General features: G+C 34.8%; 4 protein-coding genes across 13 annotated transcripts; 1 reads left to right on the forward strand and 3 right to left on the reverse strand.

Moving 5' to 3' along the window:
- The first annotated feature begins 13,157 nt into the window (after positions 1-13,157).
- SWI3A (SWITCH/sucrose nonfermenting 3A) lies at positions 13,158-28,399 on the forward strand. Its single transcript, XM_028266757.2, has 7 exons — positions 13,158-13,387; positions 13,492-14,024; positions 26,187-26,690; positions 27,080-27,258; positions 27,371-27,420; positions 27,664-27,827; positions 27,976-28,399. Exons 1-7 carry the CDS (start codon positions 13,300-13,302, stop codon positions 28,174-28,176), a joined length of 1,719 nt encoding a protein of 572 aa, XP_028122558.2. The 5' UTR covers positions 13,158-13,299; the 3' UTR covers positions 28,177-28,399.
- On the reverse strand, positions 22,227-24,951 carry LOC114282355 (uncharacterized). Its single transcript, XM_082909918.1, has 2 exons — positions 22,958-24,951; positions 22,227-22,866 (listed from the first exon to the last, which is right to left on the reverse strand). The coding sequence occupies exons 1-2, from the start codon at positions 23,797-23,799 to the stop codon at positions 22,227-22,229; spliced, it is 1,482 nt and encodes a 493-aa protein (XP_082766044.1). The 5' UTR covers positions 23,800-24,951.
- Positions 28,400-39,012: 10,613 nt separating the features above from the next.
- On the reverse strand, positions 39,013-42,158 carry LOC114322092 (HVA22-like protein e). Its single transcript, XM_028269355.2, has 5 exons — positions 41,919-42,158; positions 40,922-40,948; positions 40,661-40,783; positions 39,466-39,631; positions 39,013-39,345 (listed from the first exon to the last, which is right to left on the reverse strand). Exons 1-5 carry the CDS (start codon positions 41,978-41,980, stop codon positions 39,325-39,327), a joined length of 399 nt encoding a protein of 132 aa, XP_028125156.2. The 5' UTR covers positions 41,981-42,158; the 3' UTR covers positions 39,013-39,324.
- A 10,570-nt stretch (positions 42,159-52,728) lies between these two features.
- On the reverse strand, positions 52,729-57,683 carry LOC114322094 (mitogen-activated protein kinase kinase 6). 10 transcript variants are annotated; one of them, XR_014356409.1, is made up of 5 exons: positions 57,471-57,683; positions 56,973-57,057; positions 55,531-55,625; positions 53,812-53,902; positions 52,729-53,412 (listed from the first exon to the last, which is right to left on the reverse strand). XR_014356409.1 is itself a non-coding variant. In XM_082908714.1 (5 exons), the coding sequence occupies exons 1-4, from the start codon at positions 57,542-57,544 to the stop codon at positions 53,819-53,821; spliced, it is 378 nt and encodes a 125-aa protein (XP_082764840.1). In that variant the 5' UTR covers positions 57,545-57,681; the 3' UTR covers positions 52,729-53,412; positions 53,812-53,818. The 10 variants fall into 10 exon arrangements, 3 of the variants coding, with proteins under 3 accessions (XP_082764840.1, XP_082764839.1, XP_082764841.1); XR_014356406.1 differs by having other exon boundaries at positions 55,531-55,658; positions 57,499-57,682; XR_014356408.1 differs by having other exon boundaries at positions 55,531-55,622; positions 57,471-57,682.
- Between the last annotated feature and the right edge of the window lie 14,406 nt (positions 57,684-72,089).

Raw genomic sequence — 72,089 nt, forward strand, 5'->3', positions numbered from 1 at the left:
AGATGGCTCCATACATGAACCTCCTTGAACTCGATAATACTTGGACATCAAAAAATGTCGCTTCCCAAACCTATCACGATAACCACAAGCATAATCTAAAACAGGTATTGTTGTTTCGTCTTCAGCATCGCCATGTCCCCTTCCCCCTCCTTGTCGTGAACTATCACCCCTTTGCAAGTTCCTACCACCTCTACGATTCCCACTCCCTCCCATGAATCGTGTAGCCATGCTAATTTTTTTAAACAAATAAATGATAATTTCGTAGGCCGAAATGAGTTGTAAGGTTGTGTCTTCACCTCTAGTCGTTTATATAGTTGGTTGTGAACGGCTTTAGAAAGAAATTGAAGGAAAAACCATAGAAAATAAATGCCTTTGCATGATGACTTGACAATCCATCTGCATGTACCGACAAAATAAGGGCATGCTCATTGTAAGGTAAATCAGTGAATTCACTGTTGCCATGTGACTTTTTGAATTGACAATCCCACATATATCAATAGCAGATGAGTTGTCACTGTAATCATAAAACAGAGAAAAGCAATGCCTGTGCACCAAGTCACATGACTTGACAATCCATCTACATATACCGACAAAATAAGGGCATGCTCACTGTAAGGTAAATTAGTGAATTCACTGTTACCATGTGACTTTCTGAATTGAGAATCTCGTATATATCAATAAGAGATGAGTTGTCAATGTAATAAAAAAATCTAGAAAACCAAAGCCTGTGCACCAAGTCACATGACTTGATAATCCATTTGCATATACTGACAAGTCTCTCCACGATTTGACTACTTAATGTGTGAAAAAAGGAAGCTTATGTAGGCAATGTTGTGTTTCACTTAGCTGTGCATCATTCGTTGTTATGACCAACTATTTGTATTTCATTGAAAAGTATGACTATTTGAATTTTTGTTGTCATTTAGAATTATTTTAAAATCAACTTTTGAATATTTAATTTGTAATATTTTGGGAAACATTTGCAACATCAACTTAACATTGGTCGTAGCGTACCCATCCACAGATCAATCGTAACAAATTTGTAAATCCCACACATGGCCACTTAACCCCGTAGGTATGGAAGATTAATTATTATTTTGATTTTTTCTGAAAATCACTCGTAATAAATTTGCAAATCTCACGGACAACCACTTAACCCAATAGTATTGGAAGACTAGTGTATGAAAATATTGTTGGAATGAAAATGTATACATTAAAATAATTGTTATAAATTTTAAATCCAAAACTTACTTGGTTTTCGAATTTCCAAGAACAGTTTTTTGGAAATTATTTAATCCCCCAACTGGACCAACCACTTGGTTTTGAGCTTGTTTGTCCTGCCCCCAAGTTTAGTTTTATGTCAACCCCCCATTCCTTACCAGAGTCATCATTTTCACTGGACTTCCAGGAATTGGAAGGTGACTCTTTTTTCTTTCCTGATGGAGATTGAAATTCTTTACGTACAGGTCACTATTTAAGGAGCCTTTGTTGAGGGAAAATTTTGACTGAGCTACCTGTTCTGTGAGAACCCGAATATAAAAATTAAGTAAATAATTCAATAATAATCATATTACAATCTCAAATATTTTTGTGGTCAATCCTAAAGTGCAAATTAAATATTTGGAAGGTCTTTTAATTAATAGGACAATCCAATATTTTAGTACCGGTATTTTAGTACCATCACGACGCATCCACAACAACATCAAGGCAGCAGTAGCAACACACAGCTGGCAGCAACCAGAATCAAGAACAACAAGCAACCAGCAACACATCAAGCAGCTACCCCTTCCTTCAAACAGTAACAAAAATAGTAGCAGCAGCAGCATCTAGAATCTTAGCAGACAACAATTGGGACAATATCCACCAAATCAGACTGACGCCATATCGTATCGGCTCGATGCTGATGAATCAATAATGGGATCTCCTTTGGTAAATGAGTCATAGACCTGCACAAGTTTTCATATATGAAATCGATATCCGATAACAAGTTTGACAATAGTACATACATATGCTAACAAAATTAGAATACGACCTGACAGTATATCACAGGTATACAAACTGCAACAAGTTAGGGAAAACAAAAAGAAAGGGTTGCATGAAATGAAAAAGTAAAAATAATTTCACGGAAGTGTGTTCTTCCACAGTAACCCCTAATATCAATTATCAGTACCATTTCATATCCTCTGCGTGTCTATAAATAGCAGTACCCCAAGTATGATCATTTTCTAACCCATCTCAATAATTATTTACAACCCATATATTTATTTTCACATTACATGCATTTATATTGCTGATTAGTAATTCATTTCACATTATTGTGATAGGAGATAAGGTACACATGGTACCTGTTAGTTTGAAAATATTGTCAGCGTGTTGTCACGTCAAGCTTTATGACATGAAAACCCATGCTTTAAGTAGATTTCAAATCCACTACTCAAACTTTTTAGAACAACTAAGCATTTACCAATATGTACTAAATTTAAGACACATGATTGAATTGATAAAATGGTCTTTCCTCACGTAAAGAATTTTTGGAAACTAAAAAAACAATTCACGACCTAACAAAATGTGGCAATGCATTAAATATGACATGCATTTATATTGGTGATTAGCAATTCATCTGACATTATTGTCATAGGAGATAAGGTTCACATGGTACCTATGTGATTAAAGTTATTGTCAGTGTGTTGTCACGTCAGCCTGTATGACATGAAAAAACGTGCTTTCACTTTAAAGGAGTTGTCATTTGGACAGGAAAGAAGTACGAAGGTTTGAAGAGGGTTTTATGTAGATTTGAAATACATTAGTCAAACTTTTTACAAGAACCAAGCATATACGAATACGTAGTAAATGTACGAGAAATGATTGAATTCATAAAATGGGCCTTCACCCTCGTAATGGATTTTGAAAAAAAAATTAAAAACAAATAGTTTCCCACATAACAAAATGTGGCAAAACATTAAATATAAACTGCATTTATATTGATGATTATTAATTCATTTTGTGAATATTTGCATTTTTCTAACATTAGATAAACTGGTGTCCATCGAGGTTAGGACACAATCGACCATCAACGCACCAAAGTCTGCACAATCCAGTGCACAAAGGACACTTGCAACAACTAAAGCAATTGAAGAGATTTGCCACATTTGACCAAATCTATGTCATCGGTAATTGAAGTCGTAAATACATTATCAATTTACTGAATACTGATTCATTGAATATTACATTGACTCCAATTCAAAGAAAGTAGCGTGGAACTAATATGTAAAGAAGGCAAAAAACTACTGTCGAATTGATCGGATTCTCGTTGGACATTTTCTCTTATCATGCCCTCTTTGCAAACACAAACTACAATGGTGCAATCCACTTTGTCTGGAAGTATCCATTTCGTTGTGGATGCGGGTATGTTGAGGACGACCCGTTTTAACTTCACGTTGTCGATCTGGAATAGCAAGCAAAGTTGGGTAATCATCGTTAGGCCAATATTGCTCGTGCGGCATGGGCCTAAACTTCTGCGCAAAGATACGCTTGTGGACTTCCAATCTATACTCTGGTGCAACAAAAGGAAAAGGGTCCTCGCCCAAGTCTGCTGTCACAACAAGCATGTGGGAACATGGCAAGTGAAATAATGTGTACTTCCCACATGAACAACTTGGTGGTCGGAGACTAACTATTTGACAAGCACTTCCCCCCAATCCCATGCGGTGCTATCCTCACCTCATATTCCCCTATTCCCCTGCAGGAAAAATGTATGTACGTGGATTAATATGCATATATGTTTAAATATAGACTAACATCAATGATCGACGAGTGTGAAATGTTAATGTGTAGTGAATTCGATGCATCCAATAAAAATTACCGATTAATCGGTACCAACATATGCACATTCGCTTTAGCTTGGTGCTCGTCAATCCATCGTTGAACATTAATCGTGTACAAGTGACCCCGATTACTCGCATTTTCAGCAATGGTCTTGCCCTCGTCAAAATATTTGATGAGCCGATAAAAAGTTATCTCAACTGATACTGTAATGGGAACACTGCGTGCGCTTTTCAGTACACCATTGAAGCCCTCTATATGGTTTGTCGTCAATATGCCCCAACGACAACCACCATCATGGCACAATGTCCAATGAATAGGGTTCATCTGACTAAACCACCGTTCAACATTCTTCTCGAGCTTGTAGATATCGTCCATAATCTTGTTAAACTTCCGCACTTACCGTGCAGAACTAGCTCTCTACACAAGATCCTTCACTATTGTATTGCCGAATCTATCATTGAAATTGCTACATACGTGTCGCAAGCAATACCTATGGTACCCTCTTGGTTGAACTGCTGGATTGTCCCAAATTCTTGACACGACACTAAGCAAAGCTGAGTGTCGATCGGATATCAATGTGACCCCCTCTCGGTCACGGCACACATGTCGCCTAAGCAGAGTAATGAACCAACCCCAACTCTCGATCATCTCCTTGTCAACAACGGCAAAGGCAAGAGGTACAATCTTGTTCGCAACAGTCACTGCGGTGGCTGTAACAATCTTCCCTTTGTATTTCCCATACAAGTGTGTGCCGTCAATGCGTATCACTAGACGACAATACTTGAAGCCTTCTATTGCAGGTTTAAATGCCCAGAATACATAGTTCATGTACATTTCAGTTCCGATTGAGGTAGAGTGCAAATTCGGAATCATGTCCCACATGACAACTGTGCTTGGATTGAATGCCTGCAATGCAGCCATATATCTAGGCAACCTTTGGTATGACTCGTCCCAGTCACCAAACACCATTGCAACTGCCTTCGTCCTTTCAAGCCACACTTTCTTATATGATATAGTGAACTGAAACTTCTCCTTCACGACCTCAATTATGGTAGCAATAGGCAATTCTGGTGATATCTGCAAATATAAATTATATTTGAATACATTACAGTCATAATGAAATCCTAAAAACAATAATCTAGCATGGCACTTACCGCAATTTGTGCCTTGATGAAATGAGCAATGACCTCGGACTTGAGGTTGCAATTGTCCCTATTCATTCTAGGGTACACACATTGATGCGACGCTTCAAACCTTCTAATTTGAAAGAAATCTTTGTCTTTCAACTTCGTTGTCCGAACCCTCCAGTTGCAGCCGTGCTTGCACTCGGCCACCCAACTGTTTCCTTTGGATTCTACGACCTTGCATTCTTGATTGCGCTTCAGGTTATACAACTGAACAGCGTGCACTAGCCTTTTCTTATCAGTAAATATCATTCCTTTCTCCAAATGAGCAGTTTCGAAGTCCCACAATGGCCAACGTTCGACAACATCACGGCTAGTGATGGAACCATCGTTGTCGAAATGCAAATTATGGTAGAAAGGGATATGGACATTTGGGTGTACCTCCTGCATATCATGATGCCCTCCAACTTCGTCATCACCAGAGTCATTGTCTGCACCTTCCCATGCGCCATCCACATCTTCCACGAAATCTTCATCACTTACTCCAACCTCGTCAAAACAATGGCACTGTATCATCGGAGGATGCATAATTTTGGACACCCATCGCCGTTGTACGTTGAACATTACAAACCGGTGGACATTCTTCATTCCAGTGGGGATATGGGGTTGTAAGAACCATCGAATTATATGTTGTTGGAGCACTTGGACTTGCTCCGACACTGTAATAACCATCTACGTTCTGTGATGCATTTAATTGATTGTAACTCTGAGAATGATTGAATGGAGGGTAATCTTCAGGGAACATGTGTGCAGACTGTATAAGTGTATTGTCAGGGGATTGCGATTGTGTCAACATTTGAGTGAATGTCCCATCCACCGGAATTGGCATCTCTGTGCCACCAAAATTACTCTCCTTCTCCACATAGATTTCCAAAAAATAATCAGGGCCTAATTTATGTGGGAGCTCTAAGACATTACTTAAGGTCTCATTATCTTTGATTGGCAGCAACCTATACTTCCCCCGACATGGGAGTCTACATTTAAACTCTAATCGCATTATTTCCCCATGCGTACCAACCTTCGGCACCATCATAGCCTCTGACTCGCCCAATGTTATCCCCCTTTGCACATTATACAACCCTTGAGGTTCGGTGTCGTACGAGACACCTTCATCGCGATTGCGCAAAATCTTTCCACCCCAATAGAACATAATGCTCACAACTTCCATACCTAAACTTTGCATTCAAAGTAACTCAATTATTTCAAAATAATAAAGTAAGCACATTTGAGAGCAAACACCACATATATTACACAGGAGTGCCTTTAGGCATGGGTCTTTTGGTATTAAAAAATATTAAAGTGGCATATCGACGTGAACATGGAAATGAAAGTTATTTGCTCCATATATAACAGCATCCTGTAGACGCGCCCCGAGGGCTTTATGCTGTGCTACAGTTCGGACTTAAATGTCACAGTTCTTAATCTGATCTCACAATGTGCAATGTGAGATTGATAAATCACCAAAGAGTCCAAATTTGGCAAATCGTTTTGGAAAATTGATTTTTGTAAAGAAGTGCCAAACATGGACTTCTTTGCCAGATACAGAGTCGCCACCTAAATATTTTATTTTGGGGAATTTAGGAAACCCTGACTCGTGCTTAAGGCCATGTGTCTGTCATCACCAAAGTTGCCTCGGCTCGGGAACTTAGGTACGAGAGGGAAAGGTCATGCAATGAGCACCCTCGCTCACCCGATCGAAGATCGGCCTGTACTAAGCATGATATCTTCTTTTTTAAAACACATGCATTCTTAATCCGGTTATTAGCTTATAATTACTATGTGATGCGCACAACACACAAGTATAGACTAGATCGCCTAAGTTGGAACAAATCATCTCATGTTTGTTTGTTTGAAAATGGTTTGATGGTGCTACTCGCAAGTAGGCTAAGACGTGGATTTTGTCACCTTCGAGTGAGCTTAGAAAACATGATTTTGCCACAATCAAGTGGGCTTAAAACTTGCATTTCAACGAATTGTTCCAATTCAAGCAATCCAACCTTCACCCACAGGCATTCAGGCAGTTATATCTCATAAACAAATAACCTCATGGCAAACATGCTATCATGGCAACACTCACACTCATGCAAGATGCTAAAGCACAAAAGCTTACCTACTACTCCGAGCCAAAACAATAGCTAGTTGGTAATCAATGCATGATCCTAGCTATGTTAAGATGCCTAACACAACACATGCAAAAATGCAACTAGAATAGGCTCAACCGATCTAAGAATGGCATGTGAAATGCGACAACTCAATACACGTATTCAAGTTGGAATTGAAATACCATGCAGTTAGTATGATGCGTCGAGCCCAGTGCACGCAATACAGATGAATGATGCTAACATGCGAGCATACAGATGCTAATTGAAACATGACCTAAAACTAATCATTAAAAGCAGGTAAGTAAAAGGAAGAAAGACGTGGGGTTGTAAGACATTCACACACTCACGCACACTTATTACAAAATTTGCTCTCTCGACGGAGGGTCCGAATAAATAATACAAATCAACTAAATAATTAACTACCCTAGCTAATTAATTATTACATAACTCTTAACTAATTAAACAAATTAGTTAAGCTATGAAGAATAGGAAAGCAGCCTTGGGAAGAGGGACGAATGCATGCTCGGTCGGCTTCTCTCGAAAATCCGTTGCCATGCCACATGTTGCCTCTGTTTGCACTGTTCTGCACCTCTGAAAACTGCACAAGTCCCAAGGATGCTTTCGAACCACTCCTTGAGCACTGTGAGATGTCACTGGCCAAAATATAGGAACATCGGCCATGTGGAATTGGTCATCGACCATTTGTGAGGATCTCGGCCAACAATGTTTAGTCAAGCAGCACTGGAGATGGCTGACCGGCCATATCTTCCTGCAGAATGCTGTTTTGCTGCAGCAGAGGACAAACAGAGCATGACAATGCATTTTCAAGGCAATGTGTGCACAAACACCCTCCCTATCATGTCATGAGCTCAAGGGAGTGTAGTGCTCTACCCTCGGGCCATCAATCATGCATGTTGATGCGTGATGGCCAAAGGAGCCAAGTGTGCGATTCAATATGGAATGAATACACAAAAACACATGAATGCCTAGAACTCTATCATGTTGGATCAAGAGTGTCGGCGACCGAGGATTGAGGCACGTTTCGTCACTTCAAGTACGAATGTCCCTTGATCCTCGTGTTTGGTTTTACACCCCAAACTAAACACAATGCGATGTATGCAACATGAGCCTGCCAAAGGTAATACAACGCAACCTAACATGTAAACAACATGGCATGCAACGAGTATGCAACAATACTATGCAACCTAAACATGCAAATATGCAATGTACGAAGCATGCAAAATGCAATGTACCAAGTATGCAATAACGACGAAATGGAACAAGCATGCAACAATATGCAAGGATCATGCAAGATGGACTTAAACTGAAATGGGCAGACCTCAGCCATGCCCAAATCAGTGGCCAAAACACTAAAACTAAGGCACCAACATGCAAAACAAACATGTACACATATTGGTCCATCACTTAGGCACAAAGAGGACAACTCTCGAAAGCACTCAAAGAGTGAAAAGCATGCAAGCGTGACAACACTACGTGCTCTGAAATGATGTCAAGGATGATGCCAAATCATGCATACAAGTCAAGCATAACATGCAAGAAAGCTCAAGGCTTAAGGCTAGCCAAGGAGCTTGTACTAAGGCCACATGAAACAAGCTCCAAAGAGCTGAGGACAACCAAAACAGTCCTAGATCATGCTAAAGGGAGTCTAAAACATGCAAGGGCCAAAGCTAAAACAAGCCAAAATGAAGGGCTGAAGGCAAGATGCAAGTAAGGCCAACAAAGGGGATTACACTACACCCATTATAACCAAACATGGCATGACTTAACCAATGAAAAACAGAGACATGACATGTCAAAATAGGCCTAAAAACCCACTTAGATAGCATCCCGAAGACCTAATCATGGAGGCATGCACAATGACCCAACCTTAAGGCATAAGACACCAACTCTTCAAAGCTTTGAAAGGATGACAAATGCAAGTATAAGGCTGCACTACATGGACTGAAATCACATATGAGATGATACCAAATCATGAAAAAGGTCCAAGTAGTGCATGCTAATGACTTGGACCCTCAAGGCTAACAAGCTAGAATGTATGGTAGCTATACAAAGCATTGCATATATGATCAAAACAACACCAAACAGAGCTTAAACATGACAAAACATGGCTAAAAGTTCCTTTGAGTTGAGCCAAAATATGCAAGCATGATGGTCCAAATGCATGGTGCATGTTAAGGCAAATGAGAGAATTGCAAGACAAGTGTATGATGCATGCAAGAGGCTATCAAACCAAATTAAAACAGAGGTATATCATGGCCAAATAACACCAAATACTTGCTGAAATGAAGCCAAAACATACTAAGCAAACATGCTACCATTATGAGCCAAATATACAAGCAAATGAGACACAAGGAGAGAGGGGTGTCCCTCTCCTATTTAAGACCTCAAAAATATCTTTCCACCACTGAAAATCCTCTGGATTTCAGTGGTAGAAAGGTCATGCAAAGACAAGGACAAAAGCCAAAAGATGTGGCTCAAAACAAGGCCAAATAAGGCCTAAGAGGGGGTAGACAACCCCTAACCAAAAAGTGACCTTAAACAATTATCTTAAGCACACAAAAATAGAACTTTTTGTAGTTTATAGTTAAGCTTAAAACAACATGCAAGTATGGTCAAAAGCTTAAGCAAGAATGGGATATTAAAAGGTAGAAACTCACCCTTAAAGAACACCTTCAAGAACAGTACTCCAGCACCCTTCTCTGAGCTTAAACCACTCCAAGAACACCAAGACCAACTCCCTAGTACCTCAGCAACTAAATGATGGTGTTCTACTAGGTGCTCTAGTGCAAAAGTATGAACAAAATGCACTTTCAAGCACAAACACACACACAAATATAGAGAGAGAGGGATATATGAACTTTATATCTATTTTTGCTGAACCTGGAAAAGGAGGGGAGGCTCCCCTCTTATAGGAAATCAAATTCAAAGCTTTTTAGAGAAGCTAAGCTTTGGTTCAAATCCCTCCATACACGTGTATGGAGGGGAGGGTCTGTGCTCACCAACTGGCACAGCTGGCATGTACAATGCCTGAAAAAGGCAAAGAAAAGGCATCGGCCAGAAAATATGGTCGATCGACCAAAATAAGTGCCGACCGACCAACAAAAGTGCCGATCGGCCAACACTTTTGGCTGATGGCAAGAAAACAAGGCCGATGGCTTCAAGCCTTGGCCGGTGGCTTGAAAGGATGGCAAACAAGCCACCCTTTTCCCTCAGAAGCAAAATCACAAGTCCTTGGTCCACAACCAAGCACAAAACAGACAAGTTTAGAGATCCTAAGGCAAGGCACGCAGCCAAGACCTTCGAGAACTCAAAACGAACACGAACATAGATGATCATTGAGTGTTCAAATGATGACGTCCGAGTCTTGAGGACGGTAAAAAATGGAGTGTCTACACATCCTATATGACTTATATTTCTTGTATTATTTAGAAGGATTATCTACTTGTACATTTAAACAAAAAATCATGTGTGGGATCATTTCCCCAATTATCATGAATTAACATTTGAATTCTTTTGTTATGATTTGTCGTGATTTCTTCATCCCTTCTTACGAGCTTATGTTTTCTTTAACTTTTTGTTTTATGTTGTCATGCTTTCCCTTTGGTATTATTATTATTTTTTAAAATAATTTTTTCAATTAAAACTTTTTTTTTTTGGGCTTTCATGGGTGGGTGTTTTCAAATACTTTGAAAGAACCTTTTCCATATCTTTAATTGACATTTTGTTCAGGTTTATCAAACCCGTTTTCGTCATGTGTTTCGTGTGTAGTTACTTTCATACTTTGATTTTTTTTTAATTTCACATTCTATGAAATAGCATGCACATACTGTAAGAACTCTTCCCACAACCTCACTGTGTGCGCCATAATTTCTCATTTCATCTTCATGCATTGAACCATCCATGTAAGACATTATAACCAATAGGCCTTTGATACAGAAAAACTCTACTAAACTAATTCTTCATACTATAAGAACCTAATTTTACAAGCCCTAATTTTTCATACTTTAACAACCTAAGAACTTCCAATAGGAAAATCCTAAATTGTTCACAAGTTCAAACTCTAAACTACCATGCCCACAATTGTTCAGTCTGAAACAATAGTATAAAATATTGAAATTCCAACTTTCCATGAAGAATAAAAAGTATCTTGCCTTCTGAAAACATAAACACATTACGCTTTTGGGTCAATTGCTAATCTAATAGATTCATGTAGCTACAGCTAATCAATTCACGCATGGAGTTACAACACCTCAGTTTAGAAGAAGCTCCGAGGATTGTTGAATAAACATTTGTTTTCTTAACTCCGTTTGATTGGGCTAATTACATTGATAAAGAGGTTATCTTTGCAACTTGGTAAAGTAAATGCCAGTCAAACAGATGCCAGGTCAAGTGCAAATTAATGACACATAGACCCTTTGAACTTCTTTTGACTAAAAATCACCATAAGAATTAAGACCAACCAAAAAAGATTTTTTGAGGCTTTATTGTGATAACAAATCAGCTACCAATTGTGCTCGTAGTCTACAAAACATAGAGGAGCAATGCACCGATTGTTTATTTTTCCATCCCTACTGTTACAAGAATTTCACAATTTCTTGTAATATATTTTTCTTAAAATGGCAAACTCCTTTATCCAACTAAGCATTCATAACACTCAACATGTTTAAGTAATTAACTATTGAGAATTTATTAACATCAGTAAAAAAATTTTTTTTTTTCCAAATATTTTCATACACTTTCAAATCTTTTTGTTATTTCTCATGTTTTCAAAACGTTTGAAAAAGTTTTCAATTCTATTTTCATTTCCAACCTAACCGAAAGAACGTACTGAAACGAAATTTTGATCCTATTAGAGAACACGGGAAAATTATCACATTTCTCTCTCACATTTGATTTCTTTAACATCAATTTATAACCCAAGTTTGACATCACATATGCACACCCACACAGTGAAATCGAACAAAGTACTACCCAAAAGTAACAAACAACAACAATTAATGGAAAAAAAAAAAACCTGATCATAACAATTATATCTTACAAATAACAAAAAACCCGATAAAAAAAAACCTCATCATAACAATTATATAATAAACAAAAAAGGAGTGAACTGAGATACAAAAAATCGAAATTTAAAATCCTAAATGTGGGTTTTTGCGATACAACCCTAATTTCGAAATTTAAAATCTGAAATCTGAATCCCTAATTTCGAAATTTAAAATCCCAAATCTAAAATGAAAATCCTCATTTATGCGATACAAACCTGAATGTGGGTGTTTGATGAAGGTGCTCCTCGTTTTGCCGGTGGTGTACTGTTGGCCGTTGTTCATTGCTTTCTCTTCGTTGTCGGTCTTCCTTTTGGAGTTCGGCTGAGTGAGGGAGAAGAAGATGGGTTGGATATCAAAAATGGCTTTCGTAAGTTCAAAGGGAGAAAGGGATGGGTTTTGTTTATAATGAAACGGCTTTCCGAAAACCGTTTTGTATTTATGATAAAATTATTATTTTAGGCAAACAATATTTATAAATTGAAAAAAAAAATTAATAAAAAATAAAATAGTTTTACAAAAACCATTTTATATAAACTTAAAATTAATTAGATGTTAAATAAAAACAACTTTAGAAAAATCATTTTTATGAAAGAAAATTTTATTATTTTTTTATTTCTCAAAAACGGCTTTGCCAATACCGTTTTAAGGAAAACGATTTTGGTAAACCCGTTTCACCCTGTATTGGGAATAAAGTAGAAAACACATCTCATAGTGCGACTAAAAAATTCAAAATGCCGCAATCAGGGAAATTGGCCTATGACCCTGTTTGGTAGGACTTATTTTCAACTTATTTCAGTTTTTAGTTTAATTTAAGTTAATTTGATGTGTTTGGTTCAGTTTAATAATACAACTTATAACTTTTTACAAGTCAAAAATTAACTTATTATTTGAATGAGAAAAAAAAAATTTAATTTATAAATCAAAAATTAACTTATATTTACAATTATAAATTGTTAAATTATAAATTATAACCACTTTACACAGCTCTACTAAATGGAGCCTATAGAAGCGTTACAGGGAGACAGAGAGATTGAGAGAGAGAGAGAGAGAGAGGGGGAGAGACCGCTGGTGCTCAACTGACTCGACTCGAGTTCAACTCGGTCTTGCCTCTGGTCTGGGAAAATGGAGAGCTCACAAAACCCCAGTTTAAAACACCCAGTTCCCGCCGACGAATCCCAGCTCGACCTTTACACCATCCCTACCCACTCCAGTAAGTCTCTCTCTCTCTCTCTCTCTCTCTCTCTCAATTTCTCTCTAACCCTAACCCTAACCCTAATTCTCTCTCTCTCTCTCTCTCTCTCTCTCTCTCTACAGGCTGGTTCTCCTGGGACGACGTTCACGAAACCGAGAAACTCCATCTACGAGATTTCTTCGATGGAAGTTCAATCACCAGAACACCCAAAATCTACAAAGAGTACCGAGATTTCATTATCTCCAAGTACAGAGAAGATCCTTCCAGACGGCTTACCTTCTCGGAGGTGCGTAAATCGCTTGTCGGCGACATCGGTTTGCTTCACAAGGTGTTCTTGTTTCTGGAGAAGTGGGGCTTGATTAATTTTGGTGCTCCTGCGAGTGAGGAGGATTTGGGAGAAGAGGAGAGTCAGGGGAGGTGGAGGGTTAGGGTTGAGGAGGGGGCTCCTAATGGAGTCCGTGTCGTGGCGGTTCCGAATTCGTTGAAGCCTGTTACGGTGCCGCCGAGTGGGAGTGATAATGGTGGTGAAGTGGTGGAGAATGGATTCAAATTGGCTCCCCTGGCGTCTTATAGAGATGTGTACAGCGAGCAGAAGGAGACGCTATGTATGAATTGCAAAGATCGTTGCGAGTCAGGACATTATGAATGCAAAAAGGTATCATGCTTTTCCCATTTTGTTGAGTTCGCTTCAATGATTTTTTCGAATGCTTATTGTGATATACGTTGTATCTAACTTACCGGAGATAATTCCATGGCCATTGAATGTTGGATGGAGTACAATATCAATAAATGTAAGAATCACAAATTAGAAATCAGGTATTTGCTGCGCACATTGCTTGGTTTTGATATTGCTTGTGAATATTGAAAGGAAATTATGAACTGCTGGGGATTGCGCCAATTAGAGAAATATAGCAAGGTCTCATAGGAAATAGAAAGAAAGAAAGAAAAAAGAAGGATAAGAGGTCTCTGAAACTATAGATATAAAGGAAATATTGTGAATATTTGAGTCAAAATGTTAATGCTAGGTTTTGTGTGTTTTTACATAGATCCTTATTTTTTAAATTCTCTGCCAGCTGCTATCCTGAATGTAATTGACAAGGAAAGAGAGAAAAGGGGAAAAAAACTATTTTCTTTCATATTTTTTGTGCTTGTTGTAGGAAAGTGTGGGTTCCATCCTATGTTACCTAAACTTGGTTGTGGGCATCAGATTCGGGTATGTGTCCAGAAGTCGGATTCACATATTCTCTTAATTATAAGATATGGGGACTCGGCTAAAATGTGTCTAAAAAGATGATACGGATATCGGGACACAACCGATATAACATTGAACAACCATATTTTCCAACACACGAAATTAAATATTGAAAGAAACTAAGGTAAAATAAGCTTGTAACTCTATATTAGGCCATTAGTTTTAAATTTGGAATGGCCTTTCTAGATTTTTATTGAAAGTGTTAATTAATGTTATTTGGTCAATTAATAAGGGAATTTGTATATGACATTTGGCACAATTTTTAAGGGACTTATGTGATTGCAATTCTCTTTTGGTGCATATATGGATGTAGAGGCAAGCACAACTTTTAAGAAAACTTTAAGTTGTATATTTATGCAAAATTGGTAATTTTTGGTAGTACTCACCAAAAAAATAAAAAAAAGACGTTCCATATCGAACTGAATGTCTGGCAAAAAGAGATGATATGGTGGGGCAGTAACCAACAGTTTTATTACAATTTTTAAAGTCAAATTCATAATAAAACACATGACACATCGTTATAGCTAGAAAATGGGACTGGCTTATATACAACCCACACTTGAGTAACCCTCTTTACATAGTTCTTTCTTCTTCCAATACAACAATTCTGTAACCTTTTAAATCTCTCCATAAAAAAAAAGGGATACTTACATGTAGGTCCTAATAAGTGGACTTATTGTCTAATAGGTCCTATGGAAAACATTTGTCATAAAAAAAGTTACTAATTGTAAGTTTTAGTGACAATTTATAGTAATCATGACAAAAAAAAGTCACTAATTGTCAGTTTTTAGCGACGTATGTAAAAAATTATGACAAAAAAAATATTTTTAATGACAATTTTGCCAAGACTTATTTTCAATAGGACTTTATGAGAATTAAGTTTAACTATTAGGACCTATTGGTAGTTTACCTTTAAAAAAATTTCAAATCTCACCTCTTTTGGAGGTATAAAGAGAGCAGAGGGGCCGCAATCCATGAGTGGTCAGTTTAAGCTTCAATCTGGCAAATGACGATGGGGAGAGGGAGTGTTGGGCTGCAATCTGTTTTGTTGATCACAAAGAGGGCTCGATCTGGCTGAACGATGATGACAAGCAGCAGAGGGAGAGCAAAACTACAACAAAGACTACAATCAAAACCCTCATCGCTGGCGAGATTGAGCATTTTCGAGGACAGTATATGCCCAACCCTTTACTCTTTCTATCTCATCGTCTCTATTCAATTCGGCTGTGTGAGATGGAGGGGGTGCTGTGTCTGACAGAGATCCCATACTCATATTCATCTGTCGACATGGGTACTCCCCTATGAAGTAACATTTGCCTCCTAATCCTTTCTTGTGCTTTTACGGGATTAAGGATCATGAAAAGTTGGTAGCCAAGTTCAAAGTTCTGTACAATAGTTGTAGGAAAACTAACTCCTTTTCTTGCTTTTTTTATCTATATTTTCTTTAATTTTATTTTTTATTTTTTTTAAAAATTTCTCCCAAGAAGTGCTTTCTTTTATGATATGTCCAACAATTAAAGAGTGCTTTTTGGGATTGCATCTGCATTACTCATTCTCATGTTGCATCTTATATCTGTTTCTCAAATTGGTAATGGCCAATTTGATTTTCCATTGCATTGAATGTCTAACTTGTAGTTGTAGAGAAATAGTGAACTGAATGTTCTAACAAAGTAATGTTCTATGCTGTCTATCCATGCTGTTTTCTTGCCCTAAAAGACTTTCTTGGTGAGACTTAGCTGTAATTAATTAACCATTAACCAAGCTACTTGGTTGCCTAAACATATTCTGTGTATAGTTTGACTAATGTTGTTCTCTCTAGAGTTAAGGTGCGCTGTTGTTGGTCTGGGAGAGACAGGTAAGCATGGAGAGGAACATGCAACACATTGACTTTGTTGCATTTGTCAAATATGACAATGAGAAAGTCTTTTGGAAGTCCCTTAGAGTGTTTTGGACTTTTATTGTCTCGTTTATCTTCTTGTTCTTCTTCTCCTCTCTTTTTTTTTTTCTTTCAAGTGGTCTTTGGACTAGTCCATTGTAGAATTCCTTGTTTGATGCTTTAGACTGGATTATTTGTAATTGCATATTTACAATACAGACGCGGAGCTGCAAGAGATTTTCAGTTTAGTATATGCTCGAGAAATGTACTTACAGGTTTTGGCTTGGTTCTTGTAGAAATTTAATGTATAAAGAGAAATAGAGAGAATTAATTATGTATAGAGAAATAGAGAGAATTGTATTATTGATTGATATATATTGATATTGTATATTACAAATGGTGAGTGGCTCATTATATAGGAGAGGGTGAGTGTAGTAGGTGAGGAGTAGGTGGTGGTAGGTGATGGTAAATTGGTGGTAGGTGATGGTAAATTCTAACAGCCCCCCGCAAACTCAAGGAGGATAGAAACTAACCAACTTGAGTTTGAAGAGAGGAACAAAACAAGAAAATACATAAAAATAAAAAGGATAAGAGACACTGTATGGTCGTGTCAGACCATTGGTGAAGACACTGGATGGTGGTGTCATAACGTTGTAGAGGACACTGTATGGGGGTGTCATAACCATGTAGAAGACAGTTTATGGGGTCATGTCGGACCGTTGTAGCAGACACTTTTGTGACAGTTGTTGTGACAGTTTACGGAGTCTTGCTGGACCCTTGTAGAAACTAACCGGAATCAATGTCGGGACAGTTTACATAGTCTTGTCGGACCCATAAAGGAGCTAACCGGAATCAATGTCGGGACAGTTTACAGAGTCTTGTCGGACCCATAAAGGAGCTAACCGGAATCAATGTCGGGACAGTTTATAGAGTCTTGTCGGACCCATAAAGGAGCTAACCGGAATCAATGTCGGGACAGTTTATAGAGTCTTATCGGACCCATAAAAAGTTGCACCCTTAAAAGGTGCGCCCAATTTTTAAAAAAGGCGTGCCATCAAAAGGCGTGCCCAATTCATCAAAAGGCGTGCTATCAAAAGACGTGCCATCAAAAGGCGCGCCCAAGTTGTCGGCGAGCGTCGAGCGGCGCATGATGCGCGTGTCTGCCGCTTCGGCAGGGTCTTTATAAATCGAAGCGGAGGCTGAGGCTTGGAAGCATAACAAACCAGTCTGAAACCTCTGAACCTTTGCAGTCTGAAACACTCTGTAAACACTCTGTAACCAACTCGTCTCTGAAACACTCAGTAACATGGCCTCTTCTTCCCGTCCAGCTAACCAGAACATGGCCTCCTCTTCCCGTGGGCTGCTTACGCCAGTGTTTTAAAAAGCCCTAGGCGCATCGAGGCGCCAAGGTCACCTGGAGCCTGAGCGCCGAGGCGCGAGGCGAGGCGCGCGCCTCACCAAAGCGAGGCGCAAGTTATAAAAGTTAAGCAAAATATTAATATAACACAATTTTCAACATAGAAAGTATTTAATATGTATATTATTAATTTTTTTAATAAGAGAAGAGAAGAAGAAAAAAAATAATTAATTTTTTTAATATATATATTATTTTATTTATTTATTATATTTTTTACATAATGTGTTTTAATTAATTTTTTTTATTTTATTTTACATACATGTGTTTATTTTTTTTATTACTATAAATAAGTATATATTATATTTTATATATTATATAAGTATATTATATATTATATAATAGATATTATAGGTATTATATAATATTATATATATATATATATATGAATCAATTATATATTATATATAAGTATATTATATATTATATAATAGGTATCACTTTTTGCTCTCTTTTGACCACATTTGGTCATTTTATATTGAAAAGTTTTGAATCCCTACAGGCATGCCCACAAAAAAAGCACTTTTTTATTTTTTTTTCAAAAAAAAAAAAAAAAAAAAAAAAAAAAAGATAAAGCCCATGAAGCCCGCGCCTCGCGCCTCGAAAAAAAGCCCTCGCCTCAGCGCCTAAGCTGCGCCTCGCCTCTTGCGCCTCGCCTCGACCTGTTCGAGGCGCAAGGCTGCGCCTCATTGCGCCTCGAGCTTAGGCGCGCGCCTAAGCGCGCTTTTTAAAACACTGGCTTACGCTCTTTCCAGAACTGAATGAGTCCACAAGAGAAATAACTGGTGCGGTAGCCAGTGAACCTCAACCAAACACCTCTGTGGTTGCTCCGTTGAACTTTCCGATGCGGTCGGTGGAGCAAAAAATGGCGGTGCAAACTGATATTGAGGCCAATCAGTATACTCTGAAGTCATGCGTGGAAACCATGACTGCGGTCACAAATTTGTCGCACCGGCTGCAGAGCAGGACAAATGAGGTGCAACAGTTAAACTCCCAGCTGGCTCTGCTCCAACGCATGTATAAGGATGCGCGAGCAGAGATAAGTGTGCTAAAGGCAGAAAACAAGGAGCTGAAGCGGAAGGCCATCGTGATGTTCCGATTCGGAGGGCCGTCATATGCTGCAGTGGAAGAGTATGGGGGAGTGAACGTGCTGGGCGGCGTGGAAAACACAGAGGCAGCACCGTCAAGGACTGCCCAGGACGGAGGTAAGAAGAAAAGACCGGCGGCAGAGTAGAGAAGAAAAAATCCCGCTTGTGGAGGTGGGTGTTTGGGTTTGGTTTTGTTTGGTTTTGTTTTGTTTTGTTTTGTTTTGTTTTGTTTTGTTTTTTTTTTTTTTTGCTGTAAAAGTGTGATCGGGGTGGATTCCCAATATGAATAAAATATGGTGTGTTGTGCAAATATGGAAATTGGTTTGGTTTTTTTTTTTTTTTTTGTAATAAGAATAAGAAGAGGATCCAAGGCATGGAGGATCCAAGGCATGGACAGCATCATTATGGCAAGTGGAGTGGAAATATTAAAAAAAAAAAAAAAAAGATGGGACCACGGTTTTGATAAAACCCACGGTTTTGGATTTTTGGTTTAATTTTTTTATTTTTTTTATTTTTGTATTTATTTATTTATTTATTTATGAAATAAAAGAGAAAAGGTGGGTGGTGGAAAATGTGATGATGGTGTTGAGTGGTGAAGAAAAGTTTAGAATAGAAAAGTTTATTTAAAATTGGGGATAGTGTTTTATAATAATGAAAATAAAGGTGAGGTAGTGGATGTGTGTATTAAAATAACAAGAATGAGTGTGAATGGTGTCGTGCATGTGCTGTGTATGTGGCAGGGTGAATGGTGTGAGAGAGTATGATTGGTTTAAAAAATAAAAAAAAAGGGTACATGATGATGATGATAAAATGAATTAGATATATATATATATATATATAGATAAAAGAGAAAGTAGGTTTGGGCGGTGGGAAAAAAAAAATAAATAAATAAAGTGAGAGAGAGTGGAGGCCGAGAGAGTTAGAGAGGGCCCCTCGTTTTGTTTTCTCTTTTCTTCTTTATGCTCCTCAAGAGAGAGAGAGAGATGGTGAAGATGTTTTCATCAAGGTGATTTGTTGTGGAATCTGCCATTCTGATATGCAGCAAATCAAGAATGATCTTGGCATGTCCAATTACCCCATGGTTCCAGGGCATGAAGTGGTTGGTGAAGTGATAGAGGTGGGATCCAATGTGAGCAAGGTCAAGATATCTACACAGATGGTAAACCCACCCAAGGTGGCTTTGCTGGCTCCATGGTCACTGGTCAAAAGTTTGGTGTGCACATTCCAGACGGCACCACGACTATGCGCCGGGGTGATAGTGTAGATAGCAAAGGCGATGGGACATCACGTGACAGTGATAAGCTCATCCCGAGTGTAGCCGCCGCCGCCTCTCGGCTGGATACAGAAGTCGGAGTCGAGGAACGCTTCCATGATCGCCGTCGTGTAGTCGAGACAGTTTTCCCGAACGCAGTCCACGTGGCGACAAACGGGGGAGGCGCAGCGGCACTGGGTCTGTAAAAGGCCTCGGAAATCCTGCTGGATGGATTGACGAGCGCCGCCGACAAATGAGAAGAGGCTGGACCGGGGGTGGAATATGGTGGGGTAAGGTAAACCGACCTCTGAGTGCACAAAACACAAACAGCAGGTTGAAGAAAGGAAATTTTAAGGTATGTGTAGAAAATTTTAGCAGACTAGGTTGAGGTCCGGCGGGCGGCTAAGGTGAGATTGCCGCCCGCCGGTGAAGCGAGAATATTAGATTCTAAACCTGCTCTGATACCATGTAGAAATTTAATGTATAAAGAGAAATAGAGAGAATTAATTATGTATAGAGAAATAGAGAGAATTGTATTATTGATTGATATATATTGATATTGTATATTACAAATGGTGAGTGGCTCATTATATAGGAGAGGGTGAGTGTAGTAGGTGAGGAGTAGGTGAGGAGTAGATGGTGGTAGGTGATGGTAAATTGGTGGTAGGTGATGGTAAATTCTAACAGTTCTATTTGGTCCTCATATGGATTATTGATTTTCTATGCTGATGACAATTATGCATAAGATAAATTTTATCTATTGACATTGGAAGGCTAGTTGTATTTAATTTCAACCTAGCCCATATCCTGTCTTTTCTCTACTGCTTATGTGATCAATGATATCAACTACTTGTTTGAATCATAAAAGCATATGCCAAATTTATATAGCAGATTGAAAAGGACAGGAATCTTAAATTCTTGATGTACTTTTATGATTCAACCTCTTCATGGAAAGTCAGTGGCTGAAGAAACAGAAAAATATAGTTTTTCTTACAAGTAGAAACTACATATGGGAGATATCAGATAAATAATGAGATTTATGCTCCAATTTGTTCCCATGGTGTGGGTGTGGAGCATAGTACTGACATAAACTTGGCTTGGGAACTCCTCGAGACCATACATGCGTGTTTGTGGACATATTATGATTTAGTTTTTTTTTTTTTTTAAATTTAAATTTCATAATGCTTCATAGAAAAAAGATATAGATTATTTTCTTTAATATGAAGTCAATTTAATTGCAATATTTTACTCATTAAACATTTAACACACTGCAATGGTAAGAGTTATATAGTTAGATCCAAAGAATATAGACCTTTTTTTGTCTTTCCTCTGGCAGCATTATGTTGTGAGAAAAGTTGTTGCTTCTTCTTACTAAGGACCTCCTATAAGTATTGGTGTATCCTCCCATGTGGAATATCATGGGGTTTTAACTGGACAAAAGCTCCATCACCAGTATTTTTCAGAAAAAGTGCTCATGTATGATTGACCTTCAGCCTGGGATTTGATTAGGATAGAATAGAGAGCAAAAAGGCTGTCTCGACTGCTTCAGTAATAAATTAATGCATTATATACTCTTTTTATTTTATTTATTTATTTTTTAACTAGGGTTCAGTTGTTTGTTGACACCTATGAAGCACGGACACAGACACGGGACACGGCAATTTCCAAAAAATGGGGACACGGACACGGCAGGGGACACGGCGATTTTTTTTATATATATATATATATTTTTTATGTGTTATGTAGATTCGTATTACATTCATTCTAAATCAAAATTAATAAACACTAATATAGTACCATTAATTCAATAAATATAAGAGAGGCAAAAGATTCAACATCCAACATTCAACATTAAATATAAGGGGAAAACATCCAACATCTAACATCCAACAATATTTTTCACAAAAACACTAAATAAGAGACAAAGAAGAAGAAAAAAAAGAAAAAGAAAAAAAGAAGTAGGCCTTTCAAAACTTCAAGTAGATCCAATTTCTTGCATGTCTTCATCATCATTAGCATCACCACCTTTTTCTTCGTTTGCACCTCCATCATCTGTAAACAACACAACCTCCATCTCAGGTTCATCAAGTGACAGATTTGCAACCTCAAGCATTCCAACATCATCAAATGAATCAAATGTGTCGCCCGCAATATCCCATAACTTGGTCTCTCCTTCATGGTATTGTGGGGTTCTCCTTGATAAAAGACGGAGGTTGCTATGAACAAAAACCAAGTCCTCTGCACGTTGGGGTGTCATATTGTTTCTTCTCATTGAATGGATAAAAGAGTATATACTCCAATTCCTCTCAGCACATGATGAAGAAGAAGGTTGCACAAGTAGCCTTGAAGCCAAAGATTGAAGAGTGGGCGCAGATGCACCATGAACAACCCACCAACTATGAGGATTCATATCACATCTATCTCCAATGGAATCAATGTCAGCAAATGGCCCCTCTTTTGTTGAGAACTTAGCATACTCCAAATTTGCTTTAGTGCGCTCCATTGGATCATCAAAGAACCTTTTCAAGCACTTTTTTCTCTCAAGACAAACCTCCTCATCCCTATGTGGGGGAACTCGGCTTGGATCCTCATGAAGCCACACATCACTATAATACCTAAAATGAAAAAAAAGTACTACTCATTATAAATGTGAAAGAATAATATTAAACTTAAATTAATAAAAATAGTAAATTGTGTTGTAATCACCTTGGATTCAATGAGTGTGCCAAGCAATGAAGTGGTGTGTTGTTTTTGTTCCACCGGTCTACAAGAATCTGATGTACTACATTATAGAATGTAGACTCATCTTCTAGTCGCTTTCCTTCATGCTTATATATCACCATCTTCACTTTTTCTATCATTGTATCCCACATGTCATATACTAAGTGAAGAGAAGGTCTATCGGTGTCACAAACTCTAATCATGTCATAAATAGGAGCAGTAAAGGAAAGTATGTAGTCAACTTGATCCCACCAAAAGTCATCCAATAACTTATCCTTCACAAACTTGGCCTTGCCAATATCATCATCCCTATAACAACTCCATTTGTCACTGATTACCATTGTTTGGAGACCTTGCTTTATCAACTTGACCCTCTTAAGCATGACAATAGAAGAAGCAAAGCGTGTCTCGGCAACTGAAAGAAGTTTCAAACTCACAAACTCATTGTACATTGCCAACCTCATGGAATGATTACAAATAAAATTCTTGATCATCATCACATCACCCACAACCTCACTAATCCAATTACACTCTTCAAATGCAACTGAATTATTTTCCACATTCTTGGCAGCACAAATATTCTTCAAGGCAAGATTGAGGGTGTGCACAACACAAGGAGTCCAAAAGATGTGAGGAAATTGTGCTTCAATTAGGTGCCCGGCTGCCTTGCAATTTGCGGCATTATCTGTAATGACTTGAACCACATTTTTAGGCCCAACCTCCATAATTACTTCCTTCATCAAGTTGGAAATAAAATATTTGTCCTTTGTTTCCCTTGAACAATCAACCGCTTTAAGAAACATAGGTCCACCTCCGGTAACAGCCATAAAATTTATTAATGGCCTTCGTTGGGAATCACTCTATCCATCACTGACTATACTCACCCCCTTCTCTCTCCATGAGCCTCGAATAGGATCTAACAACCTATCAATGTTTATCCTTTCTTTTTGAAGCAATGTAGTTCTCAACATGTTATACCCAGGTGGTACATATCCTTGTATGTTGTTATTTGCAGCAAAAGTAAATGCACTAACATAGTAAGGATTTCTTGCCAAATGAAATGGCAAGCCTGCTGAATAAAACATTTTAGCTATCTCACTATTTAGTCGTTCTCGAGCCCCAATGTTAAATGCTTTCATAACAGGGTTACTACTACTTCCACTCCCTAAAGCAGTTGACCTCTTCCTTTTTGATCCATATATCTCCTCTGGTTCATTAAAACATAAACCTAATGATGCACTTGAACTAGGAGGAGGCAATGGGACTTTCTTCAACCTAGAGTTTTTCAATTTCAACTCTGCTTCTGCAATTGCTCTCTCAAAATCTGCTTTATCCTTACTTGTTACTTTTGGACACACTTCTATCCCCTGATTTTTAATTTGCATCAAATGGGCTTTTACCCTAGTGTATGAACCTTTACGTGTAACCCGACAAAAGTTACATTGAAAAGTATAATTCCCCCCCTTTGCACCAGATTTTTCTAATCTAGTCACATATTTCTACAGTGGCTTATCATCTTCAGCATCAAAGGCAGATGGTGTGTTATTGGCAGAATTTGAACTAGACATTTTTCCTATAAATTAACATTAACATTAGAAGGATAAATAAAAAAATAAAAAAAAACAAAAAAAAGAGCTTAAATAGAATTTAAATAAATCAGAATTTAAACATATAATTAAAAAAAACAGCCTCATCTAAATAAAGAGTTTAAATAAAAAAAACAGAATTTAAATACAATTTTATATATATACATATATATAAACATATAATTAAAAAAAAAAAGTTCTTACATATATATATATATAAACATATAAACAAATAAAAAAAAAAATAATAATAATAAAAAAAAAGAGTCTTACATATAATATATATCAAAAAAAAAGAAAAAGTCTTATTAATATATATCAAAATAAAAAATAAATAAAAAAAAGAGTCTGTTACATTTAACATATATAAACGTAAAAAAAAATAAAAAAAAATAAAAATCAATCCATCTCAGTCGAAAGCTGAGAGAGAGAGAGAGAGCGAAAGAGGAGACAGAGGCGAAAGAGAGAGAGCGAGAGACGCAGAGAGGGGCTTACCTTCGAAGACGACTGGATCGACTGAAGCAGCGACTGAGACGACTGGATCACTGGTCTTCGATCGACGTCGGAGGGCTTTGATCGACGTTAGAGGGCTGCGATCGACGTCGGAGGGCTGCGAGTGAGAGACAGAGCTTCGATCAACTTCAGAGGGCTTCGACTGAGAGAGAGGGCTTCGACTGAGAGAGAGAAAGTCTTTGCAGGTTTGATTTTACTCCTTTACTCCTCAGTTGTTCGATTAGGGCTTCCCGTTGTTTTTTTTTTTTTTTTTTTACTTTATAAATATTATACTTTGACCCCAAATAAATATAAAAAATTCAAAAACGAGCCCCGCCGTGTCCCATGGCGTGTCTCCGCCGTGTCCCCTTCCAAAAAAATCATTAAATTAAAGGGACACGCCATCTGGCGTGTCTCGTACGTGTCCACGGCGTGTCCCCGTGTCCCCGGCGTGTCCGCGTGTCGGACACTGCTACGGCATCATTTTTGGAGTGTCCATGCTTCATAGGCTGACACCATTTGTTTGTTATTACCGATGGCTAGTGAGTGATAGTTACAATTAGTATTCAAAAGATAAAGCTTCTGTTCATTTTCATAGCCATTGCATTTTCTATTTTTCATCTAGAACATATTTTGTAAGGCTTTCCCAGCTCCTTAGTTCCTCACCAGGAAAAAATAAGATAAAAGCTCTTTAATTCCTCCAATAGTCTTCCCCAGTCTATTCACAACTCTCCTGGGCAAAACTGGTTCGAGTATAGAATCCCATTACCATTCTACCATGATTTATAAAATGTTGCTATATCTGTGTTCCTGTGAATTTTCGAGATTATGCTGGCTAGGTAAGTTGCCCAATGATTTGGAGATACCACCAGTAGGGGTTTGCTTGCTTGTTCAGAGCACAGTGAATTTGTTGAACATGTATTAATATTTTAAATATGTCATTTGTAGCTTCAAGCAGTAGAGATTTTTTTTGTCAATTATTCTATTGTATTGTTTTGATACACATGTACAATAAAAATATATTGATAAGCATTTGGTAGTAGATTTGAGTGGGAGCATTACTCATTTTGAAGCATTCTTTCAGTTTTATTTTCAGCTTTGGAAAATTGATTGTGTATGTACTTTGTTTGCACCAGGAGGGAAGCTTCATAATTTGTGTGAAGTGCTTTAAGAATGGAAATTATGGGGAGAACAGGTCTGTGGATGATTTCAAGTTCATTGACTGCACTCCAGACAGTGGGAATCATGCAGCTGTTTGGACTGAAGCAGAAACTTTGCTTCTTTTAGAATCTGTCTTGAAGCACGGAGATGACTGGGATCTTGTGGCCAAAAATGTTAAAACTAAGAGTAAAGTGGATTGTATTTCAAAGCTGATACAACTGCCTTTTGGGGACCTAATGTTGGGATCCACCCACAGAAGTGGTAGATTGTGGGATAATGATGGCAACCTGAGTAGTGTCAAACAAGGACAAATAGCTTCACCAGAGTCTCATTCTCAAGAGAATATCAGGACAGAGGATCAATTTCATGGTGTTAAGAATGAGAGCAAGCAGAATGGAGATACTGAGAACCAAGTTCCTCCTCTAAAGAGAGCATGCACTACTTCGCCTTCAGATACAGGCAGTTCACTGATGAAACAGGTGGGAATCTTTGCATTATTTTTTTGGGTTCTTGAGAACCTTTTTAGCAAGATTTTCTATGAGAATATCAAACTTCTTTTATCAAAATTTATTTCCCTTATTCTTAAATAATGTTGTTGATAGTTTTTCAAGTAGGCAGTCGTTTGCGAATATTCTTTTATCAAAATTTTATTTTCCCTTATTCTTGGAGGATGTTGTTGAGGAAGTTTTTAAAACAAGCAGTCATGTATCTATTTATTATTGGAAATTTTTACACATCCTAGTCTCAAACAGCCAAAAGTTTTGGAAATTCACAAAATTGTCACAGAAGTTTATTTATTATATCATATTATTCCAATTTCACCCTTACACCTTGTCCTCACGCAATACTAACATCATTTTCCCATCAGGTAGCTCTCATCTCTTCTATGGTTGACCCAGAAATTGCAGCTTCTGCTGCTGAGGCTGCTGTTACGGCACTTTGTGATGAAAATCAATGTACAAGAGAGATATTTGATGGTGATGGTTATGGTGATGGTGATGAAGATGAGGAGTTAGGATCTTCCCCCCAAAATAACAAGAAACAGAGGTTATTTTTCTATGCTGCATAGTGGTTTTTCCTTTGATGCTTTGGGCATGATTATTTACCTCTTGTATTGAGTTATACAGTTTTTGATTTACTTGTTTCTTTACTACTTCAGAGTCCTCCAGGTTGATGGTTCAGAGATTGAGGAAAGGTCCACTGAATTAGGTATATATATTATATGTATTTCATTTGTTTTCTATATGTTACTTAATACTTTTGTAATTTTCTTGCCTTGCAAAAGTATGAATGATTAGTGAAGAGCATGAACATGTGGCACTCCAAGAGCACCCAATAATTTTTCCTTTGAGAGTCAATTGCTTGTACCCTTCATCCTTTATTTTGGCTATCAATGCTATCTACATTATGCGAGTTATCACTATTTCTATGTATGTCTATTTTCTCTTACAGATTCTCAGGCAACATCCTCTGAAAAGAATGCTATACCTTTAACTTTTCGAATGAGAGCTGCAACAGCAACAGCTCTTGGTGCTGCTGCTGCGCGTGCCAAGCTATTGGCAGATCAGGAAGACCGGGAAATAGAATGTTTAGTGGCAACCATTGTCGAAACACAGGTAATCGTACATTGTTGTTTCTGTAGTTTGTTAAGTACAGATTACTTCTCTGTTGGATTATCATCAATTTTTCTTTACTTGAATAAATTTTCATTTCAAAAGTATGGGCCTTAATGTTTGTGCTTTGCATGAATGGATAAATATATAGTTGAAGAAGTTGCAACGCAAAATCAAGCATTTTGATGATCTAGAGCTTATAATGGAGAAGGAATACGCCCAACTGGAGGATATAAAAGAGTCTATGATAGTGGAGCGGATGAATGTTTTACATAGAGTATTCAATGCAGGGGCATCTAGATGGAAGGATCAAACTTCTGTAAAACCACCTCAGACGGGTAGTGTACTTTGATTGAGTCTGACTTGAAAATTCTGGTTCTTTTAGATGTTTATTATGTTAGGGAAAGAAAAGAGGAGATCCAGCATAAACTTGCTGGGCTTCTAGTGTATGTAACATGTTTAGTTCTTCATTCTCGAGTGGACAGAACTTGCTTTTGGATGTCAATCCATTTGAGAACCGCTGTGGATGATTCTTGTCCTTGCTAATGGTTATATTTCAAGATGTTATGCTCTTCCATGTAGATATCAAAAATGATTCATTCCTCTAATTTGAGAGTTCTAATGGAGCGTTAAAATTCAAAAAAATAAAATAAAAGTAAAACTAAAGTCAAAACATTACATCAATGAGTGGGGTTTATCCCTTAAAGCTTTTTGAGAGCTCTCAAACATTTTTGATGTAGATATAGTGAAAAAGAATAACTATATGTGTAATGATTTTGGAACAATTTGTGTCTATTTTTCGCTTATCTAGACAACCTGAGTTTTCCACTCTTACAAATTACTGCCTGTAGTCTATCTTGCACGGTAAAAACACACATCCCTTTTTTAACAAAACAAAGAAAGGAACATTAAAAAAAGTAGTAAGTTTAGCCAAGCTACTGTTTCTACCCCCTTCAGAGCTGTTTCTCATCTGACAGCAGCACAAGGTACTCTCTCTCTCTCTCTCTCTGAACCTAAGTAGATAGAAAACTTGCATTGGGACTCCATTGCGCTGAAAGCTTTCTTGCAATCAGCAATGCACTAATAGAGAGATCAAACCGCATGGTTTGGTTTGGCTTTTTTAATGCACGGTTCGGTCTTTGTTTTGATTAATGGCAAACTATATTTTATGGTTCGGTTCATGATTTTATAGTTATGGTTTTGGTTTGGTAGTGAACTGGATTGTTTAGATATATACATATTATTTATCATAAACACTCAAATATGTCATTATCCAATGTATATATACATTAGTTGTAACATTTTATTGTTGCAAATTTGTTCTTTTATAGTGGTAAAACTAGTTCTAAATAGTTATCTAAACAATTCTTAGGTTGCGAACAATATTTTGTGATCTTACTGTGGATGATCAGAAAAGACTTTAATCAGGTTAAATGACTCCAGAGTGAGGGCTTTAAGGTGTTGGTCAAGGATGAAGAGATTAAGGAGAGGTGAAAAAATAATTTTGAGAAGTTATTAAATGAGGAACATAAAGGTAGGTCAAAAGGAGAGGAAGTAGGCAGTAATAAGGAAAATTAGGACTATAGGTTTTATTGTGCAATTAGGAACTTTGAAATGGAGATTGTACTTAAAAAGATGAAATCGAATCATGCTTTAGGATCCAATGAAGATGAAATCGAATCATGCTTTAGGATCCAGTGGTATCCCTATTCAAGCTTGGAAATATTTGGGTAAGAAGGGGGTGACTTGGTTGACTAGATTATTTAGCAAGATTTTGTTGATTAGAAAAATGTCTGAGGAGTGGAAGAAGAGTATCATAGTGCCAATCTACAAGAATAAAGAAAATGTCCAGAACTTCAACAATTATAAATGAATCAAACTAATGTGTCATATAATGAAAGTGTGGGAGAGAGTAATGGAACGTCGATTGTGAAATATAATATAGGTGCTAGAGAATTAATTTGGGTTTATACTTGATAGGCCAACAATGGAAGCGATCTATCTTTTGAGGAGAGTAATAAAAAAGTATAGAAAAAATAAAAGAGACATTCATAGGTTTTTATCGATCTTGAGAAAGTGTCTCGGGATATAATTTGGTGGGCGTTAGAGAAATAAGGAGTGACAAAATGTTGCATTAATGTGATTAATGATATGTATGAAGGAGTGGTGATTACTATTAGATCGCTGGTTTGAGAGACAAGTGAATTTTTAATTATTGTAGAGTTACACCAAGTATTAAACTTAAGTCTTTATCTTTTTGTGTTAGTTATGGATGAGTTGATGTGAAAACTCACATTTAATTATTCTTAAAAGAAAATAAATAAATAAATAAATTTTATCTAGAGTCTATCTGAAATATATATTAGTGTAAAAGTTAGTTTTAAATTAACCAATTCAATCACTAACAAAGATATTATTAAGAATAATAATTTTGTGGGTGTTCAATATTTGTTGTTTATAAATTATTTTAATTAGGATTCAATATGATAATTATTCTTACTAAATACCTTAGTTAGAAATCTTGGTGTATCAATTTTAAGAAACCCCCCTCCCCCTCCTCCCCCCCCCAAAAAAAATAAAATAAACAACTTTGTAGATTTTTGATGGCAACTTTGCCACATGTTGGATTGCATGATATTATAGGGAAGGAGCGCCCATTATACTCTTGGAATTGAGAGAAATGGAACTCATAGAATGAAGAGAGAATGCTGAGAAAAAGAGGGAGAGAGAGAGAGAAAGGGCTCTGCAAGCATTGTATATATATATATATATGCATGCAAACATTCATTGTGTATAGATATGCATGCAAGCATTCGGTGAAGAAAGGGAAAAAAAAAAAAAAGAAGAAATTTGTGAAGCAGCTAAGTTGGGTAGGAGAGGAAGAAGAGTGGGAGATTAAGGAAGCTAAAATTTTCTACCATTTCATCATTCTATTATTAAGTAAGAAAACCCTCTCAACCCTCTCATTTTTTTTTTAATTGTTGAAAATCTTCAGATTATATTCATATGATAAAATGACTAATTTATAGATAGAAATTTTTATATATATGTATGTAAATTTTGTGATGTGTATATCAAATATTTAAACGTATTGATAGCCTTAAAGTCATGGTATTATTGTGGAAATAAGCTTGCATGTGTAGTTTATACCATTAAATAGAGGATTGAAGAATTTATTTGGTCCTTGAATCTGTCAGAAAATTTGTACGAATTTTTAGACAATTTTATACTCAAAATTTGAAGTTGATTTCTTCTACAAAGTTGTTTAAAATGATGTCAACTTCATCCATAAATTTTTCAACAATTATGGAATTTTGTACGAATTTATACAGATTTTTAACCAAATCTGGAGATATAGGCAGATTTTACTATGTGTTTAAAAAATCATTAAAAATTTTATATTAAACCAAATATGGTAATTTCTAAACAAAAAATAAAATTTGAGAAGTCTAGTTTCATAATAAATTTTTAGATCATGGAATCGATTTATAAATTTAAGTATGGAGTTAATTTAAGAAAATGTGATAAATCTGTGTCATAAATTTTCTTGAAATTTTTCAGAATTATTTATAATTTATTTTTGGAAAATGATTTCTGAAAATTGACCATAACATGTTTATTGAGTATTCTGTAGATTTATATGAATTTTAGAGTTGTATAACTAATTTATTTATAATTTTAATTACGAGTTATGCATTCTGAAAATTCTGGCAGATTAAGGAGGAATCAAAAATTATCTCTTCAATTGTTTATTTGGACAAAAATTTAATATTGTGCTAATCTAATCTTGTAGATTAAAAATCCATGCATGTGTGTGATTATGTTTTATTTCTTCTTTTTGGTATCTACATTATTATTTCATACCATGGTTTAAATAAATTGCTTATTAAAATTTTGTACATTTGTTTATTATTGTGTGACATATGTAATATTTTATGTTGAAAATTTTAATGAGTTGGTATAACATTATTAGTAATTAAATGTTGAATTATTGTGAATATCTCAACGAATAAAGAAATACGAAATTTAACCAATGATACATTAAAATTTAAAAGTGATGGGGTGAGCCCGGTTTAAAATCTTCCGCAAGTGAGTTGCGAACCCTAACATGGCACGGGAAGGTATTTCGGCTCTTATCGGTGTAGGCGATATAAGGTTGGTGGTGCGGGTGTCACAACATAGACCATTCCTTTGGGGCAGACCGTGATGTCACGACTCGGGTATGTAACCCTAGTGCGTGGGCATCATTGGTAGTTACAGTAAGTAACATTTGAACATTTGACCAAGGGGGAGTTAGAATTGCCCGTGGCCATTGTTTAGCGGTTAAGTGGAAATAGTGTTCTGTGGGGAGTTACTTAAATTTATCTGATCAACTAAATCTATGAAAATTTAAAAAGAAAGATGGACATATTCCTTATGATGAAATACTGCTTCCGTTTGTTATATATATTTTTTTTGATTTATTATTATCTACTGTTATTATTTCAACTGATAACATTCCTTTTATGCTTACTAAATGTTACTTGTTATTCTGTTACTACACATTATTCATAAATTGTGAGTATTATTATCGGGGTGGGTATTTTTGGGTTATAGTATCTTATTGAGTTCGTTGCTCACTGGCATTCCCGTTGCCCTGGTGTTTTATGCCAGGTACCGAAGAAACCGAAAGAAATACCGAGGCTTTGCAAGGCGACACTCAGCCTTGGTTAGCTTGAAGAGTGTCCAAGTTCCATGAAACATTTTCTAAAATTTCTAGTTTTTTTTTTTTTTTTTTTTTTTCTAGTTTTCTTTTTATATTTGTGTCATTTCTTTTATGTACTAAGACTAAGTTGTGATGTAAGAACTTTAAATTCTGGGTTGTTAATTAATGGATGTTAGTAATATTGGTGGCAATATTAATTTTAAGTTCTAAATCTTATTATGATGTCCTTAAATTTTGGAGCGTCACAGTTGACGAGAAATATTATGGTGTATGTTTTTTGCAGATGATATCGTGTTATTGGATAAGACTAGAGGAGTTAAACACTAAGTTAGAGACTTAGAGAGAAACACTTGAATCTAAAGGCTTTAGGATAAGTAGAACTAAGATAGAGTACGTGTAGTGTGATTTTAGTAATAGTGACAATGGAAGTAGAGAGAAGTGAAGATTGAGGACCAAGCACTACCTAAGAGTAAACATTTTCGTTATTTAGTATCAATTATCAAAATGATTGGGGAGATTGCAGTGGATGTGGTCCATAGAATTAAGGCGGGTTGGCTTAATGGAGGAGTACATCTAGGGTACTGTGCGATAAACAAGTATCCACTAGACTAAAAAAAAAGTTCTATAGAACGGCTATTAGACCAGCGATATTGTATGTGATGAAATGTTGGGCAACTAAGAAATAACATACAAATAAGATGAGTGTTGCTGAGATGAGGATGCTAAGGTGGATGTATGGCAATATTAGAAAAGATAGAGTTAGGAATGGGTATATTCGAGAATGGGTAGGAGTAGTATCGATAGAAGATAAGTTGGGGGAGAATAAATTGAGATGGTTTGGTTAATATACAACGGAGACCAACAGTGGTAGTAGTGAAGAGGTGCGATATAATGACGGCCAGATCTAGATTGACGTGGGCTAGTGTAGTAAATAAAGATATGAATCTCCTTAATTTAACTAATGATATGGCCTTGGATAGAGTTAAATAGAAAAGAAGGATTCATGTAGCCGACCCTATTTGATGGAACTTAAGGCTTGGATTGATTTGGTTTGGTTTATTGTGAATGATGACTGTTTTTAAAAATCGTGGTTCTAAATCGAATTGAATTGCGATTTAATGGTTCGATCTGGTTTGGTTCTAACATTGTCATAGTTTAGTTTGGTTTCAATTTTTTAGAACAATAGATAATGGTTTGATCTTGGTTTATTTTAAACCGAATTATGCTTACTCTTAGAGAGAGTGAGAGAGAGGGGGGTTGAGCTCAATTCCAAATGCGCACTCAACACTCTGTGGGGCGAGAACAAGAATCACAACACCATTGCAACCACCACCACCAGTGTAGATTGCTTCCCTTGCTTTAATTGCTTTTATTTATAAGTTAGCTAATTGTGTCTGCTTTGGCTAACCAAACTCATTTTGTCTTTGAAGAAGCAAAAACATTGTCTACACATTCAGTGGCATTCGCCACATTCATCTTTGTGGTGCTAATTGATCAGAAGCCTCACCAACTTTTGAAAGATCAGATATAAAAAATTAAATTTACTTAAATTTTTTTTTGACAAATTGACCCCACTCATTCATAAAATTGAATTCACTACAAAGAGTCAAAACAAAATATTAGAAAGTTTCAATCTACTTGCTTGGGTACATAGGATCTATCTTCTAGGGTTGAGAACAAAAATAGAAAAAGTGGTAAATTGGTCCAATCGAGATCATATAACATGATTTGATTTGGTTTTCTTACTACACATTTGATCCTGATTCTTAAAATAGGCAAATTGTACTTCACAGTTTTGTCCATGATTTTATAGTTGCAGATTCAGTTTAGAATTGAATCGGACCATTTAGATATATATAATTTATTACCTACCAAAAATACTCAAATATCTTATTAATATCAAATATATATACATAAGTTGTAACCATGTACTTTAGCAAGCATGTTCTTGTATAGTGGTAAAATTAGTTCTAAGTAGTCATCTAAACAATTCTTAGATTGCGATGTGAACAATACTATGTTACCATATTGTGATTGATGAAAATGTTTTCAAAAATCACGGTTCCAAACTGAATTGAATTGCATTTTATTGGTTCGGTCTAGTTTGATTTGAAAATTTTCATGGTTTGATTTAGTTTCAAATTTTATGGAACCGTAAGTAAGAGTTTGGCCATTGATTTAATCCTAAACCGAACCACTTTGAACTATATTCACTCTTACTATTTTCTTACTTTTATCAATAGTAAGAGTAAATAAGCAAAGCGCCCTCTTTATGTGGATGTAGAGTCCGCGGGTGTGTCCCCAAGGAATTAATAGTACCTATGGAAAGCTAAACTTGAGACATGGAGATAGCAAACTAATTCGCAGCATTCCAAAAAAGTTGTTAGTAAGAAACAACATGCAGATAAGATGAGTGTTGCTGAGATTATGATGCTAAGATGGATGTGTAAAAAGACCAGAAAAGACAGAATTAGGAATGAGTATATTCGTAAACAGGTAGGAGTAACATTGATAGAAGATAAACTGAGAGAGAATAGATTGCGATGGTTTGGTCATATACAATGGAGACTAACAGAGACAGCAGTGACGAGATACAATACAATAATGGTAGATGGGAAGTGTTAGAGGAAGGGGCAGACCTAGATTGACATGTGCTAATGTAGTAAATAAATATATGAATCTCCTTAATTTGGTTAAGGAGATATGAATCTCCTTAATCAAATGGCCTTTGATAGAGTCTAGTGGAAAAAAAGGATTCATGTAGCCGACTCCATTTGATGAGACTTAAAACTTGGTTTGGTTTGGTTTGGTTTTCTCTTGTATCCAATAAGCGAATAGTTTTAAGTTGAACAATAAAAAGGGAATTGTTTTGGTCATTATCAAAGTCCTGAAGCCAATAACACAACTAGTCCTTCTCTCTTTATTGAGAACTTGGACCTTATATGGGAGGATGTCGATATGTGCCCTCGTGCCCCCTATGTTCTAACTCTTTCCCTAACCACTAGTGAAGTTAATCTCCAAATATGAGGTCCTAAGGGGATTCACAGTCATGATTTTAGGGAAATGATTATGACTTCTCATTTCAGCTTTGAGGAATGTGATATTAGAGTCCAAGATCTTAACAAAGTTGTGGACCATGATATATAAGAAAAATAAAAAAATAAAATTAAAAGTAATAATGACCCGAAACCGCTATTTGCACTTAACTTTACTCTAAATATGTTCCATTTTTAATCCTTATCATACATAGTTACTATTCTTACTCTACTTTATTCCAAATACACTCTCTTCTATGTATAATAAGAACAAAGAAGAGAGCATATTTGGAGCAAAGTGAAGTGAGTAGCAGCTCCCATAATGATCTGGTAATATGGAGATCTAATTAATTGTCGGTTCAAGTGTATAAACTTACCAAAATATGACGAAGATGCAGAGAATTTGTTGTTATGAAAATTGCATAATCTCTCCCGAGTTTTGATTGGAGGAAAAAAAGAGGTTATTTACACGAAGACCTCCTAAACTATTGAGAACTATCATTTTGGCGCCCTAAACTATAAACGCGTACAAATATACCTTCTAAACTATTGAGAAGTACCACTTTGCTCTCTAAACTATAAAAACATATGCTGGCTATTTTTGACACTTCGAAGGTTAGGAATGTAATTCAAGCATGCCAACAAGGATCTAAAAAGTCCTTACAGGTAATAAATGTCAATTTTTATCAAGCGATTGTGTTAAGGTTCTCTTAGCATCAATGAACAGAACTTTTGTTGTGTTGCGTTAAAAAGATGAACCAAAGCGTTATCTCAAATTTGTAACAAAATGGGAGGGAGAAACTGGCCAAAAATTGCAATTGATTAACTAAATAAACAATTACAAAATATTACCTTTGGTAAGGGCAACTTCAAAACTTTTAAACTAACCAAGTTTTGGAATTACAAGGCTAATTTACTCATACGAAATGTAAGTGTAGTGCGTAAAAGTAAAGTGTGAAAATTTAAAAATAAATGAAATTGGCAAAGACGTAAAGTCTGGATTTGTTCGGGGATCTCTTTAGTCTTTGCTTCCATCTATTTATAGGTTTCCCTTGGCACCTTCGAAGCAGTTAGACTGTTATCTCTCACCATGATCTCCTCTCTTCTCGCTATTTCTTAGGACCATAATTTTCTCTTCGTGAGTATGTAACTGCTAGCAACTGCTTCTTGCTAACTGTTTTTTCACATGCCTCTCACATGTTGCTCATTATCTTTACTGGTTGATCTTGCATTCGCGGCTCACATAGGCACATCTGAAAGTGGGACTCCACAAAGTACTCTGTCTGCCACGTGTCACTTTCAACTTAGATGGTTTAAATATGGCACCAACAACGTACAAATGTCCCTAAATTATAAAAACGTACAACTTGGACCATTACCAGAAGGGGTCAAAGTGAAATATGCCAATAATTTAGGAGGTCTATTTGTACGTTTTTAAAGTTTAAAAGATCAAAATGATACATCTCAATAGTTTAAGGAGTTTCTATATAAATAATCAAAAAAGGAAAAGAAAAGGCACATCCTATAGAGAATTGCAACAGTAATCACAGTATATTCATAAAGCCCTCAGGGGTGAGCTTATTATTCTAATTTGTGTGTGGTTTCTAATTCTGTTTTTGCAGGTACTTAGAGGTTTAAAAAATAAAAAATAAAAAATAAAAAATAACATTTAGAACATTCTTTTCTTTGCTTGTCATCTACATTTCAAAATAAGACCTTTGTTGACCGAAGCACGCGACAGATGAAATTGAAAGCATGCCCCTTTGATGGATTTAAATCCAAGATGTCATGACCCACACCAAAAGCCCAAAAAGATAAAGCAAATAAACTGTCATCCCCTTGTGATTTCTCTTCTTTTTTCTTTCTTTTTTGACTTCAATTACCAACAAAGATGTATTTAATTTCTTTTAACTTTGTCTATTTACCACCAAATTAAAAAAAAAAAAATGGAGAGACATTGCCGGAAATGGATCAGTCCTCAGAAACTCCTTAACCTCTGTTTGATTAAAAAGAAAATTTAGTAAAAAATAAAATTAAAAGAAAAATGAAGTGAAAGAATAAAAAAAATTATAAACATTTGATTAAGATGAAAGTTTTGTAAGAAAAAAATAGAAAAATTTAATTATAGATAACTCACACATTCAATTTTTTTTTTTGTGTTTTCTTATATCTTTTTACATGAAATTAAAAATTAATTACAATGCTAATTTGGGTTACATAAGAAAATTAGTTTCTTCTACTTTCTATGAAAAGTAGAAGAAACTAAACTAAATAAACACATACAAGTTAACTTTTTTCTTTTTCTTTCAGTTTCTACCTATTTCCTTTTAAACAAAGTCTTAGGCAAAGTTGTTCCAAGTTAGATCGGTTCAACATCTTATAGTTCAACTTTTGGTGAATTATATCGATAGTCTTTATATTTTAATTTTTATATTATTTTAATTTCTATAATTTTAATTGATTCAATTTTGATTCTAAATTTATAATTTTGAGGTTGTTTGGGGTGATAGATCATCTTTTTATATTTTTATCTTATTTAGATTACATAAACTTTTATTTGGATCACATCATCTCTCTATCATATTGCATAACTATTTGTAAAAAATTTAAAATATACTTATTTAGATAATCTCAATTTAATCGGATTGATTATGATTATTAATGTTTTTTAATGAAAACACACGCATAAACAATATGTACTATATTTTTACAAGTAAAAAAATTATAAATTTATTCAATTTAGAGTTAATCTCAGCTAACTCAGTAAACATTTTCGTCAAAAACTCTAGTCAACCATATCAGTTAAAATTGATATAAAATTAAAAATTAAAAATTAAAACAAGCTAATTAAAATTATAAAGATTAAAATCCATTAAGAAATAAAATATAAAGACTATCAATTAAAATTGATATAAAATCTAAAATTAAAAATTAAAACGATCCAATTAAAATTATAAAGATCAAAATAACATAAAAAAATAAAAGTGATAATGTGGCCATGACATTTTTTTTTTCCTGTCAGGAAATTTTTGCTTTGTAATCTCGATGATCAAGCACCCCATCAGGTTACAAACAAATTATAAAGTAAAATACCACCATGTAAGTTAACGTCCTAAGGAGGTACATTGAATTTTGGCACAAGACTAAAGTGGTTACATTTATGCGATTTTAGTTATTATTTTTTTAACCCCCCAAAAAAAAAAAAAATTATAAGAAACATTTCAAAGATTATATATGGGATTAGAATATTATTCCATACTATTTATCACTTTGACACTTATCAACATATCTCTCAAAATTTTAACAAAAAATACTAAGGTCAAGTTTGGAAAGTTGAAAATAATTCATCTTTTTATCTTTTTTTCATCACATCACCTTTCTACTTTTCTGCACATCTTTTCATAAAAAGATAAAAAATATATTTATTTAGGTCATCCCAAACAACCTCTAAATCCTACAACTCTAATAAATAAATATCCACTTAAGGCACCCTGAGAATTTGGCCGAAGACCACGGCATAATTTTTTCTCACGGATTGTGATGTCAAAGATTATAGCCATACACTTGTCTGATTAGTTATAAGTCGATGAAACAGTTACAAATTAAAAGTGTCTTGCAAACTTGTACAAAAGGTGGAGATTAGTACAAAAGACCAAAGCAAAGCAAAAGGGTGATGTGTGCAAAAGGGTGATGTTAGAAACAAGGATATCCAAACAAGCCCTTAGTGAAAAAAGTGTGGAACCCTCTCCTCCTTTCTTCTTCAATAAGCCTCGTGCTCTCCCTGCATTTCCCATTAAACATTCACATATGGAAATTAAAGACACACACATGAAACAATTAAAATTAAAACAAGAACAAATTTTAGGGAAAACAAAAGATTTAAGAGTGGAATTTAGCTCACTTTCTTGGGGGTAATAAAGTCCACAAACTTGTTCTTGCCCTTGCTCTTCCCATATTTCCTGATTTTCTCTCTCACAAACCTCTCATATATGACAGCTGCACCCCTGAACTGTGGCAGAACCAACCATGCCACAAATGCTAGCTTTATATCATACCATATTGGTATCCTACAATATTAAAAGCCAAATCCATAATTACATAATTTGAAAAAATATTAATTATTACATAAAAAAAAAGTGTACCCAGTTTACAAAACTCCCGTTTAAGAATGATTGATATATGCAACCTTACCCCCTGCAAATAGAGAGATTGTTTCCGTGACTCGAACTCGTGACCACCAAGTCACCAAGGGGTAGCTTTACCGCTACGCCAGGCCCGCCCTTAATTCCCACATCATTGAGTTTAAAAAGTGAGTTTTGGACTGGAATAGCAATGCTCTTATATTTATTAGAATGAATTTAGGCTATAAATTTTGCTTTTTGATAAGTTTTCAAATATGTATTTTTTCAAATAAATTACATAATCTGAAAAAAAAAATACATTTATTTAAAAACTTATCAAAAAGCAAAATTTATTGCCTAGATTCATTCTAATAAAGATTAATTATTACATAATCTGAAAAAAAAAATTATTTAAAAACTTATCAAAAAGTAAAATTTAAAGCCTAGATTCATTCTAATAAATAAAAGAGCATTGTTATTCTAGTCTAAAACTCACTTTTAAGTCCAATTATGTGAGAATCAAGATTTAAAAAGTGAACTTGTACATCATCCTCATAAATATAACGAAGATATCGATTTTAAAATGAACTCATGTATCATCCTTCTAAATATAATATATAATACACGTATTTTCAAAATTTCCATTCGTGAACTTTTTGGGTTACTATTTTGGGATCCATAATTTTTACATTCTTATAGTTTATAGGTTAATTACTTCAAAACCTTGGTGAATCTAGTAGTAAATACGTATCACATCACTCTAAAGCAACGTTTATACAATCTTTATAATTGATTGGTCAATATATATAAATTTATAAATAGTGAGGGATGTAAGATGATATATTCATTAAAAATTAAGAGGATCTTATCTTAATTAATTTTATTTTATAATCATCAAGTTGAAATAGTTATTAACTTATTAATCTATATATATATATATATATATTTACAACTAATTTTGTTATGAGGATATACCATTGTAAGATGGGTTGGAGGAGCATCTCCATGAGGGTGAGGAATGAATAAAGGATCCAGTAAGCAAGCCACTGCTCATCATCCACCTTTGATGGGCTTTCTATTGCTATTACCGATGCATATCTACAAAATACATAAACCATATATCACTACACTACATGTAACAACACTTAGAAAGAAACAAGCATTAATTGGTCGAAGCCAGCTATAATTATTTATAACTTGAAAATATTAAATAAATAAAAAAACTAATAAACTTACAAGGGGTACAACAGCATCGTAACTGGCCTGCATGGACAATTCACAAATTAAAACGAAAATTAGATCACTAAATTCAAAAAAATTGATAAACATGTAGAAGGAGTTCTACCCCGTTTGATTTTTTAATATAATGAAAAATAAAAATGAATGAATGAAAAATAAGTATACAAAAATATTAATATTTTCATATTTAGGCTCCGTTTGTTTTCAGAAGTAGAATAGAGAGAATTTATAATGAGATGATTGATAGTGAGGAGATTAAGTAAAATTATATTTGTTTTGATAATAGTTATTATTGTAGGGATTGTTAAATTATTTTTATATAAAATAAATATATAATATTAAAACAAATAAAAAAATACAAAAACATTAAACATTAATGTTAAAAAAAAAACCCAATATGTAAAAAAATAAAAAATAAAACAAATAAAATTGATTTTTAGTTAACAAAAAATATAAAAATATTAAACATTAATGTTAAAAAAAATGCCTAATATGTAAAAAAATAAAAAATAAATAAAAAAATAGTCTGACAGACTATTTTCTAATACCAAGGGCTGTAGGTCCATCAGAATCCCCTTTTCAAGGGAATTTATAATCCGAAGGGAATTACGAATCTACTCTTCATCTCTCAAAACAAACACAAATATAGTAAGTTTTATCTCACTATCAATCCCAATCATTTCTCTATAACTCTAAACAAACGGGACCTTAAAAAGTAAAAAATATTTTTCGAATTAGAAACAAAATTTTACTAATAGCACTACACCACCACCACCACCACCACCACCACCACCACCACCACCACACCATCACCACGTGCCACCACCACCATCACTGTTGCCATCGCGCCACCACCATTCTATCACCTCGTCTTCCACCTCCATTTTATCACCACCATCACCACCACTACCAAATATGAAAAAATATTTTCCAAAAAAAATCATAAAAAATATTTTTACTCTAAACAAATGGAGTTTTAAAAAGCAAAAATTACCCAGCAAGTGCGTGAACATGGGTGATCAACGTCCACAAACGACCCATATCTTGGTCACTCATTTTTACTTGTGTTTTTGGGGAGTTTCTGAAGGGATTTGAATAAATGAATTGCAAGCAAGAAGAAGAAGAAGAAGAAGAATAGAAACTGCGTTAAAACTAGGTTTCGACTATTAGTGGAAAAAACAGAAGATTTGGATTCAAAGGGGTTTGGGGTACAGAGAGAGAGAAAAGTTAAAATGGGTGGAGGGGGAGTGGACAACATTTTATAAGGGGCGAGATGAGAGGGACACGTGGAGAGATGGCGGTGGCATTGGATTCTGCCTTCAACGTGGTGACCGACCTCGCGAGTTGGGGGTTCCTGTTAGCACAACAGGCTGTTGTGCGGCCTATTAAGGGTATGTTCCGAGTCTTTTTTGATAATTTAAACTGTTTATATTATAAGGTTTGTTGGATAGATCATTTGTGCAAAACATCAAGTAAATTAGACGTCTTTAGCCTTTTGATAAGAGCACATTTATTTTTTAAAAAATAAACGGTTAACATGATTTTAATAATTTTTTAAAAAATAATTAAGACTTGATCATTGGATTACAAATCTCCGATTAACTTAATGTTGTGTATTGATGATATACTTGATAAATCTTATGAAATAACGGTTTAGATTATCAAAATATAATAAAAAACTTCCTTTACGAGACCTCACACCGTCCACTTGTGATTTCCGATTAGATCTCCACCCACTGTACACCTATGAAGTTTCCGGCACCAGATAATTTGTACTGGATCCGTTAAATTTTTCTTATGATAATTTTAAAATATTTTTTAAAATAATTAAAATTTAATTTTACAAAAATTAAGGTAACAATCTAAATAAGTAACTTATTTATTTGGTAAATATTGCAATGTGCATCTTCAAAAAGATATATATGGTGTTTTTCATAATTTTTTCACAAAATTTCATAACTTAAACACATAATGTCATAACTTTTTGACTACAAAAGGCATAACTTTTTTTTTATTGAAATATATCATAACAAAATCTCAAAGTGTCATAACAAAAATCATAAAATATTATAACATTATCATCCTTAATTTTAGGGTGTATATAATAAATTCGCTATTCATAACTTTACTACAAAATATCATAATACACATTATAAACAATCATAGCGTTCATCATAAAAAATCATAACTTTTTTTACGAAGTGTACCATTTGAAAGGTTGCACGTTTTAAATTTCTCCTATTTATTTATTTGTTATAAGTTATTACATAATCTCTCTATTTTTTTATATATATTTTTTTTGTAAAAAATAAAAAAAATTATTAAATAAACAAACCTCAAACCACCAGTAAATATAAAATAGATAAACGTTAAAACTCATAATAATCATATAAAAAAATACCCTAAAGATTCAAACTCTCCCATTTAGGTGATTTTAGACTCACTTTAAATCTATTTTGTCGATTGAAAATATTTAATTTTTAATGTCTCTCGAATAGTGTCATAACCTGAACCTATCCCTAAAAGTTTGGTTCATAACTGGCCAGTAATCCGTAGATTACCGAAGGTCTCAAACGATCATACAGAATATTTATGCTAATGGGGCCATAAACGGAAGCATATAATAAGAAGAGGTCCATTGAGCTGTGTCAATCATGAGCAAAATCATAGAGTTAACTACGTAACATAATAATACATATACATACCTATCAAAAATATAAGAGACAGAGAAAAATCGTATATAATGTTTACAATCCAAGACCATGAAAGCAAAAACATAATAGGGTCAAAGTGTGGTGTGAGCCAAGACAAAACTCCGTCTCAGAGGCATGACTCGATTGGGTCACAAAAGGCTCCTGAAGCTGACTTTAGGGCTGTGCTCCATGCTACTGATCACCTACATGTGCATACATAAAATTGGGTGAGTGAAGCTCAATGAGTAATAATGCAGTAAAACAGTGTAAGTAGATGATCATAAGGTTCTCTCAATATCCACAATCATATAAACCAAGCGGCCTTAGGCCCAAGCATATAACAAGCGGCCTCCGGCCCAATCATATGTCAAGTGGCCTCGGGCCCAATTATTTAACAAGCGGCCTCGGGCCCAATTATTTAACAAGCGGCCTCAAGCCCAATCATTTATCAAGCGACCTCGGGCCCAATTATTTAACAAGCAGCCTCGAGCCCAATTATTTAACAAGCGGCCTTGGACTCAATCATTTAGCACATGCCATATAATATCAATGAAGTTTCATCATTTCCAATCAATTCATAATGTTGGCACCAATCACCATTCATGGTTCAAGATACGCAACAAAGAGTATAAGTGTATTATATTACTACTCACAGTGCGTTTGGTCTTGCGGCATTGCCTTCGGCACTCAACTTACACAAAACATGTCACATATATATCCGATAAATCATTTGTTTCAATTCGTACACTTTTCTTTAATTTCTCTCAAGTGTTCAATGCTAAACTTCTCTACATGTGAACCGCGTACAAAACATGTTCCAAAGATGTACCTAAACGGCCCTAAGTGTTCATGACTTAAAGTAATGTTTCCTACAATAATTTCATATGTTTTTCATTGAACATATCATGTTTATTTATTTAAGATTTAAGGAAATAGAAAGAAGCGAAAGGAAACTAAGTTAGGATAAGAATTGACATGAAACGGTTAAAAAAAATAAGTAGCCTTCACTAATTTGAGCATATCTATTTGTGTACTTAGAATTTGGGTGTGAGACCACCACCATTAGAAACTAGACTTCGAGGGCTTGAATTTAGGCTCAAGAATCGGTTAAAACGGAGTTCGGATGAAGGAGATATACTTTTTTGAAGTTGGATTGAAACAAAGATTCCGTACGAGTGGAATTTTTCACTGCTCGTATGGCCCAAATCCGCTCGAGCGGAAAAACCGGCAGCTCGAGCGCCCAAGGAGCAGAATCAAAACTTCTTTTTTTCTTTATGTTCTGCTCGTGCAGTGCCCGTGGCCGCTCGTGCGGTCTGGACAAACTTAGACAGTTCGAAAATGGCAAAAAAATACTAAGCCTTCCAACTCATTTCCAAGCTCAAATTCATGCAAAAACAACTCAAAAACATGATATCTAAGCATGATACAAGTGTAGTTCTACATTAAACCTACCAATCTTGCATCAACAACAATTCTATAGTCTCATCTTTTTCCCATAGTTATTCATTACATAAACAAATTCAAAGTATATAAACCATGAATAATCTTACAACAAAACTTATTTCCATAGATCATTTAAGGTTTGTTTCATGGGTCAAACACAAGAGTGGACTTAAATCAATAAAGATGGAGAGATTAGGGTTCAATCTCATGCCTTGAGCTCAAACCACTATACAACTCAAAACCATAGCTCAAACCCTTAATCTCTTCTTGATATCTTGACAAAGATGAGTTAGAATCTAAGTTTGTGAGTGATTTTCCATACCTTAGTTCAAATCTATGGTTTGCCCCTTGATTTCCTTCAAATCCCTAGCTTTCTCTTCTTCCTCTCTCTCTAACTCACACTATAGAACTTTCAAGCACAATAAGAAACACAAGAGGCCAACATATATGTGACTTAGCTTTAAAAATTCCAATTTAATCATTATGAATCGTAATTTTTCAAAATCTCACTAAAGGCTCTAAAAATTATGCTAATCATAGATATGAAGTTTGTTTTTGTTTATCGCGCCTTTACGGCTCCCAATTTCAGTTCAAAGTTTCAATTGTAACATATATTCTTACTTTCAATAGATATTTTTTCAAATTCACATATTTTCCATACTTAAACTTGCAAATTCATATCAAACACATAATCACATATATAATTAAGCATAGTACGGGTTGGATTATCACAAATAGATTATTAATAAAAAAAAAGAAGTTATCATTTAACAAAAGCCACATGTTTATGTCATAATTTCTCTTAAAAATGAACAATTTATTTTTAAAATAATACTTACTATATATACTGGTTTAATTACAAATATAAATTTAATATGTGATTATCAATATTTAATCAATTTTATTTTTTATATAGACGATTCACTGGAGAAGCATTAAAAAATGACAATTTAAATCAATAAATAGGACCTAAAGCAGGTTCAAAATTGCCTAAATTCAACCGTCCATTCCAAATTTCGGATTCAATAATGCTTGAGGCCTCGAATTTGCCTCGAATTCAATTTTTATTTATTTATTTATTTTTTGTGGCTGTGTTAGTTTGGCTTCTTTTTTCTTTTCTTTTTTTTTTAAATTTTTTTCCCTCTCTTTTCTTTAATTTTCTTTTTGCAAAAGTGGTTATGTGTTGTATGCTAAAAAATTAGACATAATGCACTAACTCAGCCTGTATGGTTTGATAAGGTGAGTGAGTCAGTCCAATCCAACTCACTCACCTGATTAAATCACATAGGTTGAGTTATTATTATTTTTTTTCTTCTGTTTGTTGGGCTGTGTTGGTTTGTTGTTTTTTTTTAAAATTTAATTTTATTTGTTGGGTTGTGTTGATTTGGTTTTTTATTTATTTATTTAAAGGTGGTTATGTGTAGGGGTGTGCTAAAAAATTAGACATCCCGTACCAATTCATTGTACAAAATTATATTGAATTAACAAATTTTAACCAACAGCCTAACTAATTAGTTAATTAGATTGGACTAGTTGAGTGATAAAATTGATTGATCAATTAAACTGTTGGTTAAATTTTATTAATTTTAGGAAAAATCGGTCTAGGGTCCCTCTCCCACTTTTCGTAATGGAAGAGATCCACAAAATTATTTTTTGATGTCTAAGGTCCCTAAACATATATCAAGGAAATTTCAGTCCTTTATACTATCTTCATCATCTGACCCACGTCGACGACCACCTTCGTGAAAACACAGAGGCCACCATGGACGTCCCCTCCGACCATATTCCTTACCTGTAGAAAGCCTTCGACGGACTCGAGACTGGGTTGGCTGGCTTCCTTCAAGCTTCCGCACCTGATTGGATCATTTACGACTTTGCTCCTCACTGGTTGCCCCCAATCACCACCAAACTCGGCATGGATGATGATGATAAGGACAGAGTCGATCCAGCGATTACCGAGTCGAGTTGGACATTCGGTGCTGACTCAGACAGTGTTTACTTCTTCGGCAACGATAGAGACAACAATATACTGAGCGAATTTGGTTGGAATCTTCGGCCCGAGTCGGCTGTTAGACGAAACTTTGCATTTGTGTAGAAAATGAAGTTAGGTATGAGGATCTGGTTTTGCATGGTATTTTTGGAATAGAGAAGATGGCCAGTGATGCCATTTGCTGGGTTCTCCTCCTCCTGGTAAGAGACTAGTCATGTTTGAGGTTTGATTACTCAGATTTTCTTCAACGAGAAATTATTCGGTGGATTAAGTATGCTCCTGGATTTTCTCTTTGTTGTGGAGTCTAGAGAAATTCTCTGGGTTGAGAGAATTTCTCTGGAAATATGTTTGGGAATTTTCTCTGGGTTATGGAGTCTAGAGAAATTCTCTGAGTGAGAGAATCTTTGAATATAAAGGGCAATGTGCTTGATTGACTTTGGGTTACCAGTTGATCGAGATGATGACAATGACTTGGCAAATGGTTATGATCCGGTGCTGAAGAAGTTGCAGAACTCTCCCATTAATGGAAGACTGAAGCGGAAATATAAAGGCCACGAATTGGATACGAAACACAATGGTAGAAAGAATTTTGAATTTTGTGCTTTCAGAGACCCTGTTTTATTTGTTGGACATCTTTCAAAAAAATCTGTGTTGATCGTAGACAAACCATGGATAGAAGTGGTTAAAACTTTTGATGCCCCACCTGTTCACAGACATATTCATGAGACATAACTGCTGATTGAAGGTGGTTTTCTAACAACTTAGGTGGAAGAGAGAGAGTTCAAATGTAGGAGTTGAAGATCCCCTTTGTCTGAGAATTTCTCTGGGTCTGGGGAGGCCAGAGAAATTCAAAATTTCTCTGGACCAATTTTTTCTGACTTGAATTTTCTCTGGACCAATTTTCTCTGTATTGATGTTGAGGGACCTTAGACATCATGAAAATATTTGATGTCCTTTATATTATAAAATCATAATATCAGGGACCTAAAAAAAAATACCCCTTAATTTTATATAATTTTATACAATGAATTAGTACAAAATGTCTAATTTTTTTGACACAACACATAACCGTCCTTAAAAAAAAAAACACACACACAAAAAAAAAAAAAAAAAAAAAACTAATTAACACAACAAAAAAGAAAAAAAAAAGAAAAAAAAAAATTTTCGAACCTAATTCGAGGCCTTGAATTCGAAGCCCGCTTTGGATTACAAACTCATCAATCCTTATTCTCAAGTCATATCAAATCCAATACTACTATGGTAATTAAAGTCTATATTCGCAATTCTCGAGTCAACATCAAATCCAATACCACTATAGTAATTAAAATCTATATTCGCAACTACCCTTATGGTTATTAAAGTCTATATTCGCAATTCTCAAGTCACATCAAATCCAATACCACTATACTAATTAAAATCTACATAACAAGTGTATTAATATATAAAATGAAATTATTAATTGATGTCTAGCAAATGTCATTAAGAGACACATTAATATTGCTTTGGCATGTAGGTTGGTATGGGTTGGGCCAAAATAGTCATAAAAAAATAAAATAAGTTTTTTTAGTCTAAGGTTAAAAGTAATCATATTTAAATTATAATAATTATTATTTTTTTTTACAAAAGTCATAAAAGTAAAATAAATAAATAAATAAATCCCAAACAAGGTTATTAAAGCTCTAAACTAAAATAATTAAAAAGTTAAAAAGTCAATCAACATCCCAAACGAATCTATTGAATCCCTAGTTATAAAAATAAAAACAAAAACAAAACGAAACAGATCCATTGAATAAATTTTTAATTTTTAATTTTTATTTTATGATGTAAGAGCATCTCCAATGCATCCTCCATAACTTCAAATATGAAGGATTTGCTCTTCCAACCCATCTTCTAAATCCATCTCTATTTGGGAGGAGGATAAGTTGATCCTCCATATTTGGAGGGTGGATGAAAAATAGAGAATTCCCTCCAAAACGCTATGCATTTTATATTTTTTATTATATTACAAATAACTTTTAATATGTAAATTTAATTTTTATAAAATTGGCATCATTAAAAAGTATGAATCATACCTTTAAAATGAGTATAATATTAAATATATTTTACAAAAATTTCAAAATTAAATAGTTGTTAATGAACAAATTTTTTTTTTTTTCACTTTTTGATGAAAATATTTTCGAGAGAAATCTATAGAGAAGAAAACGATGATTAATGTTTTAAAAAAAATGCCCAACAAGCTAAAAAAAATAAAAAAAATTAAAAGTTGCAGTAGATAATACCCATCTCGAAGAAAATGAAGGTTTGTGGTTGAAGTTTGAATGAATAGTGACATCCTCTATATTTACTTTTTGAATAAAAAAATTTATTTTCATTCTCTTGGTGGGAGGATTGGGTTGGAGATGCTCTAAGTACCTTCCTACAAAACCATGTTGAATCATAATTACTTGAGTAATGATGGGGATATTAAATTTTTTATCAAACAAATAATCAAATATTTCACATGGGTATGAAATTCATAAGACAATCCAAATAGATGGAGGCGTGTGAGGTTTTTCTTGTTTTAGAACCAAAAAACTGTTTTTTATTAGATAATGTTATTTACAATTGACTTATTTATAAAAAACAATTAAAATAAAAATTGTTAATCAGAATACTCAGGCCTCGTTTGAAAACATTATTTTTTAGTCTACAAGTAAAAAAGTCATTAAAAAAGTCAAAAAGTCAACAAATTATATAAAAAAAAAGTCAAAAATTTTATTTTCTCTCTACATTTTACATATCTTTTTGTAAAAAATTAAAAAGTCATCTTCAATATACTATTTTTTTACATCATATTTTAACTAAAAAAATCAAAAAATTCCTAATAAAAAGTAAATAAAATATATAAAAATACTTAAAAATATGTGCAAATTTATTAAATTTTTTCCCCTTTAATTGAAACCCAATAAATATGATTTTTTTTATAAAAAAATATACTCTAAAATAGTTTTTTTTTTAAAATAAAAATCGTGTCATATATAGTTTTGAACACTAAAAATAATATATAAAGCGCATTTAATAAAGAGTAAATTGGTGATAAATCTAATTTAAAGAAACTATAAGGTATTAGGTTTAGTGAATGTTTTTTGTTGATGAAAGGTCTATCATTTATGAAGTAGTTTGGTAGGAAGTCATTTTATTTGTTTTATAAGACATTTTGTTTTCAATTTTATTCCTTAATTTATTTGTTGACTTTTTTTTTTTACTATATATTCAAATATATATATATATATATATATCTATCTGTTCAACTTATTTTCAATCTATTCAGATTTTTTGTTTATCTGTTTAAATTTTTTTCTATTAGTTCAATTTTTTTTCTATCTGTTTAATTTTTTTTTTTTTCTATCTGTTCAATTTCTTCTCTATTTGTTCAATTTGCTCTTTTATCTTTTTAAATATATGTTAAAATTTTATTATTTGTTCAATTTTTTCACTTATCTATTTAAATATATCTGTCCAAATTTCTTATTTGTTCAATTTTTTTCTTAAATTCTTTTTGTTAATTTTTTATCTGTTCAAATTTTTGTTATTGAAATACACCAAGTTACTATCTGCTCAAAATTTGAACAGATCTGTTCAAATTTTATTATCTATTCAAATTTTTTTTCCCATTTGTTGAAATAATTTTAATATATATGTTTTAATTTTTTTTATCAATGCAGATAAGAGAGGAGATAGTGAAGATTGTTTGTTCAACCAAAGTTTGTTTTTGTTAAAATACAAAGCTATCTTTAAAGAGTGGTCTTTTGAAATAGCAAACCAAGTTTTCCTATTTATCTATTTCTTATCTGTGTATATCACATACATTCATACAAACATACATATCTATATCTTTCTCTCATCTGTGTAAATTGCATACATACAATCATCCATATATATCCATATCCATATCACTGAGAGACTGAGTTTGGACAATATATATATATATCAAAAGAAAAGAGATTGTTAGTGAAATCCATAAAAATACACTGTTGTCTTCCTTCTTTCGAACCGTGTTTCAAGTTCCAGCAACCAAACACAGATCAAGAGAGATTGCTTCAGAAAACACCACAAACCGTGAAAATCTAAGAAATTTTCTCTCTATCCAAACAAAAAAAACCAAAAAAATGTCTCTTCCAGTGTTCAAACCGGCCCAAATCATGTAGATCAATACACAAATCATCCCAACTATGAAATCTGAGAACAACAAGCAAGTAATAACAATAACAAAAAAGGAATCAACATCAAAAGCAAAAACTTATGCACTATTATTTTAACATTTTTGTTTAAATTCAAAGCTGAGATCTAGAGACAGCTCGATGAAGGGAAAGTCGACGGAGTTAGGGTTGGCGATGAGGTAGAGGAAGGCGAGAAGAGAAGACTCACAACCATTGTTCGATCAGAAACGGCCAGATCTCCATTAGATCTAGGCTCTCTTTGTCCCTCAACAGCGTTCGCGACTAGAAAAGAAAACGGCGGCGAAAGAGACTAGAGGAGTTCAGTGAGATTAGTCAATGAAACACCCAGGCATAGGGGAAACGAATCTAAGGGAGGTGGTTTCGGTGATAGATTTATGAAACCCTAACCCTAGGGCTTTCGGAACAATGATCTACGAAACCCTAAGCCTAAGGTTTCACGTTCAGTGAAGGTTCGGTGAAAGATGAGGAGATGGGGATCGAAATAGAAGGAGAGCCAGGCTGCGAGGAAAGAAAGGAGAATGAAGAGAGCGAAGGGGTTGGTGAGAAGAGAAAGGCAAAGAGAGGTAGCAGAGGTAGCAGAGGTAGCTACCGGTGGTAGTGGAAGAGTAGCGAAAAAGGAGCATCAATGTGACAACCACCTCATTGATTAATTAAGTTAATCATATGATTTGCATTGATTATGTGTTATGTGCAATTATGTGCTATGCATTATGATATAGTGAACAAATATGGTTAGGATATGAATTGAACCTGTCTAAATCAGTAATTTATAGGCATGAAAATTAAATATTTGGATAGGTAATTAGAGCCTAATTCACATTAGCATCATTAAGTCTAGATGATATTAGATGATTTAATTAAGAATATCTTGGGATTTAAATGTAATTAATATGAACGACTAGACTAAATCTAATTTAGGTACAATAGTAAATTAGTAACTAATTGCATTTTTACTCATCAATGTAAATAAAAGAAAGAGAAGACACAACAACAAATCTAGGTTTTTACAGCACTAAAAACACGTCGTGGATATGATTCTACGACGCGCGATGTAAAGCCGTATTATGACCGGTCATAAAAAGTCATTCACTTCAACATGTCATAGTACGTCGTTAAAAACCCTTTAACAACGGATCTTGTGAGTTATGTTTGATTTTTCTACTACTTTTGCACGTCATTAAAAACCCTTTGGCAGCAGATTTTGTACGTCGTATTTTATTTTTCTACAACTACTTTTGCACGCTGTTAATTTTTGGGACAAATCACAACTCTAATTGCTGGTCGTAAAATATAGGTAACAACGACCTATTATGCCGATTGTAGAATATACAGTATTTTTTTTTAATCCAATAGGCTCTATTTGGCATGTTCTATACAATCTAACAAACATTATAACCAAACTTCACAAAATATCAATCAACCACCAAAATATTGTTTCAAGCATAAAAAAGAAAACTATATCCATAAGTTTTGAACATTCAAAAATTGTCTATACATTCCAAAACATCCAAAATTTATGTTTCTAGACAAAAAAACCTATCCCTAAGTTCAAATTGTCCAAAAAGCTCTAAATCATTTAAAAAAAAAAAAAATATTCATAAATTCTAAACTGAATAAATTGAAAGACATAGGCCCTGTTTGGTAGGGCTTATTTCCAACTTTATTTCAGCTTTTAGCTTAATTTAAGCTACATTGATGTATTTAGTTCAGCTTAATAATACAACTTATTCTTTGAGTAGAGGAGGAGAAGCGTAATTTATAAGTAAAAAATTAACTTATGTTTACAGTTATAAGTTATAAGTTGTTAGCTTATAAATTATAATCACTTTCTCATAGTTCTACCAAACGAGTCCATAAAACTGTTTGTCACAATCCCTTATGTTTATATGAAAAGCTACTACATTGTAATAGCCATGCTTACAAAGTGTGATGAAGTTCTCATATGCCCTGGGAGTTATATCACAATTTAGCTGAATGAATCCTTTCTTCTTGGGGTGTTTCTCAGCCATAGCATATCCTTTCTTCTTGTTTCCACCTCCCCCATGCAATGTAATTTCTTTTCCTTTTTCGCTTCCAAGCTCTTTCAGCATCTGTTTGATATCTCCAGATACATTTTAAGATTGTTGTAGAGAGCCCTCATGACTTATAAGATGACAAAAAATTTAAGCGATAAGATGGCATCATTCAAAGAAGAGTACATGTCACACAACACACAAATAAAATTAAAAACCAGAGAAAATCTTATCAATTTGGAGAATAAATCTTGCTAACATGTAGGGCACCAAGGTGCATATGTTGATAATAACAAATCTGGCTATTCTATACATGCCTTAGTAGGAAAATTTCTAGAATTTGATTGATCTGCAATACACAAGCAAAAAATATCAAACACAACGGAATGTGGAGCTGCTAATGCATCAAATCCAAATAATCAAATTTGGTGTGCATAAAGGAAAAGACTCTCATTAGGCCACCATTAAGACCATATGCAAAACATCCAAGGCCACATTTCTTACTGATAATTTGCTTTAAAATACTGACCAGAACTTCAGCATAACAAAGAATAATGAAGACTCATAATTCTCTTTCTTCCACCTCTGATGAAAGGGAAACCGGGAGTGTTACATACACCCTGAGAGATGAGAGGTAATTCCAAAGTGGATGAGAGGCATAATTAGAGAGAAAACAAATAAGCAAAGTCACTTAGCGAGCTAGCAGAGCGAGGCACATTGGAAAAAATATTGAACTCATTGGTGTTGACTTCATCGCCTCCCAAGTGAACAAATTTAAATTTGAAGATCTTACTGAAATGTGCAACGAGAACTTTCAAGAATGTAACTATTTTCTTATACTGTCATTAAAGAAAATGTAATAAGTATCCATCCATAAGTAAGCAGGTAATTTTACCTGAAAGAATCCCATATATTACATTAAAGATAAATTCATTACCAACATCAAGTGACTACTAACAATCCTTTGACGACTATAAGGAAGGATACTAGTCCGCCTAACGATAATTATAAAAAAAAAAAAAAAATTATTAGGCACTTGGATGTACTTGTGCAAAGCCATCAAGGAAACATTTTCTTGATCTTATCCACAAATTTTCTAAAGCAATAATTGAATCTATAGAACACAATAAAACAAGAAATTGTCCCTTGAAATTGATAACTGTATAGGTTTCATTTGGGCCAAATTTTATTTGGGCATTGTTTTTTTGAATTTCAACACCAAATGTAGCTTACTGAGATATTGTGATTTTGATTTACATCACTAACACACAATTCAGCACTTGCTTGGCAATGGAAATTAAATTACATTACTAGCATTTTTTCCCTTATCAAAAAAAAAAAAAAAAAAAAGAAGAAGAAGAAAAAGAAGAAGAAGAAGAAGACGAAGAAGAAAAGAAACGATTACTAGCTTACACGAGGATTCCGGAAAGATAGCATATTGATAAAAAAAATTAGTTTAAAAAAAGCCAAATAAATCTCGCAGTACATAAAACAAGAAGTATGAAATGAGAGTCATTGATGAAGTGAATAGAAGAAGAGCAACAACTGAAATGCTGGTGTGTTGACCCTAGAATATAAACAGAGCAACTAGTCTAGACTTGAGACAATAAGTGAGAAAATTGCTTCAAAGTTGATGAATAATCTGCAAAGTCCTTAAGCAGGTAGCAACATCTATGTCCGTAATCTCAAAATGCAATGAAAATTGAAAAAAATAGTCATATTTTGATGAGATTAGATAGCTTTCTAGAAAAGTTCACTATTATACAATGTCAGCATCAACACATATGGCTCAAGAATATGGTGAATGTTGACTAGAACAAACAAAATTCCACATCTTCTTCATCCAATAAACATACTCAAGCACGTGCTCACACAAACAAACATGCAAAAATTCTCATAAACTCTTCCTAAATCACAATGAAAACCTAAGCCATCAAATTCTCAATTCTCCTCCTAGCATCATCAACTCTGCTAGCCTTTGTCCCAAACACTTGGGGTTGGTAATACAGGTCCATATCCTCTAATTAGTTCTCCATATATATTTTTTTGATCAACAAAGAAAAATTAGTTATCCTAACCAAATCTTTATTATGAATTACTATTCTAGTATACAACTTTTCTACTGATTCTGGCCAATGATTTGTTCAGTATGCTAATGCATGCTTCATAAACCAGCTCGTTGTGCAAAAGTCGATAGTATGTAAAGTAGTCAAATCCAATGAACAAATGTGAAGTTGAGTAGAATTACCTTTAGGGTAAATAATGTTCCAACCCATTTATGGCGAACAAGTTGAACCACTCCACCACTTCCTTTCCTAACGACTTTGATGGTCTCAAGGCCTTCTAGTGAAAATAGGAGATCAAGTTCATTACTTTCTGAAGGCTGTCCAAATAAACAAGAAAAACAACTCTAGTGAGTCTTCGACTGTAAACTCACAAAAATTAAGTGACAAATATACATTCCTGTATACCTTATGTTCCAAGTACATTTAAATAGATCTTGGTGTTTGACAACATTTGTCAAAAGACAAACCAATCAACATGGCAGGTGAACGACTAGTCTAGTTAAAATTTTCTTTCACCAACATCTTGCATTAAATGTCGGCTCTAATCATACCTCCTAACTACAAAGAAATAATATATGCTTAAACAGATTCTGCATTTCACCAATTCCTATACCCATTTGCATAGCCTTTATGTAGACTTAAGTTTCAATTTAAATATCCACCAGGTAATGATTTCTATGTTTTATAAAGTTATATCTATAAGCAAGGTTATTAGGATGATGCTTGCATATGCTTCTTTTTTTTTTTTTTCTTCTAGAGGGGCTGCGTTGTGCCATTGCACACCCCAATTATCCTTCTTAATGCACATGCTTGATAAGTTTTTGATGCACCACATGAATGTCTCCCATCACCAAAAATTTCAATTTTAAACTATTACTAGAGAATATAAAATTGCAACAACAATTAAAATTTTGAAATTATTTGCTTTCACACAACCTTTGGTTACTTATATTCTATAAAAGGATTGAGTTGAACTACTTTATACACTTGTCCTGTTGCAACCACCCAAAAAAAAAAAAAGAAAAGGGAATGTTTTCTTTCTCTAAATCCTACCCACTGATGTTGAAGCCTTTTATAGAAATAACCAAAAGATCACACTCCATGACAGCTCACATGGCACACAACCAAAAATATTGATCTACCATTTCATCATCACATTTATAATTGTCAATTTTGAAATTCAGCACAATTAGAAGGTTTGGAGTAATTGAATGTCATAAATACATGTTGAAAACATGTACACCAGTGACAGGTAAGAATTGATATCCAGCAAATGCTTAGGGTAAGTTATATTAAGTTGTCACAAACACTAGCCATCACACATGCAAAAAAAATCACACTTCTGTCTATTAGATCTACTTTAAGCAATCATTCAAGTTTTTTCAGATTGTTTTGAAAAAAAAAAATTCCCAAATCAAATTTGCAATCTTAGCCATCCATCGTGGAAGTGATATATATACATCGCATGATAAAGTGGTTGAGCAATGTTAAATCTGGTAAATATAAATAATAATTCATAGTTTAAAACATACTTTGGAACAACACAGGAAGTACCAATTGAATTACTTGAAAACAGCTTAAAATTCAGATTCTAATCACAAATCATAAATTAAAGAAAGCTTACACGAGATTCGCTTTCTTCAGTAACAAGCCGCAAACCTTTCATGTTCAAAAGCAAATCGCCATCATGAAATGTGCCACTCACAGTCCTGCAAAATTCGAAATCAAGAAGATCATCACAAAACACAAAATTAGGGATTTGGTAAACAAATTTAATGGAAATTCCAATTCCAAATCGATGTTCGATACAGATTAACTAAAACCAGATATAGAATGATAAAGATAAGTGCTTTAACAGATTTAGTGAAACAAAGAGGGAAAAAAGAACAAAGAGTTGATAAGTGGGCTGGCTTGATGGCTTTTGGTTTTTTTAGTCTGGGCTAAAAAAGTTTGATTTGGGAAGGGTGTTTTGGCTTTTTGACTTTTTTGATTTTTTTTTAGAGAAGAATGTAATGATTATGAGTTGGATGTAATGTTTTGTTTGTTATGGTTAAAATAGTCTATTTTATTTTTTGTGACTAAAATAGTCAAAAAAGCCTGAAAACTAACTTGCCAAACAAACACTAAGTTGGTGATTATGGTTTCTTGACCGAGCACTGAGAGCTTGAGTTGCTGCAATGGCTTCTTGCTCTTCATGATCGTCTTCTAGGGTTTTGAGAGAGACAGAGAGAAAGAGACGATCAGAGAGATATTGAACGCAGAGTGTTTCTCTTTCTCTCTCTTCTATGTGCCTTTTGAAGAACCCATACCTTTGGCGCTCAAGAGTTGGGCTTTTGATCGTTTCTTTTTAAATTTTTAAATTTTTTTTGTTTTTGTATTTGGCGCTCGAAATTTTTATTTTGGCGGTATTTTTTTTTTTTTCTTCTTCTTTTGATCGTACCTTCTATGACAATAATTGCATGTCGTAGAAAGTGTAATATTTTAAACGGTTACCTTTTTTTTTGCATCGTGAAAAGTGAAATTTTTAACGGCTAGTTTTTTTGTGCATTGTGAAATATTCAATATATTAAACAGCTGGTGTACATGTGTCGTATATAATTGATGTATTAACGACATATCATATGCATGTCATAAAAAATTTTATTATTTACGACTAACATTGCAAGTCGTAAAAAAATCATCGTTGTTAGCATTCATGACCTACGCAATAGACACATTGTTGTTGAAAAATTATTTACGACATGCAAAAAAAGCAAGTCGTAAAAGCGACTTGCTTTTGTTTGTATGTCCTTGATGTGAAGCCGTAAAAACCCAATTTTGTTGTAATAAAATAAGAGAGAGAAAGAGTTAGTGCTTTATGTTGAGTCAACACTTGAGGAAAAGAGAGAAACCCTAGAAAGCTCTAGAAGAAGAAGGAAAGGAGTGGGAAAAGAGGAACTAGGCAAGATTTCTACAATTCAACCCTTTAAGGATTTGTGAAAAAGAAGGATGGTTTACTGAGGCTCTGTATTGATTACCGTGAATTGAACAAGGTGACTGTGAAGAATAAGGCCAAGTTTGGGGACTTCAAAAAAAGTCAAAAAGTTACTCAAAAAGTTAAAAAGTTAACACTATTCACCAAAAGTCAACAATTACGGCTGCACAACTCCCAATTCAAATTTTTCCCTACAAATCAATTTTTATAATTTTTTATTACACATTTTTCAATAAAAAGTCAAAAAGTTAACCCAAACATCCATATTTTCAACCTCAATTTTTTAGTCCAAAAAGATAAAAAGTACACTTTTTTAGTCTTCCCAAACTTGACCTAAGTATCCGTTACCTCGTATCGATGATTTAATCGATCAATTGCAAGGGGCTCAAGTCTTTTCCAAAATTGATCTTCGATCTAGATACCACCAACTGAAAGTTAAGGCTGAGGATGTAGAAAAAGCTGTTTTTCGAACAAGGTACGGACATTATGAATTTCTTATTGTGCCTTTTGGAGTAACTAATGCGTCAGCTGCTTTTATGGATCTAATGAATAGAATTTTCAAGCCGTTCCTTGATGAAGTTGTTGTTTTTATAGGTGATATCTTGATTTATTCCAAAAGTAAAGAGGAACATGAACATCACTTGAGAATTGTTTTGCAAATCTTGAGAGAAAAGAAGCTATATGCTAAACTAACAAAGTGTGAGTTATGGCTTGATAGTGTTATGTTTTTGGGGCATGTGATTAATAAAGATGGCATTTTAGTTGACCCTGCAAAAGATTGAGGCAGTTGTGGATTGGCCTAGACTGACTAATGTTATCGAAGTTTGAAATTTCTTGGGTTTGGCCGGTTATTACCGCAGATTTGTGAAAGACTTCTCTATCATGACAACCACTTCTCCGACGGGGGTCAGTCAAGGCGAAGAAGCTGAATAGAAAATGCGAGAAAGAGAGAGAGAGAGCTGCAAGAGATGGTTTGGGAGTTTGGGACTATGGTGTATACTATATATATCGAAGGGTATTTTAGTTATTTCGCTTGAGCTTGTCCTTTTAGGCAAAGTGTTTCAACACCTGGACATTTGGGCAAATAAAATTAAAATTTGGACTTTTGAACCGAGTACCCTTTAATAGAAGGCATTGAGAATAATAATTTCCTTTTTCATTTTCTTCATTGTTTTCAAATCTACATTAACTTTAGGATTTTTTTGGGAGTAAATTACATTGACACCCCTCGAGGTTTATGTTTATTACAGTTCCCCTTCATCTTTTGAAAATTACATCCCCCTCCCTGAGGTTTAAAGTTTCATTACAGATTGGTCCCTCATCTAATGTCAGCAATTTAATTTTTTTAAATACCAATTTTTCTCTCATTGGGTAAATTACATTGACACCCCTCACATTTTGAAAATTACAATCCCTTCCCCAAGGTTTAAAGTAGTATTACCAATTGCTCCTTCGGTTAGTATTAGTTGAAAAAAAAATTAATTGAAAAAAAAATTTTGTTAGTCAAAATTTTAAATTTCTGTTTAAAAATTAACGTAAACTCATTTTTTGAATTTGCGTTTTTTTCTCAAATTTACAACTGAGACAACCATTTACAAACCAAAAAAATTATCAAACAAGTTTTTATGATAGTTTTTAAAATTTTTGTAAATATAAATTGAAAACTGAAAATGAAATGGTTATCAAATAGGCCTCAGATGGTAAAAATATCGTAAAATTAAAAAATAATTAAATAAGTTACCAACGTAAGAAATGACTTATCAAAAGATTCTTAGGCTATGTATGGTTTGATTTTTAGAATTTTTTAAAAAAATTAAAAATTAATTTGGTTAAGAAATAAAAAATAAAAAATAATTATCATTTTTCTATAATTTTTATCTTTTGAGTGGTTAGAAATAATTTTTTACAAATTAAATATATTTCTTCATATTTATTTTTATTAAATTAGTTTTTTTTTTTTTTTAAATGTCAGGCGGGGATCCGTATTAAATTGAAACCTCAGGGGGTGTCAATGTAATTTACCCTTTAAAGTATATGTAAAGATTAAGGATAAATATGTTATTTTAACTTAAAAGTTAACACCGTCAAATAATTACACTAACAAGTGGGGTCAGTGTAATTTCCCAAATGTGAAGGGGGAACTGTAATAAATATAAATCTCAGGGGGTGTCAGTGTAATTTACTCTTTTTTTTTCTCGTCAGTTTCATAATCAATATATTTTATTAATTTAAAAAAAATAATATATATATATATATATATATATATTTAATTTAAAGATACTAAGTTTTGTTTTGTTTTGTTTTTTTTCGTTGACAAAACTATCCTTAAAATAATTTCATTATCACACTGCTTTCGACTATCACTGATTGCCGCTACTTCTGCTAGCGAACATCTCTAGCCACTGGTGACAATTAATAAAATTTTTCAACCACATTTTCATTGACTCTTCAACAAAATGAAATTTCATTATATTAAGTTAGCGAAATTTCAATGTTTTCATTAATAATTTTTTTTAATTAATAACTAAAAATTACAAATAAAAATTGAAGTTAATGAAATTGTATTTTTCAATTTTACAATCACAACAACCCCAGTCTAAATCAACTGTACCCCCAACAGGTGACTCTACTCTGAGTGGAGGCACTAACCGTGCTACCTCTAACTCCAATGCAGAAGCAAATGTAGTAGATATAAATGAATGAGACGCACCTGTGTCTAGCAATACATTAGCCAAGGAATTACACACAACAAAAAATACCTCTCAGAACTGAGGATTCTGGCAACTGCTCTGGCACGGTAACAGCATACACGCGCCCCCGTGGCCCCTGATTAACTTGCTCCCCTCTCGGAGCATAGGCCTGTTGTACTGACTGAGCCGAAGCGGCTCCCTGATTAACTCGCGAAGCTTGGACTGATTGAGCCTACTAGTGGCTCTGAGTCTGCCTTGACCTTGATACGCCAGATGCGCTTCCAAATTGTGGACAAGTTCTCTTCATAGGCCCCGGTTGACCACACTGATAACAATTAAACCTTTGACCTTTATTCTAAGATTGAGACTGACTTTGAGATCGGTTAGGTGGTGGTAATATTAACTGCCCTCCTCCATTCTATGGGCATGAGAAGGCTTTGTGACCCGGTTGGCCACACTTGAAACACGAGAAGCTACTCGATACACTTTTTTCCGGACCCACACTAGGCAAAGAAAAAGTGGATCTAGACTGTTGTGGTCGGGACTGGGATGGATATGTGTTCCTGCTCTTCTTGTTCTGCCTATAGTCTCCTTGAGACTCTTGGCCTCTAGACCTCGAACTCCTAAGCCTCTTCTCCATGGCTTGTATGGAAATTTCTACGTGTGTCGCCGTCTCCACAAGACGGTCATATTCCCGAATCATATTTCCAACAAGCTTGAACATAATTTTTGTTTTCAATTTCTTTTCAAATTCAATGCAATGGTGCTCTTTCGTTGCCACCAACTCTAGTGCAAATCAAGACAAACTAGAGAAGACCGCCTCAAACTCGGCCACGGGCATGTCGAGTTGTTTGAGATCTTTAAACTCTTGCATCAACTCTCCCTAGCAGTGAGAGGTATGCACTTATCTTGGAAAGCAACTGCAAAGGCTTCCCATGTCGGCTCCACTCTACCTTTGGCATATTTCCACCATTGACCCGTGTCTCCCTTAAGGTAGTAACTTGCTAGAGTCATTTTTAGTTAAATATCTTCGATGTGAAGCATCTCAAATGTCTTCACAGTTTGTTCGAGCCACTCATCCACTTTCTTGGGCTTGGGGCCACCATGGAACTCATCCGGTTTGACCCGCAAGAACTCTTTAGTAAGGAAACTCGCCCTTGACTCCGCGGTGTTCTCTCAGGCTTGATTCTCCACCCTCAACAAGTTCATAGACTTTCTTAAAGCCCCTGCCATTTCTCGAGCTAGAGCCCCAATTGCAGTTTGACCTGTTTATCCCAGGATTCCCACCTGCCCCACTTGTTCGGCCACATTAGCTTGGCCGGACTCTTCCTCTTGCACTGGAACCTCATGGACCAGTACTTCATGCACACCTCGGCAAGCCCTACCATGCCTCCCGCCTCTACCACCACGGGTTTGACCTCTTCCTGACATCCTATAAATGACAATAGAATTAATTTAGCACACTAACCCACACGTGCCCGCAACTTGCCTTACACGTTTGATCACAATAACTCTATATATATTCCTTTGCCATATAACAATTAAATTTCACCCCACATAAGCCCTTAGTCATGTAAACACATACAAATTATGCTCTTATGATGAGATTCGTCCCACGAAAAATCAAAATTTCTTAATAGAATAAGTATTGATCAAGTACCCTTCTAATAAGACCTCAAGGAATTTAACAGGCGTAAACAACATCCCAAAAGTCCAATCCCATACCCATTTAGTCACATAAGCATGTTATCACATAGTCACAAAATGCATAACACTTCCTAAGCATGCTAGATGAACCCATTGTGGTTAAACAACCACTTTCCACGAGCTCCAAGTATTCAAACCCGGTAGCTCTAATACCAAGTTGTAACGTCTCAAATTTCTAGCCCAAATGATAATACAACAATCATGGCTCTTTCAAGGAAAACTGAATATAAATCTCCAAACTTACATTACATGATACAATAGTTCTTCATGCAACAATACATTAATCCAACAACAAGTAAATAAACAAATAAATACCCCCAAGGGTTTACAAGTTTCCAAGGCCACACATATACAGCCCTTGGCTTACACACAGAGTCACAACAAAATGAGAGTCTCGTACTCTCAACACACATTTCCTCGCCTTTAGTTAGGCGGCATCACCACATCTTTTCCTGCACAAAAATCCTGTAGGGTGAGCATAAAGCCCAATAGGAAATCCTTAACAAAGTATATACATTTTATACAAGTCTCAAGAGATGAAATGCACATGTCATGCTATGCCCTTTTCGAAGATAAATCACATTTTCATCTTTTGAAAACCATCATGCTCAATGATGTCATGCAATTTTAATTGTTCAAAACTTAACAATTTATTTCAAGGGCGGTAAATATGACTTTGGTAATCCCTAGGTCGGTGTTTACAAGTAGACTATACAAGTACTACCAAATTATCATTTTTACCGGTATTAACCGGAAGGCTCGATACCTATCCGCGCGGGTTTTCGATCTTTCACCCTGGACTCTTAGGCCAACTTATTCAATATCATCTACACCACTTATCAAGACTTACCAATGTATTTATCCCAAAACCATTCCATGAAAACTTGTTTCTCAACATTCTTTTCTCAATGCAAGTTTTCAAATCAACTTTCAAAGTTTAATGTAATCAAATGAATTGATATGCCAATTTCACAAGATGAATATAAATACTTTTATTCCAATTCATCATCCAAGGAATAACACAATTCCCTCTTCTCACGTATCCTCAACAATTAGTCATTTCAAGACTATTTCCACGTTTTGAACAATAATTTTCAAAATGAACAACAATTCTCATATTCCATGAAATTCATTATTTATATAAATATAAATAAGAAATTTTCCAAACATCCATTTATTTTGACACACAAAATAAATAGAACAATATTATTCATGGATTTTCGATCTCTTTTAAAAATCCCCAATTTCTAGGTTTTCTCTCCAAAACTATATAACTCAAATCTTTTGAAAGAAAAATTTCCAAAATCATCTTTTCTTCAATCAACGAAGATCAAGATTGATAAGGTCATTTAAAAGAACAAGAGACAAACTCACTTTCAAAATCGCTCAACTTCTTGAATCAACAACCAATTTTCAAAAGCTATCAAAGGATGATTTTGAAAATCATCTAGATCTTGCAAAAATATATATATAACTCAAAGAAAATCCCTACCTCAAGTTTGAAGAAGAATAGAGATAAAACCCCCAAAATCAACGGTGTCGAAACTCGATCTTCACCGCACACAATGAAGCCCTCGAGATGATAACCCACTTTGATAAAGAAGTCATGGCAAAACTCAAATGGATCTTGAGAAATCAAGATTTTTGATCTAGTTTGTGTAGAGAAATATAGAGAGAAGGGAGATGAAATGTTTTTAGAGAGAGAGAGAGATACAAAAGTGATATGAAATATCGGATTCACGAATTGATATAACATGGTCTGCTTGAGCGTGGAAAGCCCCGCTCGAGCGTCGAATACACCTTCCCAGTACTTTTGAGGATAGGTCAAACTGCTGGAACCAAATATTCTCCGCTCAAGCGCATAAATGGCCGCTCGAGCAGACAAGCAACTTCGAATGCATTTTGTATTTTTGCTTCAGGGGCACTGCCTCTTGACCCCGCTAGGGCATTGCCCTCAGACCTGCCAAGGGGCACTGCCCCTTCGACCCCCGCGAGCTGACCGGGCAGCTCGATCCCTGACATAGTCAGCGAAGTGGCAAAACATGAAAGATATGCTACAACCCGATACAAACATGAGACATTACCTGTTCCAAACACACTGCTACAACCAGATAACCACAATAAGAGGAATACAGGGGACTAAGATACGTAACACCGTTCAAAACCATACCAACCTGAGCCCGAAATACCACAAAGAGATAGGTCAAAATCGGGATTGCTAAATTGGGGCTTGACCAGCTCCTAATGAGGCCTGGCCAGGTCCAAAAAAGGCCGACCGTGCCCTAATTTCTTGCAAAAATCTGTTTTTGTGCTCTGGGGTGAAAACAGTGCAGACAAAGCAACTTTATGCCATGTATATCTCTTCTGCTCTCCTCTATCATGAAACGCAAGAGAAAAGTGAATTCGAGTCTGAAACCATCATTAGGCACAAGTTGATGGCTTGATGATTTCGAACACAATTTGGGCAATAAAATAAATTCTAGTGAGTTTTTCATTAAGTTTGATATTCTTTGACTATGAAATTTCACAAAGTAAAATTAGTGGCTAAAACTTAGTGAAATTTATGTGAAATTAGTAATTTAACTACACATAGTGAAATTTCACTAAATACAGCCAATGAAATTTTACTAACTTTAGCAAAATTTTACTCATTGAAAATTTCATTGACTATAAGAGATGGTAAAGAGATAGAGGTTAACTATTACTACTAAAATTTCACTGTAACAAAATAAAAGTTAGTGACTAAATTAGTAAAATCACTAAGTAAAATCAATGAATATTACTGATTTAGCAAAATTTTAGAGATTATGAGAGATGGTGGAAAAAGAGAGAGAGCATAGTAACAAGCCAAATTTGGACAATTAAATCACAACTATACAACATCGATGTTGTATATAGTACTAGTGGAGCCAACAATAGATGGAAATCAAGAACCAAGACACAAGGGTTTCAATCACAAACTAGGAAGAGAAATCTTTAGAACAAGGTGACTTTAGTTGATTTTGAAATCAACGTGAGCTTTTTTGAACAAAACTATCACAAACCACAACTAGAGCAAATCACAAAATGAAGCAAATAACTTATCGTGAATGTATATAACTCTAAGAGAGATGGTCTCAATTAATTTCACAAAGGTAGTAGCTTCAATTCTGATTGACCGAATGAAAGAATCAACAAGTTGAATGAATCTAGGGTTTTGATTGTTGATCTAATAGGAAAACAACCGAGCTACAAAAGTACTCCAACTGATGACGATTCGAGATTGGTGGTTGCGGTAAGAAGTAAATGGTGGTGATTAGAAGTCACTTTCGATGGAAGAAATATGTGAAGATCAGCGCACGCGCGCGCGCGCACACACACACAGGCGTACTTTTAGGGGGTCGAGTTGTATGTTTATATAGTTTAAGGAATCAATTTGTACGTTTTCCTAATTTAAGGAATCGAAGTGATACTTTTCTATAATTTAGAGAGCCTCCATGCAAATAACTCTAATTTGTAAATCCGATCATCATGATCCATAAGATCTTATATTTTGGATTTTATTTTTTAAGTTGTCATTATTTTAGCGTTTCATTAATCTTACAAACACACACACAGATATATATATATATATATATATATATAATTTTTAATATAAGACTTGTTACATTCGATATCCTGATTTTTATAATTAGTATTTTGTAGGGATTACTATTTGCATTCTATTTTTTAATAATTGCATTCTAAATTTTGTCATTTAGTGTGCATTAAAAAATTATATTATGTATAATTTTTGAAAAAAAAAATATAAAAAAAAATTTATTATAAAATAGGTAAAGCGAATAGCAATTTTTTATTTTTATAATAAATTTTAAAAACTCAATCAAACAAATAAGCAAATAAACTGTCATGCCCTACACCAAAAGCCCAAAAATATCTACAAAATACCCAAACCATATATCACCACACTACATAATACATATAACAAAGAAAGAAACAAGCAAATAAACTGTCATACCCTACACCGAAAGCCCAAAAAGAGGAAGCAAATAAACTGTCATGCCCTTGTGATTGCTCTTCCCTTTTCTTTCTTTTTGACTTCAATTACCAACAAAGATGCATTTAATTTATTTTAAGTTTGTTTATTACTGCGCCCAAAAAAAAAAAAATGTGGAGAGACATTGCCGTAAATGGATCAGTCCTTCTCAGAAACTCCTTAACCTCTGTTTGATTAAAAAGAAAATTTAGTAAAAAATAAAATTGAAAGAAAAATGAAGTGAAAGAATAAAAAAATTACAAACATTTGATTAAGAAGAAAATTTTGTAAGAAAAAACTAGAAAAATAAAAAAAATTAATTATAGATAACTCACACATTCAAATTTTCTTGTGTTTTCTTATATCTTTTTACATGAAATTAAAAATTAATTACAATGCTGATCTAGGTTACACAAGAAAGTTAGTGTGGACTCGCCTTTTTCCGCGCCCCACCTTTTGGGAAAGGTTTGAAAAGAAGGCTTCACAGTTCAGACTCTATCTGTGGTTCTGAATCTAATCTCACAAGTGCAATGTGAAACCGATAATCACCAAAGAGTCCAAATCTCGTAAATCTTTTTGGAAAATCGATTTTAAATCAAATAATGTCAAAATTAGACTACTTTGCCAGATATAAAGTCGCCACCTAAATATTTATTTTTGAAAAAGTTTAGGAAACCCTGACTCGTGCCGAAGGCCATGTGTCCGTCATCACCAAAGTTGCCTCGGCTCGGGAACTTAGGCACGAGAGGGGAAGGTCCTGAAATGAGCACCCCCGCTCGCCCGATCAAAGATCGGCCTCTACTAATCATGATGTGATTTTTTACAAACATTATGTGTTCTTATTCTGGTTATTAAACTAGCTTTACTATGTGATGCACACAAACAAGTATAGACTAGTTGCAAGACCTGGAACAATTCAACTCATGTTTGCTTTTGAAAATGGTTTGAATTTGCCACCCTCAAGTGGGCTTAAAGATGCGGATTTTGCGACCAAACATAGTGGGCTTAAAACAGGATTTGCCAAAACAAAGTGGGCTTAAAACGCTCATTCGTTGAATCGTTCCAATTCAAACAACAAGCCTTCATCCACAAACATTCATACAGTTTAGCATTTAAGCACATAGCCTCATGGCAAGCATGCTAATTATGGCAATATGGCAATCACACTCATGTAAGTTTGCTAAAGCGTAAAACTTACCGAGTACTCCAAGCCAAAACAGAAACTAGTTAGAAAAATGCATGATACTAACTATGCAAGATGCCTAATGCAACTAAATAGGCTCGGCTACTAATATGGCATATGGATCGATTTGAATAATATGCGATTAAACACGTATTAAAGGAAGTATTGAAATTGCAATGCAGTTTGAATGATGCGCCAAGCCTTGGTGCATGCAATACAAATGAATGGATATAAACATGCAAGCATAAGGTATGCTAATTGACAATGTCCCTAATCTAACCATCAAAAGCGATTAAATAAAAGGGAGAAAGACGTGGGGTTGAAAAACATACACACACTCACGCATACTTATTACAACATTACGCCCTCACAAAGGAGGGTTCGAATAAATAAGCACTAACTAGCTACGCTAATTAAGCTAAGCTAATTAAACTAATTAGACTAATTATTACAAACCAATCAAATAACTAGCAAACCAATTACTAATTATTATAACACTTTAATCAACTAGTAAACTAATTAATCAAAACAAATGCACACTAACTAATCATGTAAGGCATTAAACTATGTTGCCACTGCTCTGCTTTGGAAGTGGAAGATGCATACGCTCGGTTCTCACTCCGAAAAGTCCTCCGTTTTGCTCTTGAGAGGCTCTGTTTGCAAGGTTGAGTACACTCCAGAATCTTCCTGCTCCAACTTACTAAATCTTCCCTGAGATTGACATCAGTGGCCTGTTGGCCAGGAATGGTTGCTGTCAGGCATTTGTCGGCCTGAGTGAGGCACTGCTGGCCAAAAATGAATCCTTGTCGGCCACTGATGCTCTGAGTCACCATACTACAACAGAACACAAACAGAGCAAAATGAAGGTCTTTCCAAGGGTTTGTTTGTACTGTACCCCTCCGTATCATCTCAAAATCTCAAAGGAGTGACACACTTGGATCTAAAACCACCAATCAAGCAATTTCATTGCATGATGGTCAAAGATCCAAGTTGTATAATTTCGATAAATGCACAAATAAGACTCGAAGGACCACCACCCTATCATGCATGATCAAGGGCAATGGAGACCAAAGAAAATGGCACATTTCATCACTATTGAGTATGAAATGTCCTATTTGCCTTGTGTTTAAATTAACGTCCGATTTGAACACATGCAATGCAACACAAAAGGATGCTTATCTAGCCTCTTTTACTTGCCAATTTTTTTTACTCATTTTACATTACCGATCCATTCTTTAATCGATGAAGTCCAAAAGTGAGTGTCCTCTAATGGAAAGAAGTGTCAACCAAGGGGTAATTTAAGGCATGAGAGAGATCATGCCGTTGGTAATGAACCCTCAAAGAGGATTAAGCCATTAACCATAACCTCAATCTTAAGCTTAAAGGATCTCAAGTTTGAAACAACTCTCAAAAGCAAATGAAAGAGTGAAGCAAAGAGGGAGGTTGCAGAGATTTAGGTGGTGAAATTAAGTGATGAAAGCACTAAAAACATGCAACCAAGTCACACCAATGATGCTTAAGGCCTTAAAACAACAAGCTAGTGCAAGGACTTACACTACAACTGCACAAAACAAGTCTCGACTAACCTAAACAGTCCAAAACAGAGCTAAAGCAGTCTAAAACAAAGGCAAAAACATGCTGGACTTGAGCTAAAACAAGCTAGATTAATAAGCTAAAACATAGAGCGTGCTAGGCTAGTAAACAAAACACAAGGAGGGGAGGCTACCCCCTCAATTTTTGGACTTCAAAACATGTTTCTAACCACTGAAATAACTCTAAAAAATTGTGTTTAAAAGCTTGGAAAAAGATAGTAAGAGGGTGGGAAACACAAGGGCAAAGGCCTCCAAAACAAGGTACAAAGAAAAGCTATTAACCCCTCAACCTTCAATGGCCTTAGGACCCAAGCTTCAACCCAAAACACAGAGATTTTATAGCCCAAAATCAGTTGGAAAACATGCTGGAATGAAGACAATAGTAGCTAAAACAATAAACTAAAACATGGAGTTTTTGAGCTAGTAAACAGGCACAAAGAGGGGTGGCTAACCCCTCTATTTTTGGGATCTCAAAATAACATTTTTAGCCTCTGAAAATCACTGAAAATTAGTGGTAAAAAGGCTCAAAAATTTGGTTTGAAAGTGTTGAACAAAGGTACAAAAGCTATACAAGCAAAGAAAGAACGGTAAACCACCCCTTAATTGAAAATGGCCTCCAACCACCACTTTTAGGTCATAAAAACAGAGGGTTTTTCAGTTCAAAACTAGCCCCAAAATAGTACAAAAAGATGGCAAAACAAATATGAAAAACAAGCTTAAAAGGTAAAGATTATACCTTTTGAAGGGAAGAGTGATTCTAGGCCACAATTCAAGCCAAAACCTACTTAAGGAATTCCAAGAGAGCTTCACGCAACCTCAACCCAAAGATGAACCACTTTGGTTAAGGGTTGATAGGCAAAATTGAAGTGTATCTACACTTGTATACACAAAAGTTCAAGAGGGAGAGAGAAATGTAGAGAGAGACTTCCAAAATTTTTTCAACCTTGAAATATAAGAGAGAGATCAAGTATATATAGAAAAATATGAGCTTTGGTCGAAAATATCAAAGAGAGAACAACTGGAGCAGTGTGAGATAGCTGGAGGAAATATCTGGGTTTTACATTGGTGGCTGGCACATGCATTGCCGGCCATTAATGTCAATTGCCGGCCATCAATGTCCATTGCCGACTATCAAAAATTTGCTTCCAGGCCCGACTTCAAATGGGAATAACTCCTTCATTTGGACTCCTGTCCAGGTCATTCTTAAATCTAAATTGAAGCCCCAGAAGTCTACTTTCCAATTGTGGCAGCCTCACATCAACATTATAAGTGTGCAAAGAGATTTGCCTATTTTAGTGAAGGTTGCTTAGTTTTGGCTTAATCAGATTGATGCCTAAATTCACACAGCCATATCTCCCTCATCAAGACTCGACTTTAGCAGATTCTTGAGTGCAAAATTGTGACGACCCAAACCCGGCCCTATGGGTTTAGCACCGTAACCGGCCAGTAATCCGAGATTACCACAGGCCTGCAGAACAGTAGTACAGTAAAACAGAGTACAGGGCCTGGCGGAAGCCAATACAGTAAATGAATAATGTCCATTGAGCTGTGTCAGTCTGTATGCCAAAAAGATTTTTCATGCATTCACATATACAAACAGTACAGTCTATACAAAATTTACAGTCACACAGTACAGGGACCTAATCCCTTGATAACAGTACAATAAACATTCAGTCTATACAGAACAGTAGACGGTACAAAAGGGGAAATTGTAAAACACTGTAACAACCCTCATACTGTTTACTGATTAATGACTGATTGATTACCGATAATCACCGATTACTGTTAAACGGAACTGATAATGACTGATAACTGACTGAGAATTGAACTGATTAAGGTACTGAACTGACTGCCCGAAATTGAAACTGAATTGAGTGAATACATCTGTTTGAATTGCATTTTATCTGTTGACTGTTTGTTTGATCTGTTCGTGTTTTATGTTTAAACTATTAATTGAAGGCCTTATCGGCGGCCGAACCGGAAATTGGTTAGTGTTTTATGATCCTCATAATTAATGTAATTTTATGGTACATTCATTGAAAAAGTGATTAGGTATGATTAAATTAGATTAAATAAGCTAATTAAAGAGTTAGGCTTAATTACCAAATTGCCACCCTTAGTGGCCCACTCAATACACACACTTGAGCCTTATGTACACACTTGAAGAACATTTCATCAGCCATTTCTTCTTGTTCTAGCCGACCTTAGAGAGAGAGAGAGACTTGAGGAGTTGATTTCATCTCAATTTTGCTTGTGAATTGTTTGGAAATTGAAGAAATTGTTGAGGAGATTGCATATTTGAGCTCCCTCACTTCTAATTCTACACCTAAGGTAGATCATTCATCATCTTAATGGTGTCTTTGAGTTGTTCTTGCATGATTCATGCTTCATTGTAGAACTAAGTCATGAATTGGTTCATTGTTGTTGAATTGAAGCTTAAGTGTTGCATGCATGTGCATATATTGAAGTTTTGAGGTGGTAGTTCATCATACCTCACATGCATGTCCATCTTTTGGTCATACTCCATGAGTTCATCTTGTTTTTGAAGGCTTGAGCTCTTTTGAAACAGCATTAAAGCTT

The sequence above is a fragment of the Camellia sinensis genome, chromosome 15 (genome assembly GCF_055761805.1).
Source record: "Camellia sinensis isolate YWXY chromosome 15, ASM5576180v1, whole genome shotgun sequence".
Classification (NCBI taxonomy): domain Eukaryota; kingdom Viridiplantae; phylum Streptophyta; class Magnoliopsida; order Ericales; family Theaceae; genus Camellia; species Camellia sinensis.

Bases quoted from the DNA above. Each gene is read 5' to 3' on its own strand.
- SWI3A (XM_028266757.2), top strand. From the start codon at position 13,300: ATGGAGAGCTCACAAAACCCCAGTTTAAAACACCCAGTTCCCGCCGAC. The intron at 14,025-26,186 runs GTATCATGCTTT...TGTTTGCACCAG, and splicing joins GACATTATGAATGCAAAAAG to GAGGGAAGCTTCATAATTTG. The intron at 26,691-27,079 runs GTGGGAATCTTT...TTTTCCCATCAG, and splicing joins GCAGTTCACTGATGAAACAG to GTAGCTCTCATCTCTTCTAT.
- LOC114282355 (XM_082909918.1), bottom strand. From the start codon at position 23,799: ATGGCTGTTACCGGAGGTGGACCTATGTTTCTTAAAGCGGTTGATTGT. The intron at 22,867-22,957 runs GTGATTACAACA...TTTTCATTTTAG, and splicing joins GCACACTCATTGAATCCAAG to GTATTATAGTGATGTGTGGC.
- LOC114322092 (XM_028269355.2), bottom strand. From the start codon at position 41,980: ATGAGTGACCAAGATATGGGTCGTTTGTGGACGTTGATCACCCATGTT. The intron at 40,949-41,918 runs GTAATTTTTGCT...TTGTCCATGCAG, and splicing joins CATGTTCACGCACTTGCTGG to GCCAGTTACGATGCTGTTGT. The intron at 39,632-40,660 runs GTATATCCTCAT...TTAATATTGTAG, and splicing joins CTCCAACCCATCTTACAATG to GATACCAATATGGTATGATA.
- LOC114322094 (XM_082908713.1), bottom strand. From the start codon at position 57,544: ATGAAGAGCAAGAAGCCATTGCAGCAACTCAAGCTCTCAGTGCTCGGT. The intron at 57,058-57,470 runs GTTTGTTTGGCA...CGAATTTTGCAG, and splicing joins ACCATAATCACCAACTTAGT to GACTGTGAGTGGCACATTTC. The intron at 53,361-55,530 runs GTAATTCTACTC...GATATCAAACAG, and splicing joins GAACATTATTTACCCTAAAG to ATGCTGAAAGAGCTTGGAAG.